Source organism: Dioscorea cayenensis, chromosome 11 (assembly GCF_009730915.1).
Source record: "Dioscorea cayenensis subsp. rotundata cultivar TDr96_F1 chromosome 11, TDr96_F1_v2_PseudoChromosome.rev07_lg8_w22 25.fasta, whole genome shotgun sequence".
In the NCBI taxonomy this organism is placed as follows: Eukaryota; Viridiplantae; Streptophyta; class Magnoliopsida; order Dioscoreales; family Dioscoreaceae; genus Dioscorea; species Dioscorea cayenensis.
The window spans coordinates 17063617-17135705 of NC_052481.1; the positions used below are offsets into that span (position 1 = coordinate 17063617).

General features: G+C 37.6%; 2 protein-coding genes and 2 non-coding genes across 6 annotated transcripts; all 4 read right to left on the bottom strand.

Annotated features, from left to right (window-relative positions):
• Positions 1–28433: 28433 nt before the first annotated feature.
• Positions 28434–30134, bottom strand: LOC120271656. Its single transcript, XM_039278330.1, has 2 exons — positions 28851–30134; positions 28434–28745 (listed from the first exon to the last, which is right to left on the bottom strand). Exons 1-2 carry the CDS (start codon positions 30132–30134, stop codon positions 28434–28436), a joined length of 1596 nt encoding a protein of 531 aa, XP_039134264.1.
• Positions 30135–33078: 2944 nt separating this feature from the next.
• Positions 33079–35573, bottom strand: LOC120271931 (ferredoxin--NADP reductase, embryo isozyme, chloroplastic-like). Of its 3 annotated transcripts, none has more exons than XM_039278614.1 (6): positions 35495–35573; positions 35324–35402; positions 34805–35179; positions 34527–34719; positions 33570–33765; positions 33079–33481 (listed from the first exon to the last, which is right to left on the bottom strand). In XM_039278614.1, the coding sequence occupies exons 1-6, from the start codon at positions 35503–35505 to the stop codon at positions 33244–33246; spliced, it is 1092 nt and encodes a 363-aa protein (XP_039134548.1). In that variant the 5' UTR covers positions 35506–35573; the 3' UTR covers positions 33079–33243. The 3 variants fall into 3 exon arrangements, with proteins under 3 accessions (XP_039134548.1, XP_039134546.1, XP_039134547.1); XM_039278612.1 differs by having other exon boundaries at positions 33570–33807; XM_039278613.1 differs by having other exon boundaries at positions 33570–33807; positions 35324–35425; positions 35495–35538.
• An 8041-nt stretch (positions 35574–43614) lies between these two features.
• LOC120272873 lies at positions 43615–43721 on the bottom strand. Its single transcript, XR_005540406.1, has one exon. It is a non-coding gene; the product is annotated as a small nucleolar RNA R71 (small nucleolar RNA).
• Positions 43722–50069: 6348 nt separating this feature from the next.
• LOC120272918 lies at positions 50070–50176 on the bottom strand. The gene has a single exon (XR_005540450.1). It is a non-coding gene; the product is annotated as a small nucleolar RNA R71 (small nucleolar RNA).
• Between the last annotated feature and the right edge of the window lie 21913 nt (positions 50177–72089).

Below are 72089 nucleotides of genomic sequence, written 5' to 3' on the forward strand. Positions count from 1 at the left end.
GGTGGGTTTGAGAGGAAGTGGGGGGTTCAGTAGGGTAACCCCAAGAGAAGAATTTACTGGAGCCGTATACATATAGTTTTTTCTCAACTCGCGTCTTCAGCTTTTCAATTTCCGAAGTTGTCTCTACCGGCACATCCTCCTGTAATTTCGACTTTTCCCTTTCCACTGTATCTTGAAGGAGAAGTCCCGCTGCAAGTAGTTGGCATTTCATCGGGTTTGCAATCTAAGGTATTGAGTATGGTTTTATGTTAACTATTACATTACAAAAAAGATTTTTTTGGTTTTTGTTTTGTGCTTCTATTTTTTTGTTGGAAGATATTGAAGTCTCGAGGGGATTTCTCGGCTGGGGTTTTGTTAGTCTGCAGGGCAATTTCTCGGCTAGGGTTTTATTTTGTTTTGCATTTTCGTCTGTATACACTATCAAAATAGTTTTTTCGATTATTTTGATTTGTGTAATATTTATAATGTACATTTCCCCTTTCATTTGATATGGTTGCAGTTTTATAAATGAGGTTTACGTTTAAGAAATGAGATGTTACCGTTTAAATTTTGTTGTCTCTGTTTACGTATTGTTGTCTCTGTTTAAGAAACTAGGTCTCTGTTTAACAATTGATATCTCTGTTTAAGAATTGAGAGGTTACCGTTTAAAACCTTATATTTCCGCTTAAACATTTGTGAATACTGCATGTTCAATGTGTTGTTATTGTTGCAGGCTTGTGATTATGGCGGTCAACCTAGTTAATGGGCGATGCTATTTGACACCGGTAGTGGAGATCTTAGCTGAATTGAAAGATAACATGACCCCTCGACACTGGGAGATCATCCGAAGGACACCGTTTGCAGCATTCACTGAGCTGGAAGCTATATTCCAAGAGAGGGCCCTTCTTGATTCTTTATTGCAAAGGTACGATGGCCGCACCAATAAATTTAGGATTGGGGAAAGCCTGCTGAGTTTCAGGCCTCAAGATGTGGCCCTCGTTCTTGGTCTGCGTTACGATGATGACGCAATCGTGTTTCAGAAGAAGAAAACCCGCTCAGCGTTCGAAGGGAGGTATTTATCAAAAACCTACGAGAGACACAAAGACTCCATTAAGAGCACTCTTATGCAACTTGTTCGACAGAAGGGAGAAGAAGAAAATTTTGTCAAACTCCTGATGGTGTACCTCATGGGTACAGTCCTCTTCCCAAATACATCATGCTCGGTTCCGAACTGGATCGTTGATTATGTCAATGATCTACCCGGCATGGGGCGATACGCATGGGCGCAGGCGACGCACAAGTGGCTTATGGAGGATATTCCACAAGCAGCCGCTCGAGTGCAAGATAGATGCGCCGGGAAAATGACCAACATAGGGTATATTAAGGGTTGCTCGGTCGCGCTTAACATATGGTTTTACGAGCTGACCGGAACCGGAAAGAAAGTCCGTTTCGGCAAGATCCCAAGGATGCTGTGCTACGGTGAAAGTACTTACCGGAAGCAAACGACGATAGAAACCAGCTTGTCATCGCTCGAAGGAAAAGAGGTAATAAATTATGGACAATGTTTAACAGAAGTCTTTAATGTTTAAACATACTATTTAGCGTTTAACTTTATTATTTACAGTTTAAAATTTATTCATAAAGGTTTAAATATTTTGTTCTCCGTTTAAATATATTCTATAATGTTTAAATATATAAAAACTCTGTTTAAATATAGTTTTTATAGTTTAAACTGAATGATTTCACTGAAATTGTTTGGTTTACATATGTTAGTTTCTGAAATTTGGTTCCGTGAAATCTTTGAAGAAGAAATATTTGTTGGGGCCAACCGAGCGGATGGATATTATTGCTCCGGAACCACTTGCTCAAGGCGGGATGAGAGGGCGCCTCTATTGTGCTGGCGCTCGGCCGTTCTCCCTACTTCCAGCCCCACCACGCGCATGCATTCCTCGGCCAGGAGAAGCCCTCCCCTACCCCGCCAGATTGCAACAACCCCCCCGACCACGACAACGATAGTCCCCCCCGACCATGGCAGCCCCACCGACAGCACTAGGCGAAGATGTCACTGCAACTTTTATGCAGGCATGCCAGATATTGATGACCGAGTTTCCTTGGCTTGTCGCTCGAGTTGAGGTACTGGAAGGAAAGTTCTCACCTTACCATGAGTCTCTGTTTAAACGTCAAGCTTTTTATGTTTAAACCAATACATATAGTGTTTAAACTAACAGTTAACTGTTTAAATAATTTCTATATCGTTTAAATAATATGTAAACCATTTAAATATAGTGATTTAACTGTTTTAAAATATATGTTATTGTTTAAATTGAATGCTTTCACTGACATCGCGTTGAAGATGGGTACCTCCTGGGTCACTGTTTAAATATCTTTATGTATTTGCTTAAACACCGTTGTCACTGTTTAAAGAGTAAATCAATTATTGTTTAACATTTTATTTTGTTTACAATGCCCTTTTTTGTTTCTCAAATTGGTTTTTTTACTATGTCTCTGTTTAAATTTCACAAGTTATCACAAGTTGACACTCAAATAAGTTTGTTTAATTAAAATATTTAAACATTTACAATGGCCTCTGATTAAATATTAGAAGTTCACACTGAAATAAGTTTGTTTCATTTAAAATAAAACATTTACAACATTTACAACATTTACAACGTCTTCTCGGACGTCGGACACTCGCGAGTTGACCCTCGTTCGTTTATTAAGATTTTAGTTTGACTCAACAAGTATCTGTACCTTCGAATGCTCATGGCAGTTGCATAACATGCGCATCAACTTGAACATGCACAACGTACAACACAACACGTTAAAAAAGGTTAAGCAAACACATTCATAAAAACGTCTATTAATCAATGTGTCATGGTCTAACTTAAGCAAAGATCCTGAGAGTTAAACACAGAAAATAATATTTGTACACTGACGAAAAGTTTTTAAAGGGTGAGAACAATTCTCAAGTGATAAATATCAACTCCGTCTTAAAGGATGTTTCATGATCTCCCTCCTCTGTAGAATCCTCCGCAATCAAGTAATAAGTGAAAACTTTCTTTTCTTGCCCAAGTCGAAATGCCCGCTTAATTGCTTGCCCGTCATAAACTTGCCACCTGGCACCTGCCACATGCCAACACTTCAGTTCAAACGAAAAAGATCAATATTTTACGCAGAGACTTTGAGAGTTTACACGTTAGGTCAATATTTATACGTTAATATGAATAGTTAAACAGGTAAAGACAAATTTAAACGGAGATGACAATTCTTAAACAAATATGTAATATATTTAAACATAGAATAGCAAAGAGTTAAACAGTATTTAACATATACAACTAGATAACCATAAACGAGAAGAACTTTATAACGAAATGAACTCATTTTCAGTAGGATTCGACAATGACACATCGTCTGTCTCGACAACAAGATCGACTATAGCTCATTTGAAGATGGAGTGCACTTGACCAATCCGCTGGAAATCAACTTCATTTTCTGTTGGACAAACCGATTTATATATTTCGGGTATGATAAACTTCACCCAGACTCATTTCCTGAAACAGATTTATATATATCATTACCACAAAAACTCTCCATAATAAACTTCCATTGTTTATAAATTCTGTTACTTCCACCCTCTCGCCGAATGGTCAAAGTGATAGCAACGAAGAGATTCTCACCGTATTATGAAACAGGCAGAACTGAAATTGAACAAACCAAATGAGGAGAAGAACAAGAAGATGTAATGCAACATCTAGACATTGTCTAACAGAAAGCAAGCAGAAAGCCCTTGAAAAGGTTGGACATGATGTGATTTGGCATTTTTTTTCCCACCATTTTCAAGGGCAGAAATGGGATTTCACAATATGGACCCATTTGAAGTGAACGGTAGGGGGTAAAAAGGAAGTTAAACACTAACGGAAAAGCTGTCCGGGGTTTGCCAAACTTGGAGGGGCTGTTTGGGAATATTTGAAATTCACGAGGGGTAAACATTAATTTTCCCTAAAAAATATCATGATTTTGGTAATATATATATATAAAGTTAATTTTTTTCGTATCTCTTAAGGATGCCCACCAAGTAATACACCAATATATTAATTTTAAAAACTATTTAATATTTTCGGGGAAAGATTTCAGTATCGTGGTAGGTGATGTATATGTGATATAAAACACATTTGCCACATCATCAGTTTAGGAAATACTTTTATTTTTTATTTTATAACTAATATTGCATAATTTTTTACTTCAATTGTTATGTTTTTTTTAAAATAAGAAACAAAAATAATAACTTTCTATTAATTTTTTTATTTTTTTTATTTATAAAATTTTAGCGAGAGTATGATTGCATATCCATTTAGTGATTACCACAGGGGTTGTTTGGTTCGCTGTCATGCAGTAATTTTAAAATATTATCACGTTTGGTACTTGAAATATTATCAAATAAGTGTTCATCTAAATTACCACTAAAATAGATGTCCATCCAAATTACCAGAGTGGTGGTAATCTGCCTTGACTGTTTTTTCCCAAATATGCCTTCACTCTTTCAACCTAATTTTTTTCACGCTTTCTTCAAATCAAAGCTGTAAACTTATCTGTTTCAATTATCTTGGCATATTAGTTTACGTTAAATAAAAAATATTAATTTTAGATGACATGTATTAGGAACATCAAAATTTTATTTATTTTTATTATAATTAATTTCATGTAAAAATTCCATTTTATTTTAACTTGTAATTTACTCAAAATTTTAGACACAAGTGTATTTTGAGAAAATGTGTCAAAAATTAATTTTTATATTATAATTTGATTATTTTTCATCTAATTTTTTTTTACTTAAAATTTAAATTTGCTCAAAATTTTAGACACAAGGGTATTTTTAGAAAATGTGCCATAATATAATTTTTATATTATAATTTAATTATTTTGATCTAAAATTTTATTTTACTTTAAATTTGTACAAAATTTTAGATACAAGGGTATTTTGCAAAATTTGGAATATTACCAAGTTGATTATTATTATTACCAACCAAACATAATAATGAAAGATTACTAGTAATAAGAGTTCCCAACCAAACATGGCTATGACAAATTACTACAACCCTCATAAGCATATAATAGTCCTGACCTCATTCCTATATAATCTCATTACTGTGGTAATATAATATTACTGTTAACCAACGATCCCTAGGAGTGATTCCCATTCTCATTGAATCACTTCACTGATCCAAATACATAGGATTCCCATAGGAATGGGAATCATTTCTTACTGTGTGTTTAGATTGTAGTAATGATTTTCCTACTGGGAAAAATTATTAATTGCACACAGGCATAGTTTTTGTATTAATGATTCCCCTTATAGGGGAGTCCCATTTACCCTAGTGGAGGAGTGCCCATTCCCACAATGACATTGCCCTGATAAAAAAAGTCTCTTTTGCCCCTTTTCATATTTTCTTGTCCTTTCTTCTGTTGTCATAGAGTTGTTTTTCAAGCATAGGAACTCAAAGTTTTAACTTTTTGGGTTGAAGGTATGATTTTGGATTGTTGTTGCTTGGTTTCAATAGATTTGAATCTGTGCTTGTTAGTGGTTTGGCTTCTTTCCTTTTTCTTCTTCTTCTTCTTCTTCTTCTTCTTCTTCTTCTTCTTCTTCTTCTTTTCTTTTTTCTTTTTTTCTTTTCTTTTTTTTGTATACGTTTACATGCGCGAGCTTGTCATAAGATATGGTTTGAGCTTCATGGAGAAGCCTTTGTTCTATTCTTCTATTATTCTTGTTTGTGATGGAAAAACAAGTCTCGTTATATGGTGTTTGCTTCAGGATATTTATATTTATATTTATATATACATATTGACATGAAGGCAGTGATGATCTTTAGTTCTAAATTCATGATTTTCACTTGTTAATTGTTTTTCATTGATTTCAATATGTTAGTTGCACTGGCTGTATTGTAGGTTAGAATCCACTCAATCTCTCATGAAATCACTTACACAGTCACACATAAACCAAAGCGAAAGGAGGGGAATAAATATGAGTTCAACACTTACACTCATCCTAGCAAAACTAAACATGAACTGATAAGTGCGCAAATGTATATATTTTTGTATATGTATTTTACACTTACACTCATCCTCGCAAAAATAAACATGAGCTGATAAGTGCGTAAATGTATATATATTTTCATATATGTATTTTTTATATTTAGCATGTAATTTCATAGAATTGATGCCCGTTTTATGCTTAATCTCTTGTTATTTGGTTTGTAGGGCATGATGAAGCCATGGAGAACTCGAGGATATGATTTGTATGAAGAAGAAGTAAATTTGGAGGTGTGATACTGCAGCATATATTGTAGTAAAAATACTATAGCACCAAGAGAAGAAAACTTGGGAAGTCTTGGAAAAGTCCATGCGGCATCCATATAGCCCGCATGGCACCCGTATGGATCTAATCGAAAAAGAAGTGAATTTGGAGATGCAGTACTCTAGTGTTCAATGTAGTAATTAATGTAGCAATTATTATAGTAGTACACCGTAGTACCAAGAGGAGAAAACCTGGAAAGTTTTAGGAAAACCGATGCGGCCTCCATACGGCCTACATGGAACCCGTATGCATCGAGAAAATTTTTCATTCACTTCAATACGACCCCCATATGGCCCTTATGACTTGGGGGGGTATTAAAGGGCACATCTAGGGCTGCAAAGGTTGACTTTTGGCCATCAGAGAAGATAGGGAAAGCTTGTGATAATAGCACATTCTTAAGGCGATCTAGTGGGGTTTCAAGGCTCCAACACACTAAATTCCGAGGGGGAGAAGCATCTTTCGACAAGAGAAGCATCACCGAGGAAGTGTCATTATGGTCATTTTTTTTGTGTAATTTTACTTCCATTCTTGTTAGTTTTTTTTTATGGCACACTAACCCCCTCACAACTTTCGGTCCAAACCACCTTTACAACTTTCGACATTCATCATCATGTCTTGATGACCCCAAGGGGATCTACATCCATGGCCTCTCGCATCTTATTGTGTTATTTGTTGTAATTCGCATTTGTTCTTATTCCTTGTTTGGCCATTTACTTGCTTTATTTAGCTAATTAAACAACATTCCATAACTTAAGTACTAGGTTAGAAAGTAGGCAGCGAAAGAGTAATAGTAAATCCTTGACTGGGAGGAATACGATCCTCGTGTTTTACATGAGGTATTACTTGGAAACCCCGTATACTTGTGGGAGAAATTATCATGAATCCTCTCTAGATTATCCGATGCCCACTCTCTCTCACCCACACACTTGGGTTTCTCTAGTGGCTCATCCTAAATCTTAAAGTATGGCCTCTTATATAGATGTCTCCATGTTTCAAACATAGGACCTCTCTCTTTTAAATCCCCACGGCTACTAACTTGGACATCTTCTAAATTTAGTCGTTGTAACTCCTATTATAACTAAGCTTACAACATGGCTCAACTGCTAACCTTGATTGAGTTCTTGCTTTTTGTTGCAACTCAACCTGCAGACGCCTCTAGCCTTCCTGACTATGTTCAAGTTTGTGTCAATACAGTCAAATCCTCTAGATCTTCATCTATAGGTAACTAGTTTACCTCTTCACATCTTCTCAGTAATACCTTCGTAAGGTTACGCCCCATATGACGCGTCTCCATCACACCAAAGATAATCTTCAAAGGTCTTCAAATCTTCTTTCCAAACCTGATCTTCATGTATCCATGTTTAGTCTTTGACTTGATCTTTATTCATCCAAGTTTTATTCTTCAATCTTCTTGTTACTAAACTTGATCTCTCATTCATCCAAGTTTAATTCTTTACGTCTTCCAAAGTTGATCTTCATTCATCTAAGTTTGGTCTTCAAACTTCTCCATATATGATAGTGTCTTCAAATAGATCCGCCTATAAATATCTTCTCTCCAATTTAGAGATTATCTTTATTTAGCTGTCTTCATATAGTTATGAGCTTAATATATCTCTAAAAAATGTAATAAGTTTTGTCAAGATGCAGGAAAATGGCGTTGTGGCGAGAGAAAACAAGATGATTATGGAGATAAAAAGGTGTCAACTTCATGATAAAGAGCTATCAAAGAAATTTTGTGCTAAGGTTGAAAATACAACAGTTTATCTACTAAACAGCTCCTAACAAAGGATTTGCATAAAAGAACTCCATTTGATGAAGCATGGTATAGCTACAAACCGGAATTTGATAATCTAAAACCTTTTGGTTGCTTGTGTTTCTCTCACATTCATCATGTCGAGAGAGACAAATTGGACAAGAAGGTAGAACTTGGAATTTTTGTGGACTACAGCTTAAGTTTAAAAGCCAATCTTAAAAGCCTCAGAATTTACTTACCGAAAACTAACAAAATAACCATCAACAGAGATGTTCAATTCCATGAGTCAGACAGATAGAGTTGGGAGACTAAAAAGAAGATTAAGCTTTATATAGAGGATGATGATGTAGAAGATGAACTAGTTAAAGATTCCTGATCACTTTTGGCATCCATCATAGGCATAACAATACTGAAATGGAGCCTGCAAGATATGAAGAAGCTGTAATTGATCAAAAATGGATAGTTGCAATGAAGGAGAAGCTCAATGTGATTGGGAAAACCAAACATGGGAGTTAGTAAACATGCCAAAAGATGAAAACGCTATAGGAGTGAGATGGGTTTATAGAACCAAGTTCAATCCTGTTAGTTCTGTATGATATTTTTGAAGAGGGAAAAATCCAAAACCCTAATATGAAACTTCAACCAATAATAGTTTTTAATCCTATATAGATTATATAAGAAAACTAATATGCTAAAATAGATCAACATCATAATTAAATCATAACAAACTATAACAATATTCTAAAACATAGAAGGTCTGATAGAGACAAATCAAGCCTAACTAATTATTAAAACTGAATACGTTCCCTCCCTTAAATTATAGAAAGCTTAGTTTAAAGAAGCTTTACTATACCTCTCCTTGCCTTAAAGCTCATTTTTCACTCCTGACGCCAATTTTACTTTTCAAATATGTGAATGTTGTTGGTTTGAAGAGTTTTATGAACTTCTCTATCGATTGTTCCTATCTTACAATGCTGCAACTTTATATCATCTTCTACACCAGCTCTCAAAAGAAATGACACCTGACATGGATGTATTTGGTTCTTCCATGGAACACTGGATTCTTGGAAAGTTTTATGGTTGAGTTATTTTCATAATAAATAATAGTCACTTCCTTTTGTTCTACTTTCATCTCTGCTAGAATCCTCCGCAACCAAACAACTTGGCAGGCACTTGATGTTTCTGCTGCATACTCCGCTTTCATTGATGACAGTGTAACAATGGCTGCTTCTTTGAACTCCAAGCTATTGCTCCTGTTCAAAACATGAAAATATAGCCTGTAGTACTTTTTATGTCATTAGGATCCCCAACAAAATCACTGTCTACATGACCAGATAATTGGCATTAAACACCTTTTCTAGAAAATATGCCAAAATCCTATGTACCCTTCAAATACCTCACGATCTTTTGGGTTGCCATCAAGTGTTACTCTTGTGGTTTTTCCAAGAAACAATTGACCAAACTTACACTATGCATTATGTCTGGTCTCGTAGTTGTGACATACATCAAGCTTCCAATTATTTGCTTGAACATAGTGCTATTCACCTCTCTACCACTAGGATTTTCCATCAAATTTGTTTCTTTATCTATAGGAGTAACTGCTGAATTAGATGTTGTCATTTTGAACCTATCAAGTATCTCAGCAACATATTATTTTTTGACAAACAAAAATATATCACTAGTTTGTGTGACCTCGAGGCCAAGGAAATGATGCAACATACCAAGATTTGTCATATCAAATTCCAACTTCATGGATAATTTAAATTGTTTCAACAAATGAACATCATCACCAATATAGAGAAAATGGTCCACTTATAAACATGCTATCAATTTCTTCAAATCAACTTGCTTAACATAAAGAGCGTGTTCATATGGACATCTACTAAAGCCTTCCTTTAAAAAATATGTATCAGTCAGACGGTACTAATCTTTATTAAGCTTATAGACCTTCTATCCAGATTCAATAAAACCAAGTGGTTGCTCAACAAATACATGTTCCTTGAGTTCATCATGCAAGAAGGCTGACTTTACATCAAGTTGATGTACTGGAAAATCATTTTGTGCTGCTATTGCTAGAGTTTTCCTTACTGTATCAAGCAGTACTACACGTGCAAACATCTATGTATAATTAATTCCAGGTTCCTTTATGTATCTTTTAACCACTAGTCGAGCCTTATATATACTTGTCCACTTCTTTGTTCGGATTCCTTTTAGTTTTGTAGACCCATTTGACACCTTGGCTTTTTCACCTTTTTGTAAATACACTAGTTCCCAAGTGTTATTATCCTCTATGGCCAATATCTCTTCTTCCGTTGCTATTTACTACTTTTCATCTTTTACAACACTTTCATAATTAACTCCATTACAATTTGTAAAAAGGACCAACTATAAATCAATTTCAACATTAGGTAGCCATGTAAGAACATAATCCTCCATTCACACTGATTTTTGTCTTTTTGCTAAGGTCTTGAACTTGCTTCACCTCCAGATTGCTCTTGTGTTGACTGCTGTGGTGCATTGGAAGTTACTGGTGTCTCAACCATCATCATCATCATCATCATCATCATCATCATCATCATCATCATCATCATCATCATCATCAATGAATACAATTATTTCTCTATGTTGCTCTTGTGGAGAATTCCAAGGCCAAAATTTAGTTTCCTTGAAAATCACATCCTTACTAATAATGATGATTTTGCTTGAAACCGGATTATATAATTTATAAGCTTTAGATTTATTCACTCACTCCCCCAGAACTAGTTTCATTGCCTTGTCATCAAGCTTGGTTTTTCTTTATTCAAGGATTAGTGCATAAGCAATACAACCAAATTAATACACAAAAGTAAAAAACTGTAGGTACCTTTCCAGTCCATAGTTCTTTGGGTATTTTTTCTACAACAATGGTTGGGCTTATGTTCAACACATGGATGCACCATGCCATTGCTTTAGGTTAGAATGTTCTTGGTATGTCACCCCTCTTCAAAACACTTCTGACCTAATCAAGAACTATTCAATTCTTTCTTTCACATACTCCATTTTGCTATGGAGAATATGGAGCTGTTAGCTGCCCCTTAATCCCATTTTGCTAAACTGTTGAGAAGTAAATTCTCCACTTCTATCAGACCTAACCAATTGAATAGTTTTGCTAGTTTCCTTCTTGACTTCTAGCTTGAATTTCTTGAACACATCTAACGCGTCTGCCTTAGTTTGCAAAAAAATAAATCCATGCCTTTTTGTTATAATCATCAACAAACAAGATAAAATACCTCTTTCCCCCATTAGATGTTAGAGTGATAGGTCCACAAATATCTGTGTGGATCAATTCTAGAATATGTTGTGTTGTCTAGTGACTAGTTCTAGGGAAAGATTCTTTGTGCTGTTGAGAATGCAGTTCTCACAAACTTTTGTTGGCAAATCAATTGTGGGTAACCCCTTCACCAAATGTTCATGTTGCAACTTCTACAATTCTCCAAACTGCAAATGACAAAATTTGTAATAACCAATCTATAATGCAAAAGGTAACATTTTGTTCCTAGTCATTGAAGCACTTGCTATCAAACCAAGACTTGAATTTTTTACTTACCTAACATCATTCTTTATCACAACTTGAAAACCTTTTTTCTTCCACTTGTCACACACTAAGTAGGTTTGTCTTCAAATCTGGGACATAGAGCACATCAGAATTATATTGATTTTGACCAGCCTTAGTTTGAATTCTGCCCCTTCCTTTTCTTTTGATTGCTACAAGTGAATTGTCACCAAATTTGATATAGAATGCCTCATGATTACCACACATGTGATTGTTGCATCCTGTATCAAGGTACCATCATTGGCATTTGCTTCCTTGATATGCATGACACACCATTAGCAAAGAAACTTCAGCTTCCTTCTTTCTTTCTTACTCTGCAAAAATTGGATTTCATAGGAATATGAAATCTTGCCTTGCATTCTGATTTATAGTGTTAATATCAGTGACACTTGAAATACTTGATGTGAGCCTTTGATCTTCCTTTACTAGTTTCTCTTTTTTCCTTGTCTTGAAATTGTAGCTTCTTTTGTCTTTCATCCATCTTATCTGTTCTTTTCTCCTTCCCAAGTTTGAGAGCTTTTGTTCCTGCAACAACTACTCCTCCTTCTCATGTTTCTTAGCTTTTTGCTCATGTATTTGCAAGGAATTTTGAAGTTCATCCAAGGTTATTTCATCAAGATCATGAGATTCTTCAATGGCTGTAACAACAACTATATATAGTCATACCTTGTTGTCATGGACCTTAGAATTTTTTCTGTTATATTGACATCTGCTATCCTTTCACCATGAATTTTGAGGTTATTTGCTATGACAATTGTCCTAGAGAAGTATTTTGAGATAGATTCCTTTGATTTCATTTGTAAAGTCTTGAATTCAGCTATGCGACTTTTTAGATGTTGCTTTCTAGCCCTTGCATTCCATGATACTTCTTCTTTATTGAATCCCAAATTTTCTTTGATGTATCCTTACACAAGATAGTCTCCAAAATAGCATGATTAGTAGCCTGGAAAAGATTGTTCTTGTCTTTTAAATCTCTCAATCACAAACTATCATGCTCATTTTTTTGTGCACTAGTTGCACCTTCTCTTAGTGTTAAAACTCCAGATTCCACCATTGTCCAATATTCTTTGGACCAAAGAAAATTCTCCATGAGCATACTTCAATGGTCATAATGACCATCAAACCGTGGAATTTATGGTTAAAGAAAATTATCAGTGGCCATTGATGGTCATTTGTTTTGTTGGGAAATTGGATCGTACATGCTCTCTAATACCAAATGATTTTTTAGAAGAAGGAAAAAAACCAAAACCCCAATATGAAACTTCAGCCAATAATAGTTTTTAATCCTATGTAGATCATAGGACAAGGCTTATTGTCATTGGATATGTTCAAATGTTTGGGGTAGACTTTTTTTGAAACTTTTTCTGCAGTTGCTGGTTGGATACCATAAGGATGTTGTTGGTACTTGCTGCACAAAAAGGCTGGGTTGTACGTCAAATGATGTCAAGTCAACATTTTTGAATGGGCGCCTACAGGAAGTAAGCTTCTCCCTTGCTTGAACCTCTTGCTCTTGTATTGCTGGTTATGTATCCTTGGATTATGTTATTAGCTCTGTTAGTATTCTTAATCAAAGCTCTAGTGGCTGTTTACTTGATTCTTTATTTGTAGTAAAACAAGTTTCAGATATTAGTGTAGGTGTATACTCATGTTATTACGTCCATTTATGTTGTTGATAAACTTTTTTTTTTAGTTGTCAAATTAGTATACACTTTTTGCTTATGTTAATGCTTTTGTAATTTTATTTAAAGACTTGATTGTGAGCTTTCTTTGCTAGCTTTATCAAAGTTTCTTATTTAGGTAACTATTCTTGCAAGCTCTATCTTACTTAGCAAAATAGTTTTACCCTAGCATGTTGACAGCATTACTTAATTTGCAATGAGTTCTGTCCAATAACTTTTAGTTGTTGTCATCTTGCTGCTATTCCTTGGCTTATAGCTCCTATTTATGTTAAAATCCTTGAAGCTTAATACTGGCTCTAATATCCATGTTTGATCATTCTGTACAAAAGCTAAGTATACCTTTTATAATGGTTGTCTAGTGCTACATCTATATCCTTATTGACCACCCAAACATTGATGATTATTAGTTGGGTCTTGCCATAGTAATTCTCCCAAAAGTGAAGTAGTCTCTTGTTAGTTTCTATCATAGTTGGCATTCATAGTAAATTATCTTTAGATTGATCTTCTTTGGATCTTGAAGTATTTAGATCTTTGTTTAGAAAGATGCTAATTTTCACTGCTTGTTTATAGGACCTCTCCAAGGTGGTGGGTTCTAGAGCTCAGATTGAGAACTTTTAGAATTTGAGGATTGGTTTATTTTGGGCATAGACAAGTAATACATGTGTGCCAACGACCTTTAGGTCTATTGGTACACGGGTCGCCGATAGAGCTCTCACCGAGTGGTGAGAGTTCGATTCTTGGCTGATGGCACATTTCTGGGAGTTGTGAATAGTGGTTATGTATGGGTGGTTCCAACGCCCACGTGAGCGCATCCCCACTTGTTCCACCGAGGCATGTACACGTCCCTGGGTCTCTAGTGGGTTCGTCCCGCTCCTCTTCCCAAAAAAAAAAAGTAAGTAATGCATGTGCAAGTTTTCATATTTCTTGGAAGTTTAAAATTTTAGCAAATTATTTATTCAACCATTTTGTAATGCCTATTTATTATTTAATTTAGTGGAAATTGCCAAAAACACCCTGTAAGTTTGCAATATTGCCAAAAACACCCCGTTAGTTTTGCACTCCCCAAAAACCCCTTCCTTTTGAATACAATGATTTTTTAAACCCCTCAAACATCTAACGGTGATTGATAGAGTTAATTTGGAATTTTTTGGACGAAATTGTCCCTTGCGTGGGAAGTTGTGGCAAGTGTGACAGTGTTTGACTATAATGCCCTTGGGTGCAATGAGTTTCTATTTAAAAATGAAGCTTCTATTTAAAATATGAGGTATGAGGTTCTGTTTAAAAAATGAGTTTCCTGTTTAAAAAATGAGTTTTTTGTTTAAAAAAATGAGTTTTTTGTTTAAGAAATAAGTTTTCTGTTTAAGAAATGAGGTTTCTGTTTAAAAAAATGAGGTCTCTGTTTAAGAAATGAGTTTTCTGTTTAAGAAATGAGGTTTTTGTTTAAAAAAATGAGGTCTATGTTTAAGAAATGAGTTTTTTGTGGTGTATTTATCACCCCCAAAATCTCTTTATTGCAGTTGGGCTGGGCCAGTGAGACAAAGCATGCGGCTCACAATCACAGTCACGTTGCATGAAAAATGGGATTTCGAACCCTAGAATTTTGATCTCCACCTCGATCTAGATCTCGATCTTGCCAGAGAAAAAGGTGCAACCTTTCGATGCCTTCGCTCGACGACGAGGAGCATACGGTCTTCCCCGAGGTCGACGACGAAGAGATGAAAGAGATGAGGTCGACGACAGGGAAGACGATGAAGACGAAGACGAAGACGGCGAGATCGAACCCTCATCGGCGCCGCTTCCTCCCTCCATTCCTGTCACCGACTTAGGCACCATGGATCCAAACCCCGGAATGATCCCTAACCCTAACCCTATTGCTATCCATGTTGCGGTCTCCGCAGTCGAGAATGGTTTCATTCAAGTTCAGCCTGTCTTATCCGACGTCGCTACCGAAGACCTCACCACTCCTACCGCCGAGGAACGTCACCAACCGAATCGCCAACGCCGACAAAGATTTCTCCTTTAACACCCCACACGAGCAGGCCACCTTCGAGATCGCTCGCCAGATCTGGAGCTCAGCACTCAAACGTTTGCGCGAGATCAGCGACGATGAGATACTCAATGTCCCTACTCAATGAGGTTTCTGTTTAAAAAAATGAGGTCTATGTTTAAAAAATAAGCTCTCTGTTTAAGAAATGAGTTCTCTGTTTATATGCTTGTTTGTCTTTGTTTAACTATCGATGTTTCTGTTTAATATATTGCGTTTACGTTTAAAAAAGTGCTTAAATATCGTTGTTTCTATTTAAATATGTACGAGTGCAACCTTTCGATGCCTTCGCTCGACAACGAGGAGCATGCGGTCTTCCCCGAGGTCGACGACGAAGAAGATGAAAGCGATGAGGTCGACGACAGGGAAGACGATGAAGACAAAGACGAAGACGGCGAGATCGAAACCTCATCGGCGCCGCTTCCTCCCTCCGTTCCCGTCACCGACTTAGGCACCATGGATCCAAACCCCGAAATGATCCCTAAACCTAACACTAACCCTATTGCTATCCATGTTGCGGTCTTCGCAGTCGAGAATAGTTCCGTTCAAGTTCAGCCCGTCTTATCTGACGTCGCCACCGAAGACCTCACCACTTCGACCGCCGAGGAACGTCGCCAACCGGATCGCCAACGCCAATAAAGATTTCTCCTTTAAGACCCCACACGAGCAGGCCACCTTCGAGATCGCTCGCCAGATCTGGAGCTCAGTACTCAAGCGTTCGCGCGAGATCAGCGACGATGAGATACTCAATGAGGTTTCTGTTTAAAAAAATGAGATCTCTGTTTAAAAAATAAGCTCTCTGTTTAAGAAATGAGTTCTCTGTTTAATAAATGAGTTCTCTGTTTATATGTTTGTTTGTCTTTGTTTAACTATCGATGTTTCTGTTTAATATATTGCGTTTACGTTTAAAAAAGTGCTTAAATATCGTTGTTTCTATTGAAATATGTACGAGTGGCCAAGATTAATTGGTTTTTATATCCAGGATTAATTTATCACGTAAATATTTGTTTTTCTGTTTAAATATTAATGTTTTTGTTTAAAAAATGAGTTTTATGTTTTAAAAAAATGAGGTTTCTGTTTAAGAAATGAACTCTCTGTTTAAGAAATGAACTCTCTATTTAAGAAATGAGTTCTCTGTTTAAAAAAATGAGCTCTCTGTTTAATAAATGAGTACATGCAAAAAAGAATGAAAAAAATGTATGCAAAAAGGTTTAAGGGCAATGATGGAATTTCATAATGCAGGGGGTAAAAAGGAAGTGAAACAATAAAGGAAGGGCTGTCTGAGGTATGCAAAACTCACAGGGGTTGTTTGGGAAGTTTTGAAATTATCGAGGGGTAAACAGTAATTTTCCCTTTAATTTATTTTGATAAATCATTTATGCTCTTACTGATCCTGTTTATTTGTCAATAATTTCATTTTGATATTAAATAAGTACTCGCATTTTATTTCCACCTGCTTTCAAGATTGTTTATTTTTTTGCTTATTTATTAATTTATTATTAATTATTTATTGTCATCATCTGACGTTCTATTCCTATTGTTATTTTGGATTACCCATTACTCATTTACCATTTACCCATTCTAATTTTCTATTTATTATAACCTAATCTGTCCACTTACCTATTTATCTTTGCTTATATACATTTTTAATTTATGATATTCTATTTTCTGACATTAATTTCTTGTAGATTTTTTTTTATCTAGTTATTTTTAAAATAAGTGGGCTATTTTTTTTTAATAGTGAGATACACTCAAATCAGGATTTATGCTTTTTAACCTCTGTAATTTTATACTTTGACTCTAAGATGTTTTTAATATGTTTGTCTCCAAATAAGGTATGTTTAACCTTGTCAATAGGGGTTAAATATTAACTTTGTCGACAAGATATTATGAAATTATAATAGCTTCAGACATTTAATCTCAGGTCACTAAGAGTAAATAATTGACCTCTATCATTCTGACTGAGGTCACCTAGGGTAAACAAAGTGAATTTGGAGACATACACTATTACTTTAAAATATATTATTTGTCTGTTTAAGATTTTTAGTTTAGATTTTTCACCTATTGCAATATTTTTTTTCGGTTATCTACTTGCTTTTTGTTTCAAATGTTGGTAACTCTTGTTTTAGTCCATGATTAATCTATTTGTCTTATAAAGTTTTTAAATTCTTTTCAAATCAGGAGCAGTAGACTCAGGAGTTGCGTTAGAATTATATCTTGAATTGTATATGTTATCTGGACACCAAATCTTGTATTTTGGATTTTGTTTTTTATATTTTTATCATTAATGTATTTGAATCTATGTTGTACTCTTAAGTTGTACCCTTATTTTTATTGGTTTGTTATCTTCTTCTGGTGTGAGACAGGTTCTGAAACCTTGCAGGTTTATTGGATTCATACTCTGTGGGAAGCATGCACCAAGTTTTTGGTAAAGCATAATTGATGGACACTTGATGAACTTGGGCTTTGAAAATTGTCTTTATGTGAATTTACTTTATATATTAAGAAGAATGATGATGAAATGACAGATGTCTTTGAAATATCGAAATTTTTTTATTTTTATTAAAAAAAATTTTTTGGTCAAAAGTGAGATGACAGATCTTGGCCAAATGACATTCTTCATTGGTATGGAAACGCAACAAAAGCAAAATGAAATTTGTGTGTGGCAGCAGAAATATGCCAAAGAAGTCCATAGAAAATTTAATATGGAAGATTGCAAGCCATCCGCATCTCCAATGAAGTAGAAGGAGAAGTTTTGCAAAGAAGATAGAGTTAAAAAGATCAATCAAAGGGCGTATAAGAGTTTAATAGGCTGTTTGATGTAATTGACTACAACCGGGCCAGCATCATCTATGCAGTGAGCTTGTTAGAAAGTTACATGAATTGTGCTAGTGAAATTCATTTTCAAGCAACAAAAAGAATTCTTAGACATGTTAAAGGGACAGTTGATTATGCAATAAGTTTCAGTTGAAAATTTCAGTATCTATGGCTATTCGGATAGTGATTGGGCCGGATGTGTTGACAATATGCAAAGCACCTCTAGCTAATTGTTTTTAGCTTTGTTTTTGGAATTTTTTCTTGGTGTTCGAAGAAACAAGAGATCATAGATCTACAGCAGAGGTAGAATATGTGGCAGTTGCTGCTATTGCAAATCAAGCACATTGGATTAGAAAACTTATGACAGACCTACAGACAGAGCAAGAAGAAAGCATACAGATAGTTGTAGACAACCAAGTTGCAATTGGAATAGCTAATAATCTAGTATTCCATGCAGAACAAAACACTTCAAAATAGAATTCTATTTCTAAGAGATGTTGAGAAGGAGGTAGAAATGCACTTATCTGTTACAAAATAGAAAATCATAATGCTCACATTCTGAAAAAAAGCATTGCCTAAAGCTAGATATGAATACTTGAGACATAAAGCTTGGTGTATGCACCTCCAAAGCCAAGGACGAGTGATGAGGGTCATGACTTTGAAGCTGTCAACAAAATTAGTTTTATTTTTTGTCACGCCCCGAGCCCGGCTCGCCAGGCTCAGTGCACTGACAAACGGCCGCACACCAACCAAGCCGAGGCCCAGTAGCCATGCAAGGCCTCAAAACCTGTTCTCAAAATCACAAAACCTAACAGAGAAGCAAAACTAGAAACAAGAACAAAGTTCAACACTAAAAGAAATAACTAAATGTTTGCATAGTCAATACAACTTTATTTAAATAAAACCTATGCCCACAACAAACGGGACTTATTACATGCTAATAAGATTGACGGTGACCCAACGATCCCTGCTAAGCTATCCGCCACTCACCCTTACTCTTGATCTGAAAGAAATTAACAACAATATTTATGAGCTTGACAGCCCAGTAAGCACCACTAAAAATATTGGGATCATTTACACAAAATCATAATTTGTTGAAAATGCAAAATAATAAATGTAATTTGTTTCAAGTAAACACCAATATCAAACACTAAGCATATAGGTCCCCCAAACGACTATTGCCAAAACAAAATCGCAAAATTCATATATTTACCCTCGGTGACCCGAGACAAAATTATCAAAAGCCATATTTTTACCCTCGGTGACACGTGCCAAAATTATCGAAGGCCAATATTCTTCACCGACGGCAAGCGGTGGGAAACTATAATTTCTAGAACAAAAATACGTGTCGACTACGGTCGGTGTTTAACCACCGATGTGAGTGGGTTATTGCATAGTCGATCGGGGACTAGTTTTTTATATCAAAGTACTTTATATTTGCAAAACGATGAACTAACCAAAATTCAGAACACGCAAAGTACAAGAATTTACAGTAACATGATCCCATTTTTGTCATATCAAAATACACCAGTTAATGGAATGCAAACATGAACAGATAATAAAAATAATAATATTCTTTAATCAAAAATTAAATAAATACCTGAAATTCAAAATAAATAAATAAATACATAATCTGAACTTTAAACACATGAATTATTCACAATTTAAACAAATATCGAAATTCAGAAATTTTAAATAATTATAAATCAATACAGTATATAAAATTTCAGAAGATATGAAATTTCAGAAAAGAAAAAAAAATCAGGATTTAAATGAATTATCTCAAAATTTAAAATTTAACAAAATCAAGATTTCACCGCACATGTAAACACTTCAGATTCTAAAGAAGATAATCAATTTGAAATATTAAATAAGTTAAAATAATTCTGAAAATAGTATTAATTATATAAACAACAATTGAATAATAAACAGAAACCTAATTATCACAAAATAAATATATAAAATACCGATTTTCACAAATTTATCTAGTTTCAAAAGGTCTATATATGTAGTATAATTTATATTTGGATACTTACCTAAATGTCTCCCAACTCCAAGACTGCAAATCAGATTATGAAAATCAAGCACTCGAAGGAAGCCCTAACAAACATAAAACTAATGAATACATATTAAATTCCTTAGGGTAATCTATGGAGTGGAAACTAAGAATGAGAATAAGCAAGATCTCACAACCACAATTAAAATTTCAAGCATCTAACTTGGATTTCTCATCACAAAATTCAACGGGGAAAATATCAAGAGCCTACTGCCAAGGTCACCACACGACACGAGAGGAGGTAGGGTTTCTTCCAATTTTCTACTCTCCTTTTATTTAAAACAACAAAACAAATATCGCGTGAAGATCCTCGCTCGGGCGTTACGGAACCATAAATCAGATTCGGGAGGCTGGGATAAGATAAGGATCTCCCTTTAAAATATAAACAAATAGATAAACTTAACTAAAAGTAATTTAAATTTATTTATGAGAACGGGGTCTACAAACTCCTCCCTCCGTTAAAGGAGTTTAGTCCTCTAAACTCTTACCTGAGGTATCAAAAAGATACGGATATCTCTCTTTTATCTTAGACTCCAACTCACAGGTTGCTTCACGCTCTGAATGATTGCTCCAATGAACCTTAACATAAGAAATGACCCGCCTTCTCAGTGTTTGCTCCCTAAAATCCATAATCTTTATAGGTCGCTCCTCATACGTCAAATCATTGCTAAGCTCAAAGTTAGAGAATTGTATCACATGGTCAGGATTCAGAACGAACTTCTTCAGCATAGAAATATGGAACACATCATGAACCCAAGACAGTGAAGGTGGTAATGCAAGCCGATATGCCACCTCACCAATGCGTTCCAAGATCTCAAACGGACCAATAAACCGAGAGCTGAGCTTCTCTCTCACACCAAAACGAATGACTCCTTTAGTGGGAGCTACTCTTAAAAACACATGGTCACCTACCTGAAACTCCAAGCTTCTTCTTCTATTATCTGCATAACTTTTCTGCCTACTCTTCTATTTTCTAGGATCTAATTTTTAGCAATCAGATCCTATTTTCTAGGATCTAATTATTAGTAATCAGATCCTATTTTCTAGGATCTGATATTTTGTATGTAATCTTTTTCTCCTATATAAGACCTATTTGGTCTATCAATGAAATTAAGAAGGGCATAATCCTTTTCTCAAAAACTACATGGTACCAGAGACAGGTTCTTTTGCCGTAACCTTTTTCCTCCCTTTTTAAATGGCCTCCTCTACCACCGACTCCACAACACCAGATTCGACCACTACTTTTGTTCCTTTAGTTTTCTCTAATATGGATTCTTCTCACTCGTCCATGCAAGTTACTGTTCATCACTTGAATGGACGAAATTATCTTGAGTGGTCTCAGTCTGTTAAGCTGGCCATTGATGGTCGTGGAAAACTTGGCTATTTGACAGGAGAAATTGTTGAACCTGATTCCAATGATCCCTCTTATCGGGCTTGGCGTTCAGAGAACTTCTTAGTTACTGCGTGGCTTCTTAATTCAATGGAGATTTCCATTTCTAAGCCGCATCTTTTTATGAAATCTGGCAAGGAGGTCTGGGAGTCAGTTAAAGCCACCTATTCCGATCTTGAGAACTCTTCTCAGATCTTTGAATTGAAGACTCTTTTATGGCAATCCAAACAAGGGTCTCGAGATGTTATGACCTATTACAACGAGATGGTTTCATTATGGCAAGAGCTTGATCACTGTTATGATGACTAGTGGGAGAGCCCTTCCGATTGCGTGCGCAAGAAGAAGAAAGAGGAGAATGATCGTGTGTTTATGTTCTTGGCTGGTGTTCATCGCAACCTTGATGAGGTCAAAGGGAGGATCCTTGGCCGTAAACCTCTTCCCTCGATCCGAGAAGTCTTCTCGGAAATTCGACTTGAAGAACTTCGCAAGAAGACAATGTATGTTGATATTGATTCCACTACAACCGGTCCTAATTCTTCTGCCTCTGCCCTCATTAGTCAAAGTACTGACAATGACAAAAAGAAGAGACTATATTGTGATTATTGCAAGAGGATGTGGCACACTCGTGAGACATGTTGGAAACTCCATGGCAAGCCGATTGCTGGGAAATCTCGCCATGAAAGGGCTCTTCACGCTATGACCGACGCTTCTCGTGACCATCCTTCTCCAATTGAACAACCCTCCTTCACTCGGGAACAAGTTGAGCAATTGCTGAAATTAATTCCTTCTCAATCTCAAGATCCTTCCTGTTCCATTGGAAAATCAGCCCGGTAATAATTCTTTAATCTCTTCCTTTCATTGTTCCACAAAAATCGCACTTGGATTATTGATTCAGTGCCTCGATCACATGATCTGGTTGTTCGCTCGGGCTTTTCCTCTTATAAACCGTGGTGCGTGAAATAAACGAGTTCGTATTGCTGATGGTTCTTTCTCTATTATTGCTGGTGTTGGGGATATTAAAATTTCTCCCATCCTAACCCTTTTTAATGTCCTTCATGTTCCGAAGTTTATCGTGTCACTTAATATCCATTAGCAAACTCACAACCCGATCTTGGTTGTAAGGTCTGTTTTTCACCTTCTACCCGTGTCTTTCGAGAGTCGGCCCTCGTGGGAAGATGATTGGACAAGCTTGGGGGTCTCGAAGGATTGTATTTCTTGGTCGATGGATTCACCAAAAAAATAAAGTAACTCAATCGATTTCCTATTTAAATCATCGTTTCTAGTTTGAATATTTATGATATTTATTTGTGGCACTATAGATTGGGTCATCCAAGTTTCTTCTACTTAAAACATTTGTTCCCTGGTTTGTTTGGCAATAAAAATCCCTCATCCTTTAATTGTGATATTTGTGTGTTGGCAAAAATGAGTAAAAGTTCTTATCATCCACTCTCTTATAAACCTTCGAAACCTTTTGCTTTAATTCATAGTGATAATTGGGGTCCATCCCGTGTCACTACTTGTAAAGGATATCGATGGTTTATAACTTTTATTGATGATCATACACGTGTGTGTTGGACCTTTCTCCTTAAAGAAAAAAGTGAGGTACCCTCTATTTTCAAGAACTTTTATAACATGATTTTTACTCAATTTGTTGGTAAAATTCAAATTTTCGAAGTGACAATGGTCGGGAGTATTTTGCACAATGTTTGGGAAAGTTTTTTTCAGAAAAGGGAATTGTACAACAGAGTTCATGCAATGATACACCTGCTCAAAATGGTGTTTCTGAGAGAAAAAATCGACATCTCCTTGAAGTTGGTAGGGCTTTAATGTTTTCTGCAAATGTTCCTAAATACTTATGGGGAGATGCCATTTTGCATGCTACTTCTTTGATAAATAGAATGCCATCTAGGATTCTCAAATTAAAGAAGCCAATTGATATACTACAATCTTTTTTTCCTCAATCATGCCTATTCCATTCCATGCCTTTAAAAATGTTTGGCTGCACTGTGTTGTTACAAAATCCAAATAAAAAGAGTAGCAAACTTGATCCGAAGGCTATAAAATGTGTGTTTGTTGGTCTTTCCTCTCATCAAAAAGGTTTTAAATGTTATCACCCGAATTCAAAGAAATTATTTATTTCAATGGATGTCAATTTCTTTGAAAACATTCCTTTTTTCCATTCTCATCTTCAGGGGGAGAATAAAATAGAAGACTCGAATTCTAATCAAATATTGATTCACGAGAAATTAAACTGGTTGTCTAATCAAACTTTTATTCCTGAAAATTTAATCCCTCAAAGTAATGGACAACCTAACTTGAACTCTGATCTTGTGTTGCCACAAGCATCTCATCAATCTTTTCAAAATAAAAACAATCTTCAAATGGAAAATAGATTTGGGAAAGTTTATTCTCGGAGAATCCACCATTCAAGCGATCAACTGGACAAACTCACAAACTATCCGACATCTGAACCGGAACCGACGCCACCTTCTAGTAAGTCATGTGATCCAACTCTAGATCTTCCAATTGCTTTTTGGAAAGAAAAACGCTCATGTGTCAAATACCCGTTATCTAATTATGTGTCTAATAAACATCTCTCATCCCAATATTCTGCCTTTACCACTAATGTATCTGTTGTTCAAGTTACTAATAATATACAGGAAGCTCTTAAAAGTCCTGAGTGGAGAATGGCTGTTTTAGAGGAGATGGATGCTCTTGAGAAAAATCAGACATGGAAAGTTGAGGAGCCTCCAAAGGGAATTCCTACAGTTGGGTGTAAATGGGTGTTTACTCCAAAGTTCAACAGTGATGGATCTCTTGAACGATACAAAGCTCGTCTAGTGGCCAAGGGGTTTACCCAAACCTACGGTATAGATTATACAGAAACATTTGCTCCTGTTGCTAAATTAAACACAGTTCGAATTCTACTCTCTGTGGCAGCAAATCTAGATTGGCCTCTACGCCAGTTTGATATAAAAAATGCCTTTCTAAATGGCAAGTTGTTAGAGGAAGTCTACATGCTACCTCCACCTGGATTTGAACACAGGTTTGGTTCCAAGGTATGCCGCCTAGAGAAAGCTTTGTATGGGCTGAAGCAATCTCCTAGGGCGTGGTTTGAGAAATTTACTGTAGTTGTAAAGAATCAAGGCTACAATCAAGCACAATCGGATCATACCTTGTTTACTCGCTTCTCCAAGTATGGTAAGATCACAGCTTTGATAGTTTACGTGGATGATATTCTTATCACAGGTGATGATTATGAGGAGATTGAGAAGATGAAGGTTCGACTTTCTAAAGAATTTGAAGTCAAAGATCTTGGAGAGATGAAATACTTCTTGGCTATGGAAATAGCTAGATCTAAGCGTGGGATTGTTGTGTCACAGAGGAAATACATTCTAGATTTGTTACAAGATACTGGAATGAGTGCGTGCAAGCCTTCTGAGACACCGATTGATCCAAATAAAAAGCTTGGAGATATTAAAGAAGGTAAAGAAGTAGATGTTTAACAATATCAGCGACTCGTTGGGAGATTGATTTATTTATCTCATACTAGACCTGACATAGCATTTGCTGTGAGTTTAGTAAGTCAGTTCATGCACTGTCCATATGAAGCACATCTTGACGCTGTCTGCAGAATCCTCAGATACTTGAAAGGTTGTCCTGGTAAAGGATTAATCTTCAAAAAAGAGGGAAAACGAACAATTGAAGCTTTCACGGATGCGGATTGGGCAGGATCAGTCACTGATAAAAAATCTACTTCTGGTTATTGTACCTTTGTGTGGGGGAATCTCGTGACATGGAGAAGCAAGAAACAAACTGTCGTAGCTCGTAGCAGTGTTGAAGCCGAGTACCGAGCTATGGCAAACGGCATATGCGAACTTCTATGGATTAAGAGGATTTTTGAAGATCTTAGACTTGAATTGGAACTACCTATGAAGTTATACTGTGACAACAAAGCAGCAATAAGCATTGCGCAGAATCCAGTTCAGCATGATCAAACAAAACACATTGAAATAGATCGGCATTTTGTGAAAGAAAACTTGGAAGCAGGAGTTATTTGTATTCCCTTTGTTGCATCTGAAGACCAAACTGCAGACATTCTAACCAAGGGGTTGTTCAAGTCCTCATTTGACTTGCTTGTAAGCAAGTTGGGCATGTATGATATATATGCACCAACTTAAGGGGAGTGTAGAAAAGTCAAAGATATGTAAATAATTAGTCACGATTGTATAGCAATAATTAGGAATTAGTTTCCTTATTTTTAGTAATTAGATCTTATTTTCTAGGATCTAATTTTTAGTAATCAGATCCTATTTTCTAGGATTTGATTTTTTGTATGTAATCTTTTTCTCCTATATAAGACCTATTTGGTCTATCAATGAAATTAAGAAGGGCATAATCCTTTTCTCAAAAACTACACAATGCTTCATAAGGAGCCATCTGAATACTTGCCTGATAACTGTTATTATAAGAAAACTCTATCAAAGGCAAGTGTCAATCCCAGGAAGCCCCAAAATCAAGAATACAAGCCCGAAGCATATCCTCCAGAATCTGAATTGTTCTCTCGGATTGCCCATCAGTTTGCGGATGAAAAGCCATGCTGAACGTCAATTTGGTTCCCAAGGCCTTATGTAGACTCCTCCAGAAATGTGCCACGAACCGAGTATCTCGATCAGACACAATAGTAACAGGAACACCATGAAGCCTCACCACCTGATCAATGTACAATTCAGCTAACTTCTCTAAAGTCATGCCAGTCTTCACAGCTAAGAAATGTGCAGACTTGGTCAGCCTGTCTACCACCACCCAAACACTGTCGAAGCCTTTACTGGTTCGAGGAAACCTAGACACAAAATCCATAGCAATGTTCTCCCACTTTCACTCAGGAATGGGAAGAGGGTGCAGAAGTCCCGCTGGCCTCTGATGCTCCACAATGACCTGTTGACAAGTCAAGCACTGTGCCACGAACTGTGCAACATCTCTCTTCATGTTGTTCCACCAAAAGATACTCTTCAAATCTTTGTACATTTTGGTACTTCCGGGATGCACTGAGTAGCTGGTATAATGAGCTTCTTCCATGATTTCCTTTTTCAATTTTAAATTATCTGGAACACAAATCCGATCCCTGAATCTTACTGAGCCATCTTCATGAATTCTAAACTGAACTTGGGTGCCCCTTTCCACTTCTTGACGAATCTTCTGCAAATAACCATCTGCTTCTTGTGTTGCTTTAATCCTCTCAAAAAGAGTGGGTCTCACCACTAAACTTGCCAAATACACGTCGATACCCTTTAACACCACTTGTAGCTCCATTCGTCTCAAATCCTCCAAGATAGGCTTCTGGGAGGTGATTAATGTAGCAACACTGCTGAAAGATTTCCTACTAAGGGCATTAGCTACCACATTTGCCTTTCCAGGATGATAGCTGATGGTCAAATCATAGTATTTCAGTAACTCCAACCATCTCCTCTGCCTCATATTCAACTCCTTCTTTGGGAAAATGTATTTAAGGCTCTTATGATCTGTAAACACCTCACAAGTCTCCCCATACAAATAATGCCTCCAAATCTTTAGAGCGAAAATCACAGCAGCTAACTCTAGGTCATGAGTGGGATAGTTCACCTCAAATGGCTTCAACTGTCTAGAAGCATAGGCCACCACATGACCATTCTGCATCAATACACACCCAAGACCAGTTTTACAAGCATCGCTATAAATGGTAAACCCTTCACCAGGAGATGGAAGTGTGAGAATAGGTGCAGATACTAATCGGTGTTTCAACTCTTGGAAACTTTGTTAACACTGATCTGACCACTGAAAACCTGCTCCTTTCCTAGTGAGTTTGGTCAAAGGTGCCGCCAACACTGAAAACTCTTCCACAAACCGCATATAATAACCAGCTAGCCCCAGGAAACTGCGAATCTCTGCCACATTAGTAGGTCTCTTCCACTCAACAACAGCTTCTATCTTCTTAGGATCAACAGAAATCCCATCCTTAGTTACCACATAACCAAGGAAAGCTACCCTTTCCAACCAGAACTCACACTTAGAGAATTTTGCAAACAGTTTCTTCTCTCTTAAGATGCCTAGCACAATCCTCAAATGCTCCTCATGCTCTTCCTGACTCTTTGAATACACCAGAATATCATCAATAAACACCACCACGAACCTATCCAAGAAAGGTTTAAATGTTCTATTCATCAGATCCATAAAAACTGCCGGGGCATTCGTCAACCCGAAAGGCATTACAAGAAACTCATAATGCCCATAACGAGTCCGAAATGCAGACTTTGACACATCCCCTGCCTTGATCTTCAGCTGGTGATATCCTGACCTGAGATCAATTTTTGAAAACACCTGAGAACCCTGCAATTGATCAAAAAGGTCATCGATCAGAGGTAAAGGATATCGATTCTTTACTGTCACCTTGTTCAACTCTCGATAGTCGATGCATAAACGCATACTGCCATCCTTCTTCTTCACGAACAAAACTGGAGCGCCCCAGGGGGATACATTGGGGCGAATAAATCTCTTCTCAAGTAATTCCTCAAGTTGCTTCTTTAACTCCTTAAGTTCTGCAGGCGCCATCCTGTAAGGAGCCTTAGATATGTGGCTCGCTCCCGGAATCAAATCAATAGTAAATTCAACTTCTCTATCTGGGGGCAAGCCAGGAAGATCTTCAGGGAAAACATCATAAAATTTTTTGACCACCTGAATATCCTCTAACACTAGCCCTTCTTATTCATCTTCCACCAATGGTGCAAGAAGTCCTTAGCACCCACCCAAGAGTAATTTCCGAGCTTGTAAAGCGGAAATCACATGAGGCAGTGACACAAACTCATTTCCTTCAAAGGTGAACTCAGCTTCACCAGGGATTTTAAGCACTACCCTTTTTGCATAGCAATCAACTATGGCATGGAATTTAGACAAAAAATCCATTCCCAAAATAACATCATAGTCAGTCATACCCATAACATGAAGACGAGCTAGCAACTCATGACCGAAAACAATAATGGGACAGTCCTCACATGCTCTACTAAGAACAATATCATCTCCCAAAGGGGTGGCAACACACAAATCATACTAAAAAATAGTAACATGCAAAATATGCTTCCGAATAAAAGCAGACGAGATAAATGAATGTGTAACTCTAGAATCAAATAAGACACAAGCATATGCTGAATAAACTGATAATATACCTGACACCACTGCATTTGAGGCATGTGCATCCTCCTGAGTTAACGCATAAACACGTCCTTGTGTCTTCGGCCTACCTGCCTTTTGCTGAGTTGAGGATGACGGTTGTTCACTGATTACCTCCTTTCCTGAATGCTGACCCACAGAACCCTGAGATTTAGGTGCTGGTACATGTCTAGAATTTTGAACAGTAGAGGATCTTTGTGCTCTAGAAGACTGCATCTGTGGACACTTAGCAATATGGTGCTCCAGACTGCCACACCTGTAACATGCCCCTGTAGCACGCCTACAATCCTTAGGGTCATGCGCACCTCCACAAGTAGAGCATTTCTTCTGGTCAGAACAAGAAAAAGCAGGTGGCAATCCTCGAGATCTCTGAGCTGGAGACTCACCCACTGTTTGAGACTTACTCTGACCTGCATCAGACCTAGACCTTCCTCCATTCCCAGACTTATGATTTCCCTGGTTGTCAAAACTTCTTTCTCTCTTCTTCTGAAATCTTCTGTTTTGATCTCTAGTGTCACCCCAAACTGTGTCCAATGACTTAGCGCGCCCTACAACCTCTGCATAACTGGTTAGGTGTAAAGCGGCTAAACCACTCCGGATGTGTGCTTGTAAGCCTCCCTCAAAGCGCTGGGCCCTGCTCTGATCATCATCAACCAACTTAGGAGCATACCTAGAAAGTCTGTCAAACTCCATCTTATACTCATCAACAGTCATATTTCCCTGAGTCAAGTTAATGAACTTCCTCTCAAACTGCACCATCTTATCTCTAGTGAAGTATTTACAGAAAAGGGCTTCCCTCAGTTGCTTCCAAGATTCGAACTCCTTTCCCTGACGAATGCAAAGTTCTCCTCTGTACCAGTGGTTTGCCTGGCCCTTGAGCATGTACACTCCGAACCTAAGTTTTTCTTCTTCATTGCACTTCATCACTGCAAAAGCTTTCTCCATTTCTTCTACCCAAACTTTTACGTCATCAAGATTGGTAGTGCCCTCAAACGGTAGTGGACCAGATCTTTTGAATTCCATAATAGTTTTCTCCTTAGGCTCTTGAGGAGATGGCGGAGCAGGAGTAGGTGCCGATGGTGGGGATGGTGCTGCTGCTTGTTGCTGTCTCTGGTCACGCACCATCCCTACCACTTCTCGAACTAGCTCCATCATAGCTTCATCTTTGTCCACCCTTCCGGTCCCTCCTTCAGTGGGGGCATCCACAGAAGTCGATGCCCTCCCAAACAACTCTCCAACACTCCTACTAGCAGCTCTACAAGGTGCCATTCTGCGAGGTAAACCCAATCAAAATCAATCAAAACTCTAAAAGTTTAACTAACTTCCGAGAATGCAAAGCTAACACAAAAGTCACCCTAGCAGTCTAAATCAGGAAGTCTATCAGGAATACTAGGATCAAGATTAACTGAGAATGCTCTGATACCACTAAATTTGTCACGCCCCAAACCCGGCCCGCCAGGCTTAGTGCACTGACAAACGGCCGCACACCAACCAAGCCGAGGTCCAGTAGGCATGCAAGGCCTCAAAACCTGTTCTCAAAATCACAAAACCTAACAGAGAAGCAAAACTAGAAACAAGAACAAAGTTCAACACTAAAAGAAATAACTAAATGTTTGCACAGTCAATACAACTTTATTTAAATAAAACCTATGCCCACAACAAACGGGACTTATTACATGCTAATAAGATTGACGGTGACCCAACGATCCCTGCTAAGCTATCCGCCACTCACCCTTACTCTTGATCTGAAAAAAATTAACAACAATATTTATGAGCTTGACAACCCAGTAAGCACCACTAAAAATATTGGGATCATTTACACAAAATCATAATTTGTTGAAAATGCAAAATAATAAATGTAATTTGTTTCAAGTAAACACCAATATCAAACACTAAGCATATAGGTCCCCCAAACGACTATTGCCAAAACAAAATCGCAAAATTCATATATTTACCCTCGGTGACCCGAGACAAAATTATCAAAAGCCATATTTTTACCCTCGGTGACACGTGCCAAAATTATCGAAGGCCAATATTCTTCACCGATGGCAAGCGGTGGGAAACTATAATTTCTAGAACAAAATACGTGTCGACACGGTCAGTGTTTAACCACCAGTGACAGGGTTATTGCATAGTCAGTCGGGGACTAGTTTTTTATATCAAAGTACTTTATATTCGCAAAACGATGAACTAACCAAAATTCAGAACATGCAAAGTACAAGAATTTACAGTAACATGATGCCATTTTGTCATATCAAAATACACCAGTTAATGGAATGCAAACATGAATAGATAATAAAAATAATAATATTCTTTAATCAAAAATTAAATAAATACCTGAAATTCAAAATAAATAAATAAATACATAATCTGAACTTTAAACACATGAATTATTCACAATTTAAACAAATATCGAAATTCAGAAATTTTAAATAATTATAAATCAATACAGTATATAAAATTTCAGAAGATATGAAATTTCAGGAAAGAAAAAAAAATCAGGATTTAAATGAATTATCTCGAAATTTAAAATTTAAAAAAATGAAGATTTCACCGCACATGTAAACACATCAGATTCTAAAGAAGATAATCAATTTGAAATATTAAATAAGTTAAAATAATTTCGAAAATAGTATTAATTATATAAACAACATTTGAATAATAAACAGAAACCTAATTATCACAAAATAAATATATAAAATACCGATTTTCACAAATTTATCTAGTTTCAAAAGGTCTATATATGTAGTATATTTTATATGTGGATGCTTACCTAAATGTCTCCCAACTCCAAGACTCCAAATCAGATTATCAAAATCAAGCACTCGAAGGAAGCTCTGACAAACATAAAACTAATGAATACATATTAAATTCCTTAGGGTAATCTATGGAGTGGAAACTAAGAATGAGAATAAGCAAGATCTCACAACCACAATTAAAATTTCAAGCATCTAACTTGGATTTCTCGTCACAAAATTCAACGGGGAAAATATCAAGAGCCTGCCGCCAAGGTCACCACATCACACGAGAGGAGGTAGGGTTTCTTCCAGTTTTCTACTCTCCTTTTATTTAAAACAACAAAACAAATATCCTCGCTCGGGCGTTACGGAACTATAAATCATATTCAGGAGGCTGGGATTAGATAAGGATCTCCCTTTAAAATATAAATAAATAGATAAACTTAACTAAAAGTAATTTAAATTTATTTAAGAGAACGGGTCTACATTTTTAATGCAAATAAAGTAGTTGAGATGATATGATGTATAGCAGATATTTCTGCATTTCTGTTTCACTTTAGCAGATTTTATGCTTTTTAGTTTCAAAATTATGCTGTATAAATTGATGGTTTTGTTGCTCAATAAAATTGGAGTTTTGCAATTCCCAAATACCGAAATACCTCTCCTTGTCCTTGAATACGAACAATGTGCTTGCGTAACTTACATATCTTTCTTATTTTTCAATGGGATTTTGCACATATATCTTCAAAATATTTGCAATTGCTAATATCTTTAGAATTCTTTTAAGTATTAGACGTAGGGGTTTTTTAAAACTAAAGAGAATTTCAAATGCAAAATAATAAAAATAATAAAAATCTTTTTTACATATAATTATTTTTTAAGTTTAGGATGCTACTTGAAGCGGTGATCAAACAGGAGAAACTAAGAAAATACTTTGAATCCTTCGGTGTTATCTAATATTTATTCAATACCAAGATTGAGATGCACCACCGTGCATTTCTTGGGTTGATCTTAATTATGTATGTACTTTTGATTAAAATGTATGTACTTTTTGTATTAGATTTTATCTTAAGGGTGCAAAGAAAGTTGCTACTTTTTATTTTTCAATTTATTATTAAAATTACTTAATATCTTCGTCAACAGCAGCTCATCTCAGTTTCAGTCCTAAGAGTGATTCAATTTTGTCTGATTGTGATTGTGTTGATCTCTATTACCTCTTCGCAGTTGGTGGGTGTGTGTTGTTGTTGGTGGTGATGCCGTCCTATTTTTTTTTGTTATTTTTATCATTTCTGTGTATTGTCTTTTTCAATTCACATTTTTCCTGTTTTATTTTGTTTGACTTTTTAATAAATTTATGTTTTATTTATTTTAATAAAAAAAACAAATGTAAATAATATTTTACATAGGCCAAGAAAAACAAATACACATTCTCCAATGAAATAATCCATCCCAACAACCATGAGAAACAAATTAGGTCAAACTTCAACATCCCACACCAAATACATCATTAATATTTTGACAAGATCGACTTACAAATCATCCAGGTGGCACTGAATTATTTAGTAAACTATAACAAGTGAAAAGACATTACTCAATGTCACGGACACCAATTCAACATAAAACCATTGCATTTAAGTTTTCTAGTAAACTTCAACACGCCATTGATCATTTTTTACCAACTCGGCTAGCATATCTGTCCAATGCTCACCTCTTTCCTGAGCAATTCTCTCAAACGTCTTCAGAATTTCAGGCATCATCGTTTGCAATCCAGCAAAGTATATATATGCACCCCGATTCAAAAGTGAGAAAATTTGATCACCGTTTTGATAGATGACGTCAGCTACAGAGGTATTATGGTCAGCCATGGCCTTCTGATACCTGGATGTCAATGACCATTAATTGCAGGTGATTAATAAACGTTGACACCAAAAAGTTCAATTTGTTTAACTCAAATGAAAATATATACCTAAAGTGGATAGGGTGGGTCATCAAGATTTGGGTGAATTCCCCATTGTGGAGGAGACTATTATAGTTGTCAGCCCTAGCAATCAACCAAGCGAGTCCATTGAATGTGACTCGTGAATTCGGATTTATGAACATTTGTTTGAGGTTGCTACGGAAAGGAGCGATGCCAGTTGATGTTGCAACCATGATATGTTTGGCTTCAAGATTATTTGGCCATATCATTTCATATCCAAAAGGACCTTTAATAAAGATGCATGATAAAATTCAATTTTATTAGAAATAATATATATATATATATATATATATATATATATATATATATATATATAAAAGGAAATTTGTGATGAGAAAGACTTGAGACAAAGACAAACATATTGAAAAAATAAATAATAGCCAATTGTATTAAACTTCCCACACCCACCCGTGTTTAGGTGATAAGACCACCACTTATACAATGGTTTGCAGACAAATTTTTTGTTTACACAAATTTGATAATAGTTTGTATATATATTTTATTTTTACAAAGATGATAAGCATTATTAAAAAGATAGATAAATATAAAAGCATACTGTTCACGGTGGTTTAACAACTCTATAGATATAAATCCTTCTTTACATGTAATTTGCAAGGAAGAAAATACTATTCTTTTGATATGACTAACAAAAAAGTATTGATAAACAGTATTTGAACACTAGCATACTGTTAATAAATATTATTGATAAACAGTGATATGGGAGTAAGGTTTCAAAACCCTGATTTTGTTGCATATTTTTGTAGTGAGTTACCACTAACTACTAGTAGTTTCTCGCATATAGAGTTTTTATAAAAAGTTTAGTCTAACTATACCTTATTTTTGTGCTCATAATTATTTTAAAATTTTTAGATTATCTCTAACAAATTTAGAATAAAGTTTTTGTCATCAAACATATATAAAATCTTAACGGATTTATTTCCAAACCTATAATATCAACTTCATCTCCTTCTTGTCTGTCACAGAGAAAGTTACTGACACCGTCTGGTGATAGTTCTGCACGACGAACACATAAACTGAGTGTCTTGCCATCAAAAGCATCTCCATCTCTGCATGATGCAATCGAGAAATCGTCGAATTTAACTCGACTTCGGGTTAGGCCTGAACCATCACCATCATTCTGCAGGATAATAATTAATTATTAGTACAGAATTAAGCACTCAAAATTAAGTCACAAACGTGAAAATGTACTTGAACAAGCTCACCGGTGGTAAAATTACTCCCAGATATTGGCCTTCCACAAAATGAAAATTACCTCCGTGATCTAGTACAATATGGCAAATCTCTCCGACGGCGCCTCTTGGGCCAACAAGAGTGTCCACTGAGACAACTCTTGTTGTGCAAGGCTGGCCTTGTCTAGGGACTGTCAAAGTTGGCTCTTTAGCCTCCTCAACTTTTATGAAACGGTCCTTAACTAATAAAGGACCATCCTCAACTTTTAGAGGCTTCACTAGTACAGCACTCCGTTCTGCAACTTGTTGTACAGACGTGTTATACTTGGGATACTGTTTCTGATTTCTCAAGGATAAACATGGCATGGATGTCCGTGCATCATTTCTATAGTTCAGATTACTGAACATCTGCAGATCAGAAACAAGAATGAGCCACAACTGCACTAATAATTATGGCTTCCAACTTCACACACACACACACACACACACACACACACACAATAAAATACAACGAACAGAGAGAATTATATATAAAGGGCTAAAGATGTCCACCGGTGAGCCAGAATAATTAAACCCTAAACCCTTCCCTGCAGGTATCATCTCAGCATGCATGACACTGCAAAGATCAGCCCTGCAAACAATCACAAACAAAACCTGCTTGACATATATACCCACACATGTACATATATGAATAATCCAAAAGGTGTTAGTGAAAATGGATACTTGAAAGCCATTTCAAAGCTTCAACAACACAAAGTGAAAACCCTAGTATGAAGAGTGAAGAACAGATCTCCAAACAACCTATATATAGAACTACTGGTGCAAACTACTTGTATGCCGACAACCCTTCACGTGACCCTCTGCCCCAGTTGAATGTGTTAAAAGTTTTCACCCAAAGACGATAGATAATGATGCATCCACAGTATCTGTAAGTGTCTTCCAATTCTGCGCTCCCACGTGTCCTCCATACGTTCCTATGGTCACGTGGGACACATAAAAAACTAGGTCTCATCATATGAGCTTGTGAATGAACTTAAATTAAGATAATATATTTCGTTTTCACTTAATAATAGAATGCATAATCATGAGGGATCACCAATTGCATTGAAGACACATTCTGCTACATGGATGATATTATTTTATTTTATTAAAAAAATCAGATTAGTATGTTTTAAATCTTTTTTAATTGTAATTTTTAGGAAAAATTAATTATAAGTATCTTGAAAATTTTAAAATTTACTAGACAAATCTTTAAATATTTGGATTTCCCGAATAGCCTCTGATTTTGATTGTGTTATTTTTAGTTATTGCTTAGCATCACACTGTCAATTAAATTTTTCTATAATTTGTATTTTACTATTGAGAATGTGACGAGTGTATGAAATATGTATTTTTTATATTATAAATGCATGCACTTAGCTTGTCTTTTACATGAATATCTTTATTTATATGCTTTGTTGAATATTTTTGTGTTTATTAAGTAGGTAATTATGTTCAAGACACAAAAGGAAGAAAAATAGAGCAAATTAGAGCAAAATGAGCATTAAAATAGCTTTCCAGAGAAAAGCACAACCCAAGCACAGAGTACGGAAAATGAAGAGCACTACCCACACATAAGTCTCCTCCTCAAAGCACAACCGTGCTTAAGAAGCACGAGCATGCTCTTTGGTCATGCTTATTACTGGAAACCTGAAATCGTGAATATTTGAGTCTTAAATACCATCAACAATCAACACGGGTCAAGCACGCCAAGAACATGGCCGTGCACTAGCTTTTTATTTGCACTAAAAACCTGATAATTAGGGTTTTGAAGGACTTTTCGGCAAAATCTTAATATGAGGCTAGGGTTTGAAGTAAAGATCAATGGGGCCAATCAAGGATGAGTTGACGTTGCTCCTTCGGCTCGTTAAGTATCAAATTCAATAGCGTTGTCAACTCCAATCCAGGAGATTCCTTCATCCTCTAAAGAGAAGTATTAAGAGAGTTGTACATATGTTTTCATTAATGTCTCTAAATTTCGATTCGTTTATAATTCTTGTGTAATGAGAGGCTAAACCTTTGTCAGTGCTTTGGATCTTTAAACCTTGAGATAAACTTGTAATATAATTCCTTTATTCAATATACTAACTAGTTGCATGTTTGTTCTTGCGAATCATCTATATGCACTTCATGCATGTGATTGTTTGTGTGAGCGCCCCAATTACATATTTGAATGGCATGATTAGGATTGAGAAATCAATCATATTAGGTCATGGCATAGGTGGTAGGAGTTAAGTACAAGCCTAGAGATAGGGTGTATGGCGTTGAACTCTCCAAATTAGGGTTAATGCTAATAGAGAAATTCGCGGAGCGTCTAATGCAGTAGTAGGCAATTGGTGTCATAGTATGGGATTAGGGTTTGAAAATAGATTGTAAGGTAGTCTCAAGGAGATTTGCATCCATGGTACCATATTCACGTATGGATTTCAGTCCAGATTCACCATCGTAGTCAATTTAATTAATAGTTTCCTTGAGCTAAGATTTTAGCATTAATCACTCGATTTCATCGGCTAGATAATAGGGGACCAGTTAGTACTAAGAGCATCGGTCCATATGAGATCGACTACTGTACCTTAAAGTATACTTTACTACTTATATGCAATGTTGGATGCAAAAATTAAACTTGAGGGGAGGGGCTTCTATAGTCATTGTCCATGGCAAGTATGGTTCACAAGCTTAATATGGTAGCCTAAAAATTCACTGACCATGAAAACTCCTCCAGGATAAGTTAACAAATCGATCCAAACGCAATCTTAGGATCACTTCACTCACAAGTGCTACGTATTTTCTTTAAATTTAACAAAAACAACATCATGATCCCAAAATTCAAAGAAAAAACTAGAGCAAGGAAATACCTTTGGAGATCTCTGCAACGTCAAAAATTTTACAAAATTTTTGGTTTAAAGGGGGCATTTAGACGGAATTTTTCCAAAATCTCCACCCCCCTTGCATTCACTAGTGCTTATATTGTTAGTCAATATAGCAAAATTAAATAACATCATCAAATGCATGTGGAAGCAAAAATAAATTTGCGATATGAGTCATAATGTGACTAAAATCACTAGTCTTTAAGTCCTTATAATTTTAATTAATTATTCGACTCCATCAAATTTTAATCAAAATTGAAACTTAAGGCAAAACCCTAGACTAATTTACATTTTCACTCATCTCATGAAGTAAAATTATATATTGAAAATTTTACCCCTACACTCAAAACAAGACAGATTTTGAATCTCTTTAAGCGTGACTCCCTAGGTTCGTTTCGACTGGCAGTTGGAGGATATCAAAGGATGTGGGTGACACCTAGCTAGCCCCGTGGCCCCATGTTATAGCCCAATTGAACATGAATAAGTAGATCATTACAAACCTTTCCGATTATTATTAGCATATGTGTATAAACCCTTGGTTCTTGTATCCCAACCTGGTGAGAGCCACGGTAATTGTCAAACTCACTGAACTCGATCATATGCAAATAACCATAATAGAGTAAGATTACCAAACTATCCTTCATGCCCCAAATGATTAGTTTGACTGTCTTTGCCAAGGTCTTTTAATCTTACATACTTATAATCGCATAGGGTACTAACTCATTTACTTTTGGGAGAACGAATTACTTCTTGATGGTCACTCACAACTGCTACTTGCTCGACAAAGCCGCACTTCGAGGTCAACCATACTAAAAGATAAATTAAGCCTAACTACTCTAGTAATAGACTAGACGTTACAAGAACATTGTGATCATGATACCTGATGAGTGTACAATATTATATTATTTTATCTGATTTTGTACACTTATTAGGCATATATTAGAAACATATTATAGAATTTGATCCTAAACCTAGTGTTTTTTGTATTCTGAGGCTTCGAGAAGCACTTAAAGACGAGAGAGAACCAAAAAAAGCATTCTAGACCCTAAACAAAGAAGATGGGGCTCTCGCGGCATTAAATGTATAAGGACAAGGTAAATAGGATGGCCTACGGGAAGCTTATAGCTGTAAGAATCCTCCAAAAAACCTTGCAGGCATGTTTATACTCGTAAGGAGGGAGTTCATAGCCAAATTAGTGGACTTTACAGACAAGACTTAGACCTGTAGAACCATCCAAAAGAATTTTATGACAAGAGCTTACGCCCGTAAGGATAGTTACATGGGCAGCACAGTGAAGCTTATGGTCCAGCACTTATGGGCGTATGCTAGACCGTAACACAAATAGAAGATTTTCCAGATGGGGGTTTACGGCCGTAAGTTTTTCCGTAAGGCTCGTGACCCATATTCTCCAGCTCCTTACGGCCATATCCTTACGCCTGTAAGTAGCCCGTATGGGTCGAGTATAAATAGACCTGATGAGGATTTTTAGGGTAATCTTTGATTCTTTTCTTAGAAACGAGGCTAGAAAAGAAAGGAGATGAATCTCTAGGCCTTTAGTGGTGATTTCTAGAGTGAAATTTGGGTCCAACATCAAGGGGAGATCATAGCCGTGAAGCTCACCTTGGCGGCGTTTGCGTAAGGTTCCTTGGAATTTTTCGTCCATTTACTTCCGGTGTAATTAAGATGAGGGTTTCTATGTTTACATTCATTCTCATTGTTTCTTGTAATTTGAATACTTTCTTTCCATTGATGGAGGGCTAATTCCTTAGATGTTTGAGCATAGTTGAATTGTAGGGTTTTATCTTTTGACATTGGGTTTGGACTTATGTGATATACTTGTTTTCTTAATTGCAATTTATGTTATTTGAATCTAATTGTGTGTTTATAATGCTTGATTACTATTGTGGTGAATCCCTAGTTCTCGATGTGCTTTGTGGCGAGTTGGAATATCCACCTAGCATAGACATACCGTGATTAGAGGGGATTGTGAGTAAGCCTAGAAATAGGGTACTTTGGAGAGGATAATTCTTCTCCCTTAATCCTTCCGAGTGAGTTAATGAGTGTTTCCGTGCTCTTAGCAATCATGTGGGATAGATTTTAGAATAAATCTCATCTCTATTTTGTATTCAGATTAGGGGTAATCTCTCTTCACAAGAGGGATTACCTATTTAAGAAATTCTTGTTGACTCACACGAGATCTCACAAAATGTTAATGTGATTATGTGTTGACTGCATTAGCACTACACCGATTTAGTCACACTTCACCCTTGATAGAGACGTTTAGTATGATTTAGAAAATCTCTCGGTTCAAATAAGATTGTTTGTTTAGACAACCTTTGTCCTGTACTTAACAAAACCCTAGAGGGATGCTATGCCTGGACAATGTTTCTTCTCCTAACCTTTCCTCCTTATTTTCATATTCATTGTTTCTATTCTCTGTTTCATTTGTTCACACACATCACTATTTCTTTTAGGGTAATTTTCAGAACTAGGGTTACTATTAGTAATCTCATTCTTCCTTGTGGACCGACATCCCATTTTTTAACACTTTATTACATGATTGGCATGTACACTTGCATCTCTATCAATACCTTAGGTCTAAGGTCCACTCATATGATCATAACCAACAATCCCAATCATTGACTATCAAAGAGTAAAACCTATGTGATTGGATTGTTGCAAGTCATGTTCGAATACACCAATTCTATTGATGGATTTACGATACATGCTCCCACTATTATATTGTGTTCAACTAGCACTCTTTGTCAAAGTATATGTCATACAAATCCTTACAAACCTTTAATTCCTAATTAAAGATTATTTGATTTGCAACTATATAAGTAGAAGGTTTAACTTAACACACATGGATTATGATGTTCAAAACTAATTAAAAATGCCATCACAATATTTATATAAACATCAAAATAAATGCCTATTAATGATAATAAGAATGTATAATATAAATGAAATGCCCTAATACAAGTATCCTCATTGGCATGCGAGGGCATAATCCTAACATATACGACTCGTGCACTTGCGACTTAGCATGCATAGTTATTGCATATCAAGTTTTTAATGTTGTTACAGGCGGTATTTTGAAAACATTTGGATTATGTTAATCTAGCTATTTTTATTTTATTGTAATCATTTGTTTTTATTTTTTTCCTTTGTTATTCTTATTCAAGACTGCTTTTAATTTCTTTGCAATTATTTCCCTATTCTCCTTGTGTTATCTATGTTCTTAGAAATGACTTCATCCCTTTTTGATGCAGAAGGTTATAACCAGCCCACTATGGTACCTGTTGGTAATAGACTTTAGGAGATCCTCTTACATATGTCACTCATCTTAATGAGGTTAGTCTTGGAAAGACTAGAGAAACTCAAGAATTGGACTTGGAGGAAGTGGTTCATGACCTCAAAAAGAAACAAACCCCAATATACACTCCTCTTTGAGCAAATGTGATAAGTGCTTGTATATAAGTAATACAAAGTATTCTTTTCTTACATTGAGCAACACTTTTATAAAATTTTATCGCTTATTCATGTGTATTTGTGTTCTTTAGTGCATGTAGGGTTGTGGAGACAAAGTTGGCTGAAATAAAGCAAAAGTAGATCATGGATGCAATTGTTGATGAAGTTCTTAGATTAGACAAATGTGAAGACACAAGTCATGCTCAAAGACAGGTGGGTGTGTGCCGACCTCCATTGTGCTCAAGCGAATACACAAATTGGAGGGGCACAAAGGCAGTCACACTCATGCGTTCCGACTTGTGCAATGATGGTAAGATCTTCATCAATATGGTTTCAATGAAGATGTGACATGATTTACCACATGAATGTGTACCCATTCATGTGGCCTCGATGAAAAGAGTGGATTCGGGAGCATTCCAATGAAGCACTGCAGCAGTTTATCGCAGAAAATCACTGTAGCATTTACTATTCACAGCGCGCGGAAAAACCAAAGTCTAAAAATCCAGACGGTCGTGTGGAAATTCCACACACCCATGTGGATGCCCGATTCCAGTCCTATAAACACCTCGACTTGAGAGTTTTCCCCAATCTTTCCTTATCTTTTTCCCATCTTTGGAGGCGCTCACGGCTAGGGTTTGGAGAGGCTTTGCCTAGGCTTTTGGAGCGGTTCTACGGCCTTCGACATCGTGTTCTTTTGGAAGTGAGTTATTGGGGGAGCTTTCGTCGGCACCAATTCAGCGAGGTGTGCCCTAGACTTGACAAAGGAACCTTTGGAGAAGACGAGGCGGCTCCACAAGACCATCGATATGGACTATAAGGGGGTTTTATCTATGGATTGCAATTCATTGTTGATTGTGTATTGCTCCATGGAGAGCTAAACCCTAGTGGGTGCTTGGACTGGTAAACCCTAGGATGATTTTGTTTCATTGACCTTTATTATGCTTCTTTAATTGATGTTTTAATGGAGTTCTATCTTTGAATGCTTGCTGTATTGATTTTCCCTCAGAGTAACACTAGGGTTGAGAATCCATCTTGGTATTCCTTGTGGATGAGTGACACTTCATTAGGATTAAACAAAGCTAAGTTGGAGAGGGTCAAGAGGGTGAGTCGAGAGGTAGCGGAACGTCCCCTTTCCCTTCCGGTATGATTTATCCTACCTCCATGTTCTAAGAGTTTTTTGCGGTCATGATAGAGTGAAGTACTAAGAGACAAACTCCACTGGGGCTTAGTTACGCAAGCAACAGAGTAAAGTGTTGAAGTAATCCTTAGTGCTGGGGCTTAATTGTGACTAGGGGTCGTTCGCCTGGACCAAAGGGTTAGATCTATATTAGAGAATAGTTTTTATCACTTGAAGTCCCTAGAGCTTTAAGCAACCTTGCACAGTGTGAGGCATCGGGTGTATTCTTTTCCGCCGGGGCATAGTGTAGGGTTAGTCACGGTTGACCTTAGGTTTAGGACCGTGTGTATTTGGATTTTCACGACTCATTAAACATCAGTTAGGAGAAATGATGATTAGTCTTGCACTTGAAACAATAGTCCTAGTTTGAGCAATGTCCGGGTGCCCCATTTTCTATCGATTGCCTCTCGTTATTTCTATTGCGCTATCTTTTCTTTTCTTTATTTTCATTTGCATTGATATTGTTCACACAACTCATCAATCATTTTCACAATAATTAAATAACAATACTTGTGTTTCTGAGCACTATTCCTTATGGATATGACTACCCAATCACCAGGGTACTTTATTAATTCGACAACCAGTACACTTGCGGTACACATACCCAAAGGGCGTGTCAAGTTTTTGGCGCCGTTGTTGGGGAATAGGCATTTTGGAAGCATTTTACACTTTGCTATTTTAGCTATTCCTCACTTGTTCTATTTCACACTTTCTTATTCTTCCATCGTTCTGATTTGTTTTTTTTTCTTTAGTTCCAGCTCTAGGTTATGACCCGTGGAAACCCTTCGACATTGGTTGAAAGCAATCCGGATATTTGAAGAAAAATTCATAGAAGGGGAAAAGAACCTGTGCAAGAATAATCAAATCAAGTTGAGATTGAAAGTGAAGGATCTGATAATATGGTAGAACAACATGAACAGTAGAGGACACTTTCAAATTATACAAGACCCGCAGATCTTGGCACGCAGTCTAGCATTGTGCGGCCACTGATTACATCTTAGAGTTTTAAGCTCAAGCCAGGCTTCATCTAGATGTTACAGCAGTCAGCACAGTTTAATTGTTTGGCCGATGAGGGTCCAAACAATCATATTGAGAATTTCTTGAAAGTGTGCGACATGGTCAAAATTAATGGAGTAACGGATGATGCTATTAAGTTGAGGGCCTTCCCATTTTCCTTGAAAGGGAGAGCAAAGCAATGGCTACATTCATTACCTAGAGCATCGATCACTACATGGGAGAAGATGGTAGAAGCTTTTCTTGCCTGATATTTTCCTCCCCTAAAATCTGCGAAGCTTAGGAATGAGATATCTTCTTTTGTGCAAACACAATTATAGTCTCTTTTTGAGACATGGGACATGTTCAAGGATCTCCTGCGGAGATGTTCTTAACATGGGTTTCCCAAGTGGATGTTATTCAAACTTTCTATAGTGGGTTGAACCCAAGCACGAAGCAATTACTTGATGCTGCAGCAGGAGATACCTTAAGAAGCAAGACCCCTGAAGAAGCCCAACATCTCATTGAAGAAATGGCAATAAACATATATCACTGGAATACACGGGACAGAAAGAAGGTAGCCTGACTTCATGAGATCGATGCAGTCACATCATTGGTGGCCCAAGTTGAATCATTGAGCAAGAAGTTAGACATTCTAACTTCTCCTAGAGGGGCGATAGTGATGAGATGCACTAGGTGTGAAGGAGGATATGCTCCATCTGATTGCCAGATTTCTATTGGTGGTACGTCCTCAATGGAATAGGTTGACTTTGTAGGCAATGCAATAAGAGGTCAAGGAAATCCGTATAGCAATGGCTACAATGTGGGGGTGGAGGGGCCACCCAAACCTTTCTTGGAGTAATCAAGGGCAACAAAAGACTATGGCACCACCGGATTTCTAACAATAACAACAACAACAAGCCCCTGATATGGAGAATCGAGTTTTAGGGTTGGAGAACCGGATGACCAACTTAGAGAAGGCTTTGACCAAGTTCATTTAATCATCAGATACAAGACTTTAATCGGTTGAAGCCACACTTTGCAACCACACCGCATCATTGCATAACTTAGAGAATCAAGTGGGCCAAATTGCAAAGTCAGTTTCGGAAAGACCTCAAGGGAGTTTGCCTAGCAACACGGAGACAAACCCAAGGGAACATGTGAAGGCGATCACTTTAATAAGTGGTCGTGAAGTTGAGAGTAGACACCCTAGTGAGAAGACTAATGTTGAGTTACCCAAGGTCGTGGAGGTTGAGGAAAGAGCCAAGGAGAAGGAGGTGGCACCCCCACCTTACAAGCCAAGAATCCCTTTTCCTTCAAGATTGAAGAATGACCAAAATGATGAGAAATACAAGAAGTTATTGGGTCTACTCAAGCAGTTGAACATCAACATCCCATTTGTGAAGGCATTGTCTTAAATGCCTCGTTACGCAAAGTTTCTCAAGGACCTCTTGACCAATAAGAGGAAGTTGGAGGAGAGTGCAACTGTGATTCTAGATACTTCATATTCAGTGGTATTACAAAAGAATATGCCCAATAAGAAGAAAGACCCCGGAAGCTTTATTATTTTTTGTAATATTGGTAACTTGGGTGAAGAGAAGGCATTGGCGGATTCAGGGGCTAGCATCAACGTCACGCCTTACACATTCTTTCAGAAGTTAGGCTTGGGAGAGCCTAGGCCCACTTGGATGACACTTCAATTAGCTGACCGAACAGTTAGACATCTGAGGGGCATCATTGAAGATGTACTTGTGAAAGTTGTCAAGTACATATTTTCTATGGACTTTGTGGTGTTGGATGTTGATGAGGATGACGAGGTTATATTGATACTTGGGAGGCCGTTATTGCGCACTTCCAAGTCTCTCATTGACATGGACGGTGGGGAGTTGTCATTAAGAGTTGGTGATGACAAGTTGACCTATCGCCTCGCCGAAACCATGCGTCATTCTCTCGATTTTGGTGATACTTTGTATTTTATTGCCACCACTGATGAGTTAATTAATGAATATGTGCAGGAAATAATGTGTCCAGACCCATTTGAGGGCTTGCTAGATCAAAAGGTGGAGAATGAAGAGGTTTGACACTTGGTCTAGAGGACAAGTTGCAACCTACCCCGGGGATCATGAAGAGGATGATCCAAAAGATGAAAAGAGGAAGGAGACATCACAAGAAGCGCCCTAATGCTAATGGGGATGCGGATTCACGGAGTAAGGGTGATGAACCCTTGTGTGGTAACAAACTCGATAACTCCCCCTCTACCTTAAAACAATTGTGTTCATCATGCTTTCAAGTTGTAGGTAAGAGGGAAACTTTCATTCATGAAGCCCCATGAGGTAAGAATAGGTACGTCAAGCTTAGTGACGTTAAACAAGCGCATTTTGGGAGGAAACCCAAGTCTTTATTATTTTTCTAGCTTTAGTTTAGTACTTGCATGAATAAGAGCTTTAGTGTTGGTGTCATGATTTTTAAAATGCTTTTGCTGCATTTTTCTCGTGAATTGTTGGTGTTTTTAGTGTGCTTTAATGTGATTGGTGAAGTTTCTAGGTCGTTTGAGCATGTTTTCATGTTTCTCTGGTCAGTTCTTCGTTGTTTTTGCAGTCTCTATATAAGCATGAGTGTGCAAAATTTTTTTTGTAGAGTCTATAATTTTTCTAAGTCATCCAGAGAAGACACACAATCATGTGGAAATTCCACATGGGCATGTGTTTCCGTTTAGAGATCATCTTCTCTATCCTGAGAAAACACAAGGGAGCGTGAATGCCCCTGTGAGCGACCTTCTAACAGTTACACGCCCGTGGGTAATTTCTGCACGGGCATGTAGATCTCTGTAGAGTGCCAAGGCTTCATCCCGAGAAGACACAGGGGCTTGTGAATGCCCCTGTGGATGAATCTGTGAATGATACACAGGCGTGGTGGATGAATTCAGAAACAGTCAGAGGCTATCTCGAGAGCACACAGGGGCATGTCTGCCCCTGTGGGTGACCTTGTGGGAGTCACATGGGCGTGGGTAACTTCCACATGCCTCTTCATTATTTCACTCCCAAACGCTCAAAGAAAGCCTCTCTTCAGTCTCCTGACCTCTCATCATCTATTTATAGAGCTTCTGAGTTGTTTTCCGGCCGCATTCATAGGTTTTCATTCTCATTTCGTCGGTAAGCTTCTCATTCTCTTTTCTTTGCCCAATCTTTATTTTGTTCGATTATTGTGTTGATTCTGCATGTATATCGTGTTTAAATGGTTGGTGTATGCATTTAGAGTGATTTTAGACCGAATTTTTGATGTATTTTTAGGATTTTTGCAACCTAACCATGCGGCTTTCACGCCCCGAAGTTCCACACGGGTGTGTGGAATTTCCACACGTCCGTGTGGATTTCTGCAGTATTGATTTTTGAGTTTATTTGATCGATTCTTTTTCAATTCTTGCAGATATAACCCCCAGAACAAAGAAAGTGGCTGGCAAGCATCCCAAAGAGACTTCTCCTGAGCCAGACCATATGGAGTTTGCGATTCCCGAGCATCAAGCTCATTTTGAGAGATTGTCGAAGCTTAAGTTTGGTTAATCTTGTTTCCCAGATTTGAGCGCTTTGAGAGAGATACAGTTGGGAGACGAGATGACCGATGAGGTCGAGGAGTTACTCACCTTTGGTAGAGCATATAGCATGAGTGTTCATTCAAGAGCCTAGCATTGTTTGAGTTTGATAGAGCATATAGCAATTTCTCCAGCATCGACGCTATTCAGTTCAGAGCATTTGGGAAGTACCACAGCATGAGTGTGATGCAGTTCACTATCCGACTGGGTTTATATGATGAGGTCTTTACTGATACTGAGGAGTATGATCATGAATCGACGTGGTGATAGTACAGGAGTATTGAGAAGACAAGAGTTATTATATTTATACTCCATGGTGCATAGTGAGCCGATTCACCTTGGGTATATCTTGACTGAGTACTTGCGTCAACAGGGCCAGTACACCAGAGTAGGGGTGATCTTCTCAGGCCCGTACATCACCAAACTCATTATGGGGATGGGTCTGATGGATGCGATCAAGGGGGCTGAGAAGACGATTATACCATCTCTCCTCGGCTTGGAGACCATGTGTTTGATGGGTATGATCTGGAGGTATAGAGATGGAGTACATGTTATGATCATGCCCCCACCAGAGCCAGCCGAGAACGAGGGTGACATAGCAAAGAGGTGATAAGTGCTTGTGTGTTAAGAATGCGAAGTGTTATTTCCTTACGATGAGCATTACTTTTATTAGATTTAAGCGCTAATACATGTGTATTTGTGTTCTTTTGCGCATTTAGGATGGTGAAGCTGAGTATTAAGAAAAGAAGCTAAAAGTAGATCATAAACGCACCATTTAGTGGAATCTTGGAAGTAACAAAAGCGAAGACAAAAGTGGGGCTCTAAGATACGTGAATGTGTGCCAACCTCCATGTAGTCAAGGTATTACGATGAGTTGGAGGGGCACGAAAGCAGTCAAATTTGCGTATCTAGACTTGTGTATTGATAGTAAGATCTTCACCAATGAGAACTTTGATCGAAGAAGAGTTGCAATCTACGGCATAAACATATGCTCGTTTATGTTGCCTCGATGAAAAAAGTAGAATTGGGAGTGTTTTGGCGGAGCACTGTAGCAGTTTACAGTAGTAAATCAATGTAGCAATACACTGCAGCAATCGGCCGAAAATCATGTTTCCAGAGAATTCACACGGGTATGTGAAAATTCCCCACGCCCCTATGGAAATTCCACAGTCCCGTGTAAAAAATCCATAGGGGCGTGTTAATGTTCGATTGCAGTCCTAGTTAAGCCGCGATTCAGCCCAATTTTAGTGGAATCTTTTTATCTTTCTCTCCAAGTTCTCTCCATGTTTTGAGAGACCGTCGGCTAGGGATTTGAGAAGCTTTTTGCAAGTCTTTGGAGTGGTCTTACGAATTCGACACCGCGCTTCTTGTGGAAAAAGGTTGTTGGGGGAGCTTTCGTAGGCACTGATCTGGCGAGGTGTGCCCTAGGCCAGAGAAGGGGACCTTTGGAGAAGAAAATGCTACTCCACAAGACCATCAACACGAATACCGAGGGGGTTGTCCTATGGACTACTCGTTTTTACTTTTGATTTCATTATTGATTGTATCTTGCTCCATGGAGAGCTAAACAACCTACTGGGTACTTGGATTTTTGTAAACCCTAGGATGTTAATGTTTGGTTGACCTTTTATTATGCCTTCCTTAATTGATGTTTTTAATTGAGTTTCAATCTTGAATGCTTGTTGAATGATTTCTCCCTTAGAGTGACAGCAGGGTTGAGAGTTCATTTTAGTAACCTTTGTGGATGGGTGACACGCCACAAGGGTTAGACAAAGCTAGATTGGAGAGGGTTGAGAGGGTGAGTCAAGAGATAGTAGAGCGTCCCCTTTCCCCTCCGGTGTGATTTATCCTACCTCCAATTCGTAGAGTTCTTTGCGGTTATAATAGAGTGAAGAACTAAAGGATGAACTCCACTGGGGCTTAGTTGCGCGAGCAACAGAGTGAAGCGTTGAAGTGACTTTAGTATCTGGAGCTTAATTGTGACTAGGGGTCTTTCGCTTGGACCAAAGGGTTAGATCTACACATAGGAATATGGTTTATCACTTGGAATCCCTTGAACTCCATGCAACTTTGCATAGTGTGAGGTGTTGGGACTGAGCGATTTCTCCGTCGGGACATAGTATAGAGTTAGTTACAGTTGACCATAGGTTTGGGACCTTGTACTTTAGGATTTCCACGACTCATTAAGCATTAGTTAGGAAACATAATAGTAGATCTTGCACTTGAAACATTAGTCCAAGGGAAGTATTGTCCGAGTACCCCACTTCTATCGATTGCCTTTTCTCTCACTTACTTGGGCCTCTCGTTCTTGTTTCTTTTGTTTCTACTTGCATTACACTTTATCAACACAATCATTATTCATCTTCGCTTGGTTAAGTAGCAATTTTAGTATTTTTATTCTCTATTCCCTATGCATACGATATCCCACTCACTTGGGATTTATTACTTCGACAAACCCATGCACTTGTGGGTCACACACAAGGGGTGTTGTCAAGTTTTTGGCGCCATTGCCGGGGAGTAGGCATTTAGAGATACTTTGCAGTTTGTTATCTTAGCCATTCATCATTCATTCTACTTCACATCTTCTTATTCTATCATCATTCTAATTTGTTTTCTTTAATTTGGTGCAGCTCCAGGTTATGACTCGAGGGAACCCTTCCATATTAATTGAATGTGATCCTGAACTTGAACGCACACTCAGAAGAAAGGGTAAAGAACCTGTGCAAGAACCATCGAATCTAGCTAAAGTGGAAGTTGAAGGGTCCGACAACATGCCAGAACAGAATGAACAATAGAGAACACTTTCTGATTACACCAGACTGTCAGTATTGGGGATACAATCTAGCATTGTGTGGCCCCTAATTATAGCTTCGAACTTTGAGCTAAAGCAAGCATTCATCCAAATGATACAGCAGTCAGCGCAGTTTAATGGTTTGACCGATTAGGATCCAAACAACTATATTGAAAACTTCTTAGAAGTTTGTGACATGCTGAAGATTAACGGCGCTACGGATGATGCTATAAGATTGATGGCTTTCCTATTCTCTCTAAAAGGAAGAGCAAGTTAGTGGCTACATTCTTTACCATGAGCATCCATCACGACATGGAATGAAATGGTCGAAGCTTTTCTTGCATGGTACTTCCCTCCTGGGGAAATCGGCGAACCATCATAATGAAATATCATCGTTTGTTCAGATGGAGGCTGAATCCTTTTTTGAGACATGGGAGCGATTTAAAGACCTCTTGCGGAAGTGCCCACAGCATGGTTTCCTGAATGGATGATCATTCAGACTTTTTACAATGGGTTGAATCCAAGTATAAGATAACTTCTAGATGTCGCCGCAGGAAGTACAATGGGGAACAAGACCCTTGAAGAAGCCCGACAGTTGGTAGAAGAAATAGCCATGAACAGCTACCAATGGAATGCAAGGGAAAAGAAGAAAATGGCCGGACTACATGAAATTGATGTGGTTACATCCTTAGCAGCCCAAGTAAAGGCATTGAGTAAGAAATTGGAATCATTGACTTCACCGAGGGTGGGCACGATCACGAGTTGTGATGGTTGTGGGGGTTCACATATGTCGTCTGATTGTCCTATTTTAATTACTACTTCAGCCCCGACTAAACAAATAGACTTTGTGTTCAATTCGGGAAGGGTACAAGTTAATCCTTATAGCAACACCTACAACTAAGGGTGGAGGAACCACCCCAATTTCTCATGGAGTAACCAAGGGCAGCAAAAGGCCATAACACCACCGGGTTTTCAACAACATTAAGCCCCGAACATGGAGAATAGAGTATCAGGCTTGAAAACCTGGATGACCAACTTAGAGAAAGCCTTGACTAGATTTATACAATTATCGGATACACGGTTCCAATCAGTCGAGGCTACACTTCGCAACCACACCGCTTCATTACACAATTTAGAAAATCAAGTGGGGCCAATTGCGAAGTCTCTATCGGAGAGACCACAAGGAACCCTACCAAATAATACCGAGACTAATCCGAGAGAACATGTGAAGGTGATCACTTTGAGAAGTGGTCATGAGGTTGAGGGTAGGTTTCCAAGTAAGAAGACCAATGTTGAAGCACCCAAGATTGTGGAGGTTGAGGAGAGAGCTAACAAAGAGAAGGAGGTGGTACCCCCACCTTACAAGCCAAGAATCCCATATCCTTCAACATTGAAGAACGACCAAAATGATGAGCAATATAAGAAGTTTTTGCGTCTATTCAAGCAATAGCACATCAACATTTCTTTTGTGGAGGCGTTGTCTCAAATACCGCGGTATGCCAAGTTCTTTAAAGATCTTTTGACCAACAAGAGAAAGTTGGAGCAGAGTGCATCAGTGATTTTATATACCTCTTGTTCGGTGGTGTTGCAAAAGAATATGCCGAACAAGAAGAAAGACCCAGGAAGCTTTGTGATTCCATGCAACATTGGCAACTTGGGTGAAGAGATGGCATCGGCAAATTTGGGGGCTACTATTAACATCATGCCATACTCGTTCTTTCGGAAGCTAGGCTTGGGAGAGCCTAGGCCAACTCGGATGACATTGCAATTGGCGGATCGAACAGTGAGACATTGGAGGGGCATCATTGAAGACATACTTGTCAAGGTGGAAAAGTACATATTTCCTATAGATTTTGTGGTGTTGGATATCTATGAAGATGCAGAGATTTTCCTTTGATACTTGGGAGGCCATTCTTGCGCACTTCTAAGGCACTTATCCACATGGACGGCGGGGAGTTGACACTGTGGGTTGGAGATGACAAGCTCAAATACCGCCTCGCCGAAGCCATGCGACATTCTCTCGACTTTGATGATACTCTTTATTTTCTTGACACTATTGATGAACTAATCGATGAATATGTGCAGGAAATGTTGAATCCAGACTTGTACGATGGGTTGCTAAACCATGAAATGGAGAACGAAGAGGTGATGATGCTTGGTATAGAGGAAAAGGTACCATCTACTCCGGGGATCATGAAGAATATGCTCCGGAATATGAAGCGAGCGAGGAGATGCCACAAAAGATACCCCAAGGCTGTTGGGGAAGCTTGACATTTCTCCCTCTACCTTAAAAAGGTTATGTTCATCATCTTCATAATTCATCGTGAGACCGAATACTCCTCCGGCTCCTACAGCATCAGCATCACCAGATCCACTGGCACCATCTGATCTATTTCCACCAGCAGCACCAGCAGAGCCGACCGCCGATGACACCGACGCTTGAGGTATCTTTTCTTTTATTTTTTTTTATTTGTCGTATTTTATCTTTTACACTATCTTTTGGACTTGTACACTTAGAAAGGATTCTCCTTCTTAGTTTATCTTTTATTTTGTCTCGAGTTGTATTCCATTGCTCTATCTTTTATATACTCGAGTTTATTTGGTTTTTGTTTATTGAGCTTCACTGAACCCCCTTGTGTATGCGTGCAGATGGTCTTGTCAGTATGGGAATTGAGAACTAGTCATGCACACATCCAATGTGGGCCGTGTGTTCTTCACAACCCGTTAGTACTTTACTCCCAAGGATTTAGCTTCATCAAACGCAACATTAGGAGTCAATTGAGTATTGTTTCAATTGCTAACTCCCACATATTTGCTTGATTGCTATGCTTTCTATTGTGCTTGCATGTGTACATTGAGGGCAATGTACATTTTAAGTGTGGAGGGGAGTTCACTTTGCACATGTCTTTTACACAAGTTTTAATTGACATACATGCTCACGTAGCCAATGGCGGTTCACCTTAGTTGCAATGTTTGTATTCTTGAGTTTAGGAGAAATTTTAACATTGAATGTTCTCAAGCTCTAGTTTTTACATGAATTTCTAGGTATTTTTGCCCAATTAATATTTGTGCACCACTCACTTATGAAACTCTTTTAGAAACTCAAGTTGGATGTTTAAGTGACTAATTAGTTTTGTTTCTTGTTCCATTTTGCTAAAAAAAAAGGAAAATGAAAAAGAACGAAAAAAATAAATTGTTTAGTCGTGTATTGAGGGTGGAAAGAGCTACCACCTATGAATTATGAAGCTACTCTCGTAAGTCGGATAGTAGTTATGCCCTAATGAGAGAAAGAGCTATCTCATGGGATGAGTGAAAGCTACCACCCCGGTAGAAAGAGCTACCACCTCGAAAGTGTGAAAGCCACCTTAGCAGCCGCTTCGGAAAAAGGCTACCTTAGAGGATGTGTGAAGCTACTACCATCCTTTGTTTTGTTATGCTTGTAGATAAATAAGTCCCTTGTACTTACAACTTTGAGGAGTATATTTTGGGTTGACTTGAGTGAGTTTACACACACTTACACGATGTCGGGTTTGTTGTCCTTTTTTATTCAAGTTTTTAGCTAGAGCATTGATTTTTCGTATTTAGTGTTCAAAGTTCCCTTTCTTGTAGAATGCTCTCCTTGCATGCTTTGGTGAACCTAAGGCCAAGCACTTTTAATTTTCTCCTTCTTCTATGCTTCAATGTTTTATTTTTGCTTGAGGACAAGCAAAAGCTTGAGTGAGGGGGAGTTTGATAAGTGCTTGTGTGTTAAGAATGCGAAGTGTTCTTTCCTTACGATGAGCATTACTTTTATCATGTTTAAGCACTAATACATGTGTATTTGTGTTCTTTTGCGCATTTAGGATGGTGAAGCTGAGTTTTAAGAAAAGAAGCCAAAAGTAGATTGTGAACGCACTATTTAGTGGAATATTGAAGGAACAAACTTGAAGACACAAGTGGGGGGCTCTAAGATATGTGAATGTGTGCCAATCTCCATGTAGTCAAGGCATTACAATGAGTTGGAGGGGCACGAAGGCAGTCACATTTGCGTATCTCGACTTGTGCATTGATAGTAAGATCTTCACCAATGACGACTTTGATCGAAGAAGAAATGCGATCTACGGCATAAACGTGTGCCCATTTATGTTGCCTCAATGAAAAGTGTGGAATTTGGAGTGTTTTGGAGAAGCACTGTAGCAGTTTATTGTAGTAAATCAATGTAGCAATACACTATAGTAGTTACTGTTCATAGCCGGCCGAAAATCAGGTTTCAGAGAATCCACACTGGCGTGTGGAAATTACCCACGCCCGTGTGGAAATTTCACAAGTCCGTGTGAAAAATCCACAGGGGCGTGTGGATGCCCGATTCCAGCCCTAGTTAAGCTGCGATTCAGCCCGATTTTAGGGTAATCTTTTCACCCTTCTCTCTAACTTTTCTCCATCTTTTGAGAGGCCGTCGGCTGGGATTTGAGATTCTTTTGGCAAGTCTTTGGAGTGGTCCTACAGATTCAACACCGCGCTTCTCTTGGAAGAAGGTTGTTGGGGACCTTTGCAGAAGAAGAGGATACTCTACAAAACCATCGACACGAATACCGAGAGGGTTTACCTATTGATTACTCATTTTTACTTTCGATTTAATTATTGATTGTATCTTGGTCCATGGAGAGCTAAACCCCCTAGTGGGTACCTGGATTTTTATAAACCCTAGGATGTTAATGTTGCTTAATTGATGTTTTTAAAAGTTTCAATCTTGAATGCTTGTTGTTGATTTCTCCCTTAGAGTAACATTAGGGTTGAGAGTTCATCTTGGTAACCTTTGTTGATGGGTGGCACTCTACGAGTGTTAGACAAAGCTAGATTTGAGAGGGTTGAGTGGGTGAGTCAAGAGGTACCGTAGTGTCCCCTTTCCACTCTGGTGTGATTTATCCTACATCCAATTCCTAGAGTTTTCTGCGGTTACAATAGAATGAAGAACTAAAGGATGAACTCCGTTGGGGCTTAGTTGCACGAGCAACAGAGTAAAGCATTGAAGTGACTTTAGTATTTGGGGCTTAATTGTGACTAGGGGTCTTTCGCCTAGACCAAAGGGTTAGATCTACACATAGGAATAGGGTTTCCCACTTGGAATACCTAGAACTCCATGCAACTTTTCATAATGTGAGGTGTTGAGACTGAGCGATTTCTCCGCCGGGACATAGTATTGAGTTAGTCACAGTTAACCTTAGGTTTGGGACCGTGTACTTTAGGATTTCTGCGACTCATTAAGCATTAGTTAGGAAGCATAATAGTAGATCTTGCACTTGAAACATTAGTCCTAGGGGGAGCATTGTCCGAGTACCCCACTTCTATCGATTGTCTTTTCTCTCACTTACTTGGGCCTCTCGTTTTGTTTCTTCTTACATTACACTTTATCTACACAATCATTATTCATCTTCTCTTGGTTAAGTAGCAATTTTAGTATTTTTATTCCTTACTCCCTGTAGATATGATACCCCACTCACTTGGGATTTATTACTTCGACAAACCCGTGCACTTGCGGGTCACACGCAAGGGGCGTTGTCAAGAGGTCTCAGCCTGCTCCCGAGCCACAGCTAGAGCCTATGGAGATAGAGGCACCCCTACTACACAGGAGCCACCTCCAGTGCGTATCTTCTGCCCTTCTCGAGCCCATGATCATTTTGAGGGGCTTGAGAGTGCGGTGGGGATGCTACAGTCAGATTTAGCTGAGGTTCACGCTACACAGGCTGTGAACCATACTGAGGTGATGGCGTGTCTCGATATTTTACAGCAGTTACTCGAGCAAGACTTGACCTCACCCTTTGTTATGAGACCCAGAGCCCCACTGACTCCTCCGGCATCCCTAGCACCACCATTACCACTAGCAGCACTAGCATCATCATCAGCAGTAGCAGCAGCAGAGCCAGCCGTTGACACCGACGCTTGAGGCGTCTTTACTTTTATTTGTCTTTATATTTTTGTATTTAATTTTTGCATTTCCTTTTGGACTTGTACTAATTAGAAAGGATCCTCCTTCTGAGTTTATCTTTTATTTTCAGTTACTTTGAGTTGTATTTCATTTCCATATCATTATAGACTCGAGTTGTTTTGTTTTGGTTGAGCTTCACTGAACCGCCTTGTGTATACATACAGATGGTCTTGTGAGTCTTATAATTTGAGGAATAGTCATGGACACGGTCATTGTGCTTCTCACATGGCTGTGTGTGCTCCATAACCCGTTGGAACTCAACTCTCAATGAAATTAGCTCTATCAAACATACCATTAGGAGTTCAGGGGAGTATTATTTCAATTGCCTATCTCAACACATGTGTTTTGATTGCTTTATACTTTATTGTGCTTGCATGCGTATATTGAGGGCAATGTACATCTTAAGTGTGGGGGGTGGGAGTTCACATTACACATGTTCTATACTTATGCTTCATTGTTCATGCTCATGTAGCCAATGACGGTTCACCTTAGTTGCAATCATTGTATTCTTAAGTTTAGGAGAATTTTTAACATTGAATATTTTCATGCTCTAGTTTTACTTGAATTTTTTAAGGAATGTTTGTCCAATTGACACTTGTTGCACTATTCACTCATTAAACCTTTTGGAAACTCAAGTTTGACGTTAAATGGATAGTATTAGTTGTTTCTTGTTTTAATTTCTTTGAAAAAAAAGAAAAAAATGTGTATGTTTGTTTGTTGGTGCACTGGGGGTGGAAAGAGCTACCACCTATGAAGTATGAAGCTACTCTTATAAGTCGAATACTAGTAATGTCCTAATGAGAGAAAGAGCTATCTCATGACATGAGTGAAATCTACTACCCCGGTAGAAAGAGCTACCACCTCAAAAGTGTGAAAGCCACCTTAGCGGCCGCTTAGGAAAGGGATACCTTAGAGGATGTGTGAAGCTACTACCTTCTTTTTTTTTTTCTTTTTATACATAAATAAGTCCCTCTCACTTAGAGCTTTGAGGAGTATACGTTGGGTTGACTTGAGTGAGTTTACACACACTTACACGATATCGGGTTGTTGTCCTTTTTGATTCAAGTTTTTAGATAGAGCATGGATTTTCTAATTCGGTGTTGGAATATCTCCTTACTTGTAGAATGCTTCCTTTGCATGCTTTTGGTGATCCTAAGGCCAAACACTTCCAATTTTTTTTCTTAGAGGCTTTAATGTTTTATGTTTGGTTGAGGACAAGTAAAAGCTTAAGTGCGGGGGAGTTTGATAAGTGCTTGTGTATAAGTAATACAAAGTATTCTTTTCTTACATTGAGCATCACTTTTATCAGATTTTATCACTTATTCGGGTGTATTTGTGTTATTTTGTGCATGCAGGGTTGTGGAGACAAAGTTAGATGAAAAAAAGCAAAAGTAGATCGTGGATGCAATTGTTGATAAAGTTCTTAGATTGGACAAATGCGAAGACATGAGTCATGCTCAATGACAGGTGGGTGTGTGCCAACCTTCATTGTGCTCAAGCTAATAGACAAAATGGAGGGGCACAAAGGCAGTCACATTTATGCATTCCGACGTGTGCAATGCTGGTAAGATCTTCGTCAATATGGTTTCAATGAAGAAACAACGTGATCTACCACATGAATGTGTGCCCATTCATGTGGCCTCAATGAAAAGAGTGGATTCGTGAGCATTCTGGAGAAGCACTGCAGCAGTTTATGTAGTCAATCACTGTAGAATTTACTGTTCACAGTGCGCGGAAAATCCAAAGTCTACAAATCCACATGGTCATGTGGAAATTCCACACACCCGTGTGGATTCCGGATTCCAGTCCTATAAACACTGCGACTTGAGATTTTTTTCCCCAATCTTTTCCTTATCTTTTTCCCATCTTTGGAGGTGCTTGCGGCTAGGGTTTGGAGAGGTTTTTCCTAGGCTTTTAGAGTAGTTCTACGGCCTTCAACATCGCGTTTCTTTGGAAGTGAGTTATTGAGGGAGCTTTCGTCGGCACCGATTCGGCGAGGTCTGCCCTAGGCTTGACAAAGGAACCTTTGGAGAAGACGAGGCGGCTCCACAAGACCATCGATACGGACTACAATGGGGTTTTATCTATGGATTGCAATTCATTGTTGATTGTGTATTAATCCATGGAGAGCTAAAACCCTAGTGGGTGCTTGGACTGGTAAACTCTAGGATGATTTTGTTTCATTGACCTTTATTATGCATCTTTAATTGATGTTTTAATTGAGTTCCATCCGTGAATGCTTGTTGTATTGATTTTCCCTCAAAGTGACACTAGGGTTGAGAATCCATCTTGGTATTCCTTGTGGATGAGTGACACTTCATTAGGATTAGACAAAGCTAAGTTGGAGAGGGTCGAGAGGGTGAGTCAAGAGGTAGCGGAAGTCCATTTTTCCTTCCGATGTGATTTATCCTACCTCCGTGTTCCAAGAGTTCTTTGCGGTCATAATAGAGTGAAGTACTAAAAGACAAACTCCACTGGGGCTTAGTTGCACAAGCAACAGAGTGAAGTGTTGAAGTAATCCATAGTGCTGGGGCTTAATTGTGACTAGGGGTGTTTCGCCTGGACCAAAGGGTTAGATCTATATTAGAAAATAGTTTTTATCACTTGGAGACCCTAGAGCTTTAAGCAACCTTGCACAGTGTAAGGCGTCGGGAGTATTTCTTTCCGCCGAGGCATAGTGTAGGGTTAGTCACGGTTGACCTTAGGTTTAGGACCGTGTGTATTTGGATTTTCATGACTTATTAAACATCAGTTAGGAGACATAATGATTAGTCTTGCACTTGAAATAATAGTCCTAGGGTGAGCAATGTCCGGCCCTATTTTCAATCGATTGCCTCTCGTTATTTCTATTGCGCTTTCTTTTCTTTTCTTTGTTTTCATTCGCATTGATATTGTTCACACAACTCATCAATCATTTTCACAATAGTTAAATAGCAATACTTGTGTTTCCGAGCACTATTCCCTATGGATACGCCTACCCAGTCACCAAGGTACTTTATTACTTCGATAACCGGTACACTTGCGGTACGCACATGCAAGGTGTGTCATAATGGGACACTGAAGCATCCATGGTTACCTATAAGGCTTTAAACACCATTTAAGTTATGTCTATATCAGTTGGAAAACGTGACATGATCAGTTGTGAGTACAAAAAAAGCGGATGATTTGATAAAATGTGAGGAAATAGAGGCAAAGGATTAAAATTTAAAGAAATAGAAAGAAATACCCAACAACCTTGATCTATATGGGGAACTTGATAATGAAAGTTAGTTAGATAAAGTTTAAACCTTCTATTGAAGAACCTCCACAGTTGGAGTTAAAGAAGCTTCCAAGTTATCTTAAGTATGCTTTTCTAGAGGATAGTTCAAAGTTTCCAGTGATCATCAGATCCAACCTTGAAGCATCCAAAAGATAGATTGTTAGAGATGCTTAAGAGGCACAAGAGAGACATTGCTTTGAAGATCATTGATACCCGAAGGATTAGTACATGATTCCGCACTTACAAAATTCTTATGGAAGACTATTTTAGAACAAGGGTTAAACCTCAGTGAAGACTTGATTCTAATATGAAGAAAGTGGTGAAGACTGAGGTAAAGAAACTACTGGATACAGGAGTGATTTATCCCATTTTCTGACAGTGCTTGGATGAGTCTTGTTTAGGCGGTACTCAAGAAAGGGGGAATGATGATGGTCTAAAATGAAAGGAATGAATTGATTCTAATCAGGATAGTTTAATGTAGCGAGTATGTATTGATTACAGGTAACATAAAGATGCCATGTGAAAGGATAATTTTCTTCTACCTTTCATTGATCAAATGCTTGAACGCTTATTCGGTCGCATGTACTATTGCTTTTTGGATGGGATTTCAAGGTAATTATAGATGCCCATTACTCCCAAGGACCAAGAGAAAACTATTTATGTTCACATGTCTGTATAGGACATTGACCTTTGGCTTGATGGTTTTTGGGTTGTGATGCTATGGCACTATCTATAGATGCATGATATTCATTTTTTGATGATTTTATTGAAGACATAATGGAACTATTCATATATGGTCATTTCTCAGTGTTTGGTGATTCCTTTGATTCATGCCTTCTTAACCTAGAAAGGGTTCTTGCATGTTGTGAAGAAACTAATTTTGTGTTGAGTTGGAAAAAATGTCACTTTATAGTCCAAGAGAGTATAGTTTTGGGGCATAAAATTTCATGAAAAAGAATAGAGGTGGACTAGGTTAAGATTGAAATTATTAAGAAATTGCATCCTCCCATATCAGTTAAGGCTGTATAAAGCTTTCTAAGGCACACTCTGTTCTATTGAGGCTGCAAAAAAGATTTCTTCAAGATAACAAGGCCATTGGCTAAGTTGCTAGATAAAGAGACTCTCTTTGATTGAAATGAAGATTGTTTTGAGGCCATAATTTAATGTACTGAAAAGGAAATTGATAAATGCCCTATAATGGTAGCACTGGATTGGAGCTTACCCTTTCAACTCACGTGTGGTGCTAGCGACTTTGTAGTATGGCGGTTCTATGATAACAGAAGCGCAAACATTTTCACCCTATCTACTATGCCAGTAAGACTTTCACAAATGGTCAAGCGAATTATACAACCACTGAGAAGGAGTTGTTGACAGTTAGTTTATGCCTCTGACAATTTTTGGTCTTGGTGTTATAGAAAGTTGTGGTTAAACCACATTGATCATTTGCAAGGAGTTATTTATTAAATAAATCAAATGCTAAACCTCGACTGGTAGATTGGATGCTTCTGCTGTAGAAATTTGATTTTGAGATCCTAGACAAAAGAAGATCCAAGAATGTCATTGCAAACCATCACTCACATTTGGAACAGTTCAGTCAAGCTAAATCAGAAGAATGAGAGATTGATGATTTATTTCTAGAGGACCATTTGTATTTGGTACAAGAGGCCCAAGAGAATAAGATTCTGTGGTTTGCAAATACTGCTAATTTCTTGGTCAGCTGGATAATTCCATACGGATTATCGCATTAACAAAAGAAAAAGTTTTTCTTGGACTTGAAATATTATTTGTGGGAGGAACCATTTCTTTATAAAATTTGAGCAGATAATGCAGTTTGAAGATGTGTACCACACTTGGAGTGTTGGGAGATTTCAAAACATTATCATGTAGGGCCGAAAGAAAAGGATCGTAGTGTAAGCGAATTTTGGGAAATGTCCTAGAATCAATATTCTTTTCTCCAGTAATGTTTCAAGCAATACAGAGGTTGGTGTAGTCATGTAATTAATGCCAATTTGTAGGGAATATCTCCAAGCGAGATAAAATGATTCAAAATTTGATTCAACATTATAGGGTGCTTAGTGCTTGCAAAATCAACGTCACGGAACCCTTTCCTAACTAAAATGGGAATAAGTACATATTGGTGGTGGTCAAATATTTCTAGAATCGGGTAACAGTACAAACTTTACCCATCAATGATGCTTGTGTCATGCTGAAGTTTTTGAAAAAGTTGTTTACACCATTCAATGTACCAAGAGCAATCAGTAGTGATCGAGGAACACACTTTTACAACAACCAGTTTGAGTAAACTTTAACAAAATATGACGCCGTGCACAAAGTTGCTACTGTTGGGATCTTATTACTCTAACAAGGGAATTATCATACAAAAAATACATGCCAAAAAGCAGCTGATAACAAAATTTTTAACTACAAGTAAACATGATAAACCCTAGTGCATAGCAGAACTAGAATTAAATTCTAAATAAATAGATAATTAAAGGTTATATCTTTCTTTTGATGAAGATTCTCAATGCACCCTTGTTTCCCCGAAATCAAAAGGGACTGAAAATCGTGACTCTCCTCTACTATCACGTACACAGGAACGCCTTTAGGAATCGAGCAGGTATGCTAGTACCTCACGTAACAACACTTGTTTCTTGGTTCGAATAGCAAGCACCCGAGATTCAAGAGAAAGGAGGCTGTAGGCACGGCGGCGGCGGGTTCTGGCGGCGGGATCCGACGGTGGCGGCCAAGGGAGAAGAGTGGATGGCAGCTAGGGTTTCTTAAGAGATATTCTCTCAATCACTCTATCTTTTTCCTCTCTCTTCTTTATTTTTTCTCATACTAGGGTTAGATCATCTATTTATATTGGAAACCCAAAACCCTAATTTTTGAAAAAACCCTTCACTCCTAATCAAATTAGAAATCTCTTCTTTACTTGATTAATTAAACCATTTTAATTAACCAAATCGATTAGATTAGATCAACACTTAATAAGACCCAATCCGAATAAGCTATTCGCTCCACCTAATTTAGGTTTTTGACCAAAACACTAAATAGGTGGTTCAATAAGTAACAAATACTGAACCTTGATCCTGGCATTCTTAGTGTACGATCTTGTAGGTCCATTTAACATTGGTAATGAACTTAAACAATTTTAACGCTCATAAATCATAATTATTCTCTAACAAGATAATATGATTACCCAATATTAAATGAAGGTCAATTTCAAGAATTAACAGAACCTATTGCAACGTCATACAATCCTTTGCCACTGAATATCTTAATTAGCATAAGGCATGGAGCGAGTCACCCTTATTTTAATGCTAATTAATTTCTTGATTTCTTAGTGAACTGAGTAGGTCAAGTAAATGATAACTCTTATCATTTCCCATGGGCATGGCCATGCACTACTCAGTCTCACTAATCAAGTGGCCGGTGATATTCACTCTCTCTACAGAGAGGGGCAATCCCTTCACTTCACTCATGTCTCTCAACATGAACCGCGACATGCCCAAACAAACCCATACTTGCCACTTAGTTACAAATGATGTTAGGCGTAAGTTAAAGCATGTAAAGATTCATTCAAGATCCATATTGATTTCAGGTCGAAGGATTGGAATACAAGAATTGCTTGAGAAAAACACTTATAACTTTATAACCATGTAGTGTTCTCAAGAGCGGATCGATCTAGGTACACTATTCCCTAACATGTATCTATATCCTTTGATTGATATCCCATATCCTATGACCCGTAAAACAAGGCCATCTCACGAAAGACATACTAGACTAAATTTATTTTCATTCCCATGAAAATAATTGACTAGGGACATTTAGAATATTGTTCTAGTTTATGCTTCAAGGTTTTACTATCCAAATCACGTATTTGATAACTTGAGCAGGACCAATAGTCAAGGATATTTTATCTTATTAACTATGCACAAAAATAATAATAGATAAAACGATGCCTCATAATAATTATCCAAATAATAAGAGTTCATACAATGTATTGGGTCTAGGGCTTACACCAACAACTACACCATACCATCCTTAAATGAGTGGTCAAGTTAAAGTAACAAATCAGGAATGAAAGCAAATTTTGGAAAAATTGGTGCAATAGATTAGGTGAGATTGGTCGGAGAGGTTAGACGACACATTATGGGTCTATTGAATAGCTTACAAAACATCGATAGGGAGTACTCCATATTAGTTGGTCTATTACAAAGCATACTACCTACTTGTTACATTGGAGCATCAAGCTTTGTTTTGGTGGGAGCAGGGCAAAAATGAAAATACAACTAAATGTGTTAAATATGCGTGGTGATACAATGAGTATGAGAATTCAAAGATGTGCAAGGAACACACAAAATGATTTCACAATGATCATATGAAGAAGGAAAGGCAATTCCAAGTAGGAGATCAAGTTTTGCTTTTTAATTTGTGACTTCGATTACTTCTTGGCAAGCTCAAGTCAATGTGGTTGGGACCTTTCACTCGAGCAAAGGTACTTCCATAGTACAATGACTCAAACCATATGTAGTTGGCAGTGTTCCCTCCAACATGGGGAGTGAGAGGCTTCAATCATTTGAGCCTCCATCTTGTACTGAAAAGTACTTTAAGCTAGTGAAGTTAAATCGGCTCTTCTTGGGAGGCAACTCATTTTTTAGTTTTAGTTTCATATTTTCATTTTTATTTTTTGTATTCTTGAGCTCTCATGTATTACTGATGATTGTAATGATTTGATTGTGTTTTCTCGGTGTGATTTACATTTGTTTGAGCTTAATTGTAATATATTTATATCTAGAGCAAGTAATGTACTTGTACAGGTGTAAACAGACCAAAACATGGGACTAGAGAAACTTCTAAGAAATGTACAATTGAAGCATTGCCTTATTTAGGCCATACAAATTGTAGGAATGAGGAGAGAGATCAGACTTATTGAGTGCACTGGCTAAGTACGCTAGTGCTTAGAGCATGGTTCCTTAGAACACGATTAGAGGACCAAGAGCTGGGGCATGCTTCTTTTTCTAGGGAAAACTGTGAATACCTGGGATTAGCATGGGCTTAACACGGGTTAAGCATGGTTGTGTTCCTTCTAGGAGCACAAGGATGATAGATTGTTTATCTTCCAAGTAAATGTTTGAAACTGAGAAGAGCACCACCCAAGCATGCCTATGCTTAGGCTATGCTCGAGTGTGACACTCTATTTGCTAGGGTTTTCTTCATTCATGTAGTGGCTGTTGTCCTATTTTGGGTGACCTTATATCTCCCATTTCTTTATCCCTTTCATCAGCAAGTTTCTTGAGAGATGTTGTGAGTTTTTCTTGTGATTCCCTCAGTTTTTTCCAAATTCTTTGTTCGATTGCTCGCATTCCTTCTATTTTTTAATTCCTCGAATAAGGTACAACATTTTTTCCCAAAACTTACAAATTATAGCCTTAAATCTCAATATATGCATGCTATAATGCTTTATTCATGTTTTTAGAGTAGAAAATGTCAAAACTTAGGGCTAAAAAGTTCATATTTCTGTATAGGAATGAAGAAGATAATAACCTGGAAAGAGCATGGGCATGCTTTGATGGGAGGCATGGCGATGCTCGAGTATAAAAAATTTGAATTTTGAAATCCTGATTACACATGTGTGTGCTCTTAAAGACCACAAGTGTGATTTCATTTAAAATTAAAATTTTGAATCTCATGTTGTATTGGAGTGTTTTTAAGAGCACAACCATGCTCTCATTGAAATGTGACCTTGTATAAGGGAGAGTACTGTTAATTTGCCCCTGGCACCACTATGCTTCCCCCAACCATAGTCATGCTTCTTCAGAACACAAATGATTTTATTGGTACGACATCCCACTCGAAAGACTCCAAGAATAGGTAAATGAACATGTGATTCAAAAGCTAAAGGACCAGCCCTTGTACAGGGTTATTAAAATTAAATGGGATATATTGCATTAGTGTAGTGTTAGTCACAATATAAGCAGGTTTGGTTGTTGAGAAAAGTTACTATGGTTATCCTCCATGAAATTAAGGTAACTAGCTATGATTTGTTGGTTTGGTACACAAGTAAGGTGATGGAGACAAATCTGGGTAGTATTGAGATTATGGACATAGATAATGAGTAGTTTAGACATGTTTTTGTTTTCATTTATCCTTGTGTCTTGGGCTTCAATTGGGGCTACAAACCATTGTTGTTCCTTGATGGAACTCACTTGCTTAGGAAATATGGGAGTATTTTGATTGATGCAACAAACAAAGAGAGAAACAATATATTTTTCTATGTAGGATTCTTTATCATTGATAGTGAAACGAATGCCAACTAAACATGGTTCTTGTTTGCACTTAGGGATGCCTTGTAGGCGATGATGATTAGGAGAAGATTATTACATTTGTGTCAAACAAGTCCAAGGGTGTTGGGCAACTCCATTGTGAAGGTTTTCCTGTCTTCCTCATATGCATATTGCTTGCAACACTTGACTATGATGAGTGTTTTATATAGCCATTTTATATATCCTATTCCATGATTCTCTTGTTCTTTTAGCATGTTTTTGTATAAACCGATGCTACTTAAGGTATGTTTGTTAATTGTTACAGATAATTAGGCTTTGGATTAAAAAGAAATAAATAGAGTTGAATTTGGGCGCAATACGATGTTGGAATGCACTTTTTAGGACAAGAACAGTCAGGAAGCATGCACATGCTTCAGACCATGCTATTTTCAGGACTTAGAGAATTCCAACCCAACATCCTATGCACACTTGTTCTTGGAAGCACGGTCAGTAACCATGGGCATGTTTAAGCCCGTGTACTGTAACGGGATTTAGATGAACCTGAGAGCATGGTTTCCCTGCTCCTAGCACCAGCGTGCTCTCGAAGCACGGGCAACAAGCACGGGTGTGTTTAAGCCCTGCACTTTTCTGGAATCACACTGAGACTATTTGCAAGACACTTGGAAGGAAGCATGGTCAAGAACACGATCGTGCTTGCATCAGGAAAGGTGTTTTTAAGCCCTAAAGTTAGATTTTAAGGGGGGATCTTGATGCGTGGCGTATTGAGGACCTAGCCTATGCCTTTCTGGAAAAATGAGACAGGCCCTAATGGGGGTATTTTGGTAATTTTCCAAGTGGTAGATTTTTGGTGTTTTGAGGGTCCCACTTGATGGAAAATGGTTCAACGAGTACAAGTCACAAGCTTTGCTTATGAGTCACACTAGTTTTTAGCCGAATTTTGTCATCTTTGCCTTGAAAAAGAGGATTTGTTGTTTTCGGAAAGATTTGATTTGATTATATCTTTGGCTACAAATCTCGAATTTATACGCCATTTTGTGCATTAGCTTTATTTTGTTAAGTATTTTATTTTCCTTCTATAAATTGAAAACTTGACGTTTTTGGAGAATTTTTGATTTGTCTCCTTTTTAGGGTTATTTTACTGATTTTCTTTGGTCTATTTATTGAAAGCCCTTAGGCTAAGTTGAGTAGTTGATTTTGATGAAATAAAAGTGTTTTTTTTTTTCCTCTGAAATTCCTGGGTATTCTCATCTGTAGATGAGGAACCTGATGATGGGGAAAATGAGGAGTTTATCGAAGGTGATGTGGGTGCTGCATTGGTTGTTAGGCGGTCTTGTCTAACACCAAGGCTGTTAAGGAGGATTGGTTGAGGACTAACATATTCCAATCAACTTGTACCATCTTGGGAAAGATATGTATTTTTGTGATCGATGCAAGTAGTTGCAAGAATATCGTGTCTGCAACAACCATTCAAAAACTGAGGATCAAAACCGAGAAGCATCCTAAACCTTAAAAGCTTGCATGGCTAAAGAAAGGGGGGAGGCGGTGAGGTAACTGTGTCTCAACATGCTTTGATCCCTTTTTTCTATTGGATCTAAATATAAAGATGACATGTGGTGTGATGTGGTTGCTATGGATATGTGTCATTTGCTGCTTGGGAGACCTTGGCAATATGATCAGAGCATTGTGCATGATGGTAGGACCAATACTTACAACTTTACCAAGGATGGAGTAAAGATTGTATTACTACCTAGCAGGGAGACCGTTGAATTGAACCTTGCTAGGGACACTACCATTCAATTCAACAAGCACAAGTCACAAGCTTTGCTTGTGAGTCACACCAGTGTTTGGCCAAATTCCGTCATCTTGGCCTTGAAAACAAGGATTTTGCCGTTTTAGGAATGATTTGATTTGATTATATCTTTGGCTACAAATCTCGGATTTATACACCGTTTTGGGCATTAGCTTTATTTTGTTAATTATTTATTTTCCTACTGTAAATTGAAAACTTGCCTTTTTTGGTAAATTTTTTGATTTGTCTCGTTTTTAGTGTTATTTTACTATTTTTTTGTCTATTTATTGTAAGCACTTATGCTAAGTTGAGTAGTTGATTTTGATGAAATAAAAGTCTTTTTTTGTTTTTCCTCTAAAATTTGTGGGTATTCTCTGACTAAACAGGATTTAGGTTTGTTACTTCGATGTTGACTTGGGTATTCTCAGACTAAAGAAGTTTTTAACGCTATCTCCACTGCGTTAGTTGGTACTAGAGCTTCGTTCGTTCTTGGAGGTGACATGGCACCTAGATGGGAGCAGAACCTTCAAGACATCTATGAGCGTGACCAGATGAATCAATTGGAACAAAAATTGGTGCAACTAATAGATCAGCGATTTGAGGCAGGATGGATGTGATGACCCAAAGGATGGAGGCGATGATGAATAACCAGATACCAAATGTTCCCCAAACTAATGTTGGTCTTGGTGAAGAGGTGACTCAATTCAGGAGAGGTCCTGCGGAATACTACCTAAGGCGATGGGAGACTCCATTTTGTTTATATTGTTTGTTCATCTTTGTGTTGATTGCCTTGATGTTTGTATGTTGCAAAACTCAACGTGGGGATTGCTGCTAGCTGTGTGAGCATTGATTTGGCATGCATGTTCCCTATAGTTGCAATTGCAGTCAAGAAACATGTTAACCCTAGTTGGTTATTTACTATCTAGAGGATAATCTGTTGTTCCATCTCGCTAGGGCACACATTAGGGAAGGGGTTAGGTCCACTCAGAGCTTTGAGTAAGGAAGTATGTTATCAAACCCTTCGTAGGTGGTCACCACAGTCCAAGAAGATGTACATGTAATCGTTGCCTAGTCAATACATCTGTCAGGGGGATTAGTTCAAGGCACAGTCCTTTCCACTGCTATCTTTTCAACTCAACCTTACCTTTCTTTCTTTTCTCTTCTTGCATTTCTTTAATTACTTTAACTAGTTTTCATCCAATCTCTTATGTTAGCTAGATATTAGAAATGGAGCAAGTATTGAGAGCTATACCAGGCCCTGAAAATTTGAGTACCCGATTTATTCTGGTACAGTTTACTACTTGTACAACCCGTGCACTTGCGGATACACAAGGGGCGTATCAAACTACAAATTTTGTGAAGAGAAATATTAGACTTGGCAAAGTATTGAAGAAAGAGTGTTGGATGATATTTGTTCAAAATTCATATGCATGTACGACTAAGGAATATGATGATCTAGTGAATTACCTGTGAGCCACATTAGCATATTCGCATCACTAGCTACTTCAAAAATTCAACTATTAGTTTAAGGGGAAGAGATGTATTCCAATGTGGTGGACTCAATAAATGAGTGGACCAAGGAGCCTTGCCACTTGCCTCTGATGAACATGGTGGACTTAATATATTAAGTGTATGTCTGTACGTGATCTCACGAAGTTTTTTATACTATCTACTTACTCTATTGGTTTTCCACTTAAATAGATGGGTTTCCATTTATTCTATTAGGTTTCCACTTATGAAAATGTGTTTTCATGTAATATACCTAGTTCTCATTTAAATTAATTGCTTTTCACTTGTGTTTTCCATTTTTCACTTATTACATTGTTATGTTGTTCTTTCTTATTAGCATTCTTTCCTACTTGTGATAAATTCAAGCTAATGCATATGTTGTGTAACCTCCATTAGCATTCTCAGTAATGGGACATCTATCTATGGATTGACATATATAAAAATATTGAGAAAATTGTCACTAAAAGTTGAAGCCTCTAGGTTAGCCATTTCGATGGAGATCGTTGCGATGTGGTTAACCATAACAAAAATTCCGTAAATTTTTTGTTGAGAACATGATCATGCCATAGGTGGCAAGTTTAAGCCATCCTTTGCAATTACTCTTGTGCGGCTATAACGCAAATGGACACAAGTTTTGGTATAACCCTTGCATATATACCATAAGTGCATAGGTCACACAAGTAGTAAAGTGCGCAGTGAGTTAGTGTAATTGAATCCACAGGGCCAGTTTCCCTTAATACTAGTTCATCCTCTATTATTGAGCCGGTAGAATAGAGTTTGATACCACTAAACCTAAGTGAGAAAATTCAAAAACTAAGGTAGACCAATGAAGAACGTGGGATAAAATTAGGAGATGAGACAGTGCCCTAGGCTCACCCTCTCATGACAATTGTAAGGATTTCCTTTGTTGGTTATTGGTAGAGCACTTTTGGAATGTGGAGATTGCTAGAGTAGTTGACCCTTTTGGTCTAGGCAATCAACCCTACTTTTATACGGTAATAGATCATTACCCTATGATTGCATGACGCTATGTGAATCCCTCTATTAGGTTTAACCCTAATCTGGAGAGTTCGACATAATACACCATATCTCTTGCGGTACGTCCGACCCCTATCTTATATGTGTCACTTAGCATAATTGATTTCTTAATCCTAATCATGTCAATCAAATAAGCAATTAAGACTCTTGCACAATGTAATGGCATGCATGAAGCAACATAGAAGATTCAAAGAATACTCATAGCCAATATAAAAAGTAAGTAAATTAGATACAATTAGTCTTGAGATTCATGGTCTGAGGCAACAAATGACGGTTTAACCTCCCATGCTCAAAAATAACAAGATACAATCCAAGATTAAAGATAAGAAGAACATCATAATAAAAACTCCCTAAAGCTTCTCTCAATGGTTACAATGGAATCCAAGGATGGAGAACCTGAAATCGTCAATCACTTATCTCTGGACCACAAGGGTAGCTTCAAACCACCCTTTAGAACCTTAGCCATCCCCCCTTAAAATCTAATTTTTTTAGGCTTTAGAAACATATACAACAAAGTATATAACCATTTTGAGAGCATGTTTGAGTACGTGCACTTTGTATGCAAAGTTCAAGACTCAAACTGGGTAAAAATAACACAACTTGAGATTTTCATGGCCTTGAATACTACCATGCTTATCCCAAGCATGGCTGTGTAAGAAGCTGGCTACTCATGCTTCTTCATTTCTTCTTTTCTGTAATCTGTATGGGGATAAGCATGCATGTGCTTCCTTCTGCATGACTATGTAAGGAGAAAGCTGGTCGTGTTGCACTTTGCACTCCAATTTCTTGTCTTCTGTAATCTGCACAACTTAAGCACAACCTAAGCATGATTGTGCACTTCTTTGAGGTGCTCATTTCTCTCTCGTTTAGCTTCAATTCGCTCATGTTTTTCTTCTTTTGTCTTGTAACCTGTGTACCTATTCAAAGAAGCACAAAATATCTAAAGTAGCACTAAAAATATAAAATGTTATGCATGAAGACAAGCTAAGTGCATACAAAATACATGTAAACATTGTGTATATTATGCACTCATCAAGTGTTCATCACTACATTAATGATTTCTTCATTGTTGAAGCTTACCATTTGGTATATGCAGAGGCTATTTCCCCCATTTTGGATAATGACAAGCCAACTAATGATACCCTTGAACTAATTTTGTACTTACCAATTTCAAAGAGGCAACCCAAACATCCAAGAAAGAAGTGGATAGAATCACAATCATTTGTCGCCCGGGACTGTAGTTATTGCCATGAGGCTGGTCACAACTATAGATATTGTAGTGCACCGATAGTTGACTAAGGGAACATGATTTATACATGTTCTAAAATCTTTCAATCTTCTACCAGGACAATAAGTCATTTCATTATGTTAAAAATGTTACATAAGATAACTTTACATGGAAACACCATACAATACATGAAAAATGGGGTTATTAAATAGGAACCAATTATTGAAGAAAATTCCTATTAGGCATGAATATGTCTTAATGCAAGCAAATGTATTACAAAAATTAGTGACATACAAACTATTAGGAATTATCAAATATAACCATCAAAAAATTAAAAAAGCACCAGTGGTCGATAGACATTCTTTCTATTAGTTGCAAATTGATTCATTTTTCTTCATTGCCTTTGAATCCTCACCTTCTCTGGTGATGTCATCCATGAGTATGCATGCCATGGAACATAATCTTAGAAGTGGCACATCTATTTAAGGTAGATACAATTTCTAGTTCTTGAGGATTTGCTTAATGAAATGCATAACGTAGAGGGAGGAATCAAAATTATCATTCTTTTGTCATGGGCTTCCATTTCCGCTATCCTAAGCTTAATTACAAGGCATCTGTCGTATAGTTTTTACTACCGATAGATTAAAATTTGGTTAGGGAGACGCAAACAAAAATGAAAAACATACAATAGTTATTACCATATTGATGACATTAGCATCATATGTATGACTCTTAGCCAATGAGTAATGCATATACTTTTTTTTTACTTTATCAAGAATGACTAGATGGAAATGACTATTTAGGATAATGGGTAGAAAGATGACATCCACATCATAAAGTAACATCTGATATCCTTTATCATCATCAATGTAACTTATGTAGTGTGTTCCTACTTCAACATGAGCTGAGCTAGTAGGTGTGTGCTTGTTGCATGCCTCTAGTATGGGTAGGTTCTTCAAAGACTCAATGGCAATCATGACGAATATGTCCATGACATTATCGAGGACTATTGTCTTCCCTTTGAACAATGTGTAGAGATGGCCATGAGTGGTGAATACCTACTCGTTCTTTTAAACAATCATCCTACGGTAAAAGAGAATAGTATAGTTTAACCGTAAACTACATGTAGTGGAAACAAAGAGAAGTAAGAGGAAAAAATACAAGTGTAAGCGAAAACCTTAACTCATAAGCAGAAGCCATAAAGAGTAATAGGCATTAGATTTGCCCTTGGGATTTTGTTGAGGTGGATTATTTTACATTAAAATATTATTTAAAAAATGTAAAATATTAATTTTCTTTCTTTCTTTCTTTCTTCT

Excerpts from the sequence above, each read along its gene's own strand:
- LOC120271931 (XM_039278612.1), bottom strand. Across the intron at positions 33,808-34,526 it reads AGATGAAGTTGATATTATAG|GTCCTTTTGGATATGAAATG; the intron begins GTTTGGAAATAA and ends TCTTTATTAAAG. Across the intron at positions 33,482-33,569 it reads ACCCACCCTATCCACTTTAG|GTATCAGAAGGCCATGGCTG; the intron begins GTATATATTTTC and ends ATTGACATCCAG.
- LOC120271656 (XM_039278330.1), bottom strand. The coding sequence starts at position 30,134 with ATGGCACCTTGTAGAGCTGCTAGTAGGAGTGTTGGAGAGTTGTTTGGG. Across the intron at positions 28,746-28,850 it reads TGGTGTCAGGTATATTATCA|TATGATTTGTGTGTTGCCAC; the intron begins GTTTATTCAGCA and ends ACTATTTTTTAG.